We start from the raw sequence: 63,625 nt of genomic DNA on the forward strand, positions 1-63,625 counted from the left end.
AGACATGACTTTGTTTTCCTCAATGGAATTCCTACACAACTTGCAATATTCTAAAACAACATTCGGAGGTAATAAATACTACATTAAGACGATTATAAAATGACGTTCTATGCATTTGTCGTGCACTAAAGTCTGTCAATCACCATTAGAGCGCCACCCTCAGGCTAAATAGCATAAGGACATTAGAATTTTGCCAATAGTGTGTCTGATGTGTTCAGCGATAAGGATATAAAGCTTTCAAAATGTTTATCATAAAGTAGCGCTAAGACCCAGAATCTGCCCTACCTAAATTTACGGCCAGGAGCCGATACTGGCCATATCTATTCCACAAGTAAAAGCTAGTGTCTTTTCTCTCGAGTACTATGACAACTGGAACACTATTTATAGTAAAAGTAAAGCAAAACTGAAATAGGTATGAGCACAAATGGAAAACATACTGAGATGAATAGTTGGTAACTGAACCAGACTACCATAGAATGCAATTGCAATTAAATTTGTTCAGTATAAATAATTACTTGTCACCATTAGGGACTAGTAGCAAAAGAATTAATGCTATTATGTAATGAATATATAATAGATTCAAGATGGTAACTGAATAAGTTCTTCAATGAATATTTATTATTTAATGAATAGTTACTTGTAAAATTGAAAATACTGGTCAGTATTGGATTCCTGTTAATTAGAAGTATTATTGCAATAAAATATAAACTAGTTTTTAAGGAATAAATGTCAAAACAGCTTTCCATACATGAGTTGCTTCACTGAGACAAAATATCCAAGAACATGTTCATCCTTCAGTGAATGTGAGAATTGCTGCATGTTTGTTCTTCTACAGCCTTGAAAACCATTAAAATGAAGGCTTTGGGAGTCATACATTTTTGGTCTTTTACAATATGAACAAAGAATGCTTGTTTCCCCTGTTATATGCCATAGATTACAGGGAGATTTCTTTTTTTTTGTCTTCAAGTATTTGACACTGTTGAAATCTGCCTTAATATTTTTAGGTGCACACCTGAACCTGTGTTAACATGTTAAAGTATTGGGCCCCAGGCACAGACATTCCTCCCTAAATGAAAACAATGGAAACTGCTTCCCCACACACTCTCACTGAGAAATAATCCTCCTGGTTGACAAAATTAGAACACAGATGTGCTATTTGTTCTGTTTATTATATTAGTACTTTATCTTAGAAATATTGCATAGTCATCAGGGAAGTTCATAAAAATTATATAAATAATGTCTGAAAATGTTCTTCACAGTTGTTGAAACTATGCCAAAAAACATTATCATTCTTTGAGTTGTGTTTTAAACAACATTTAAAGGAATGGACACAAAGCATATTAAAATACTTTCTTCGTTGACTCCAAAATGAAAATGTAAAATGTCCACTTCTTATGATTTATGCATTTTGTCATCACACCTTAAAAAAAAAAAAAATAGGCGAAGCTGTGTTGTAGGGAAACTTAAAATACATAAGTGAAAATAAATTACTTTTAAGTCAGGATACTATCTGCAAATAGGTGTAGTTGATGAGTAATAGACTATTCTGGCTACAGATGGATTGTGTTAAATCAGCGCTACATACTTGTATAACTACATGATTGAAAGTGAGATAGATGTACATAAGTAAATTATTTGTGCGTTTAAGCTTTGGAGCTACATTGCTCAATGGCTTGTGCGTTTCATTTCATACACCCTTCTTCATTCAAATCCACAGTTATTTTATATTTAAAGGCAAAACTTCTATCTTTCAGACCGAGACCTGTCATGGTTAGACTGGTGGTCTAAGTCATCATTTGTAACCAGTTAAATATGCAGCAGTAAATGTGCTTACTGCATGTTTTTAACTGGTGGACAGGAGTTTAATACCTCATTTAATACCTTCACTGACACCTAACCAGCTTCTGCAGGATTATTCTGCTTAAATGAGCAGGTTAGTAGTCACAAAGGTTTTATGATGATCAGGTGACACAGATCTCATTGGCCCAGACGGGGGGCTTGCTGTCATATGGAACAAGAACTCGAGCCTCTGCTCCTGAAGTATTCCCTTCTTCTCCGGTCTCATCTCTCTCCCCTGGAGCCGTCGCTCCTCCTCTTGCCACTAAGCCTGGCTGTTCAAGACCTTCCTGCACAGAGAACGGCTTTTCCAACACTTTCAGAACTCTCTGAACCTAATGGATTTGAGAAGACAACAACATTTATAGGACTTTAGGAAATGTATGCAGTACAATCACATCACAAGAGAATTAATACAGATCACAACAAACTAATTATTAATAGACAATACTGTTTAAAAGTTTGGGGACAGTAAGGTTTTTTAATGTTTTTTGTAAGAAGTCTATTCTCACCAAGGCTGCGTTTATCTGAACAAAAATACAGTAAAAATATTGTGACATTTTTACAACTAAAAATAACGGCTTTCTATAAATATATTTTTAAAAATTAATTTATTCCTGTAATGGCAAAGCTGAATTTTCAGCATTTAAATGGAAATATATATATTTTTTGTAACAATATAAAATTCTTTAAGTCTTTTTTTTTTTGTGAACAATTTCATGCACATTAAAGGGGCGGTCACACTGCACTTTTCGTTCCATCGACTTCCATTCAAACGCATGCGAATCGATGCGAATGCGTCAGACCGGAAACGCAAGCTTGTGCGAAGAATTTCGCATTTCGCTGCGTTCCAAAGTTCAAGTTTGGTGAACTCTGACCTGCGAATTCGCATCACGTGAAGACGTGCGACCAGTAGAAGATCGATTCGTCACGGCATGACCTCTTGGCTGAATTAAAAGAATTATATTTTTTGCAGTAAAGTCGAGAAGGTTCTATATTTTTACATTTTGAATGTATTGCTTTAAGTTATGTGTTGAATTCATGTTTATAAAAAAGACTAGGGGTGGGACAAAATATCGATATGGCGATATATCGTCATCCTTCTCTGTGCGATACGAGAATCGAATCGCTGCGCCAAATATCGATATTTTAATTAAAAAAAATAAAGCGCTATATATAGATTTCTTTGCTCAAAGCGTCCTACTTCAAGGCGGTGCTCGACACATGAATGAGGGAAACGTGAACTTAAGTTAACTAGCCTAAGAAAAAGAGGTTATTAACAGGATGGCGGACAGCAGTGTGAGTAAAATAGATGCCCCAGCCACGTTTAAGTTCAAAGTCTTGACGCACTTTTATACCATTGATGTGACAGTCGTAGACATCTTTGACGTTCTTCACCGAGCGCTTAGATATACACGGGAGCATTTGAAAGCATATATTAGGGATCCTCTGATAGACGCCTGCTTTCGAACGCTCCCGTGTATATCTAAGCGCTTGAAGAACGTCAAAGGGTCTGTTTGCACCTGGTGACTTCATGCATTTTCTCTGATCGGATAGCTATCCGATCGTGAAAAGACCAGGTCTAAATGCCTAAATGCCTAAATACGCATTTGAGACGGATTTAAATCCGATCGCTCAAACCACTTCAGGAGATGGTCTGGGACGCATTCCAGTCAAAACTGTCTATGCTCAGTCTAAATGCATCTGGTTGTTGAAACTATAAATTTTACTTCTCCCCAAAATACTAAAACTGAAACATGTGAGAGTCAGATATGACAACGCTACTGCATCACACATCGCCGCAGATCTCTTCAGCAAGCTGACGCGCAAACTGCCGCATATGAAAGTGAAAGTAAGTCGCAGACGCATAACACACAATTATCTTCATTAAAAGTAATGAGACCTTATACCAGTGCTGTTGCCGCTCTCTCCTATTGCAGTCTTTGATTTTGAAATTAACTGATGGTCAATAAAATGCACCTCATATTTCTTGCTTTCGGTGACGTGAATTCTATTAAATGTACATATAAGATCGGATTTATCCGTTAACCTGCACTTAACCTTTTCACGTGCATTTTGTTTTCATATTAAGACCAATATCGCGATGTATCATTATAGGATTGTCTAGCGATATATCGATTATCGCAGAATCGCTGACTCGCGATATTATCGTTATCGTGAGCCATTTATCGTGATCGTATCGTATCGTGAGGTACCCTCCGATTCCCACCCCTAAAAAAGACGTTGTAGACCATGACGTCATATCACGACCGTTACAGCATCCGAATAAATTTCGCACGTTCAAAGTCTAGTGTGACCGCGGCTTAATACACATTAATACATCTTCCTGACCCAAGCTTTGGAACGGTACTGTATGTCTCTTGCAATTTAGGTGCTCTGAATAACAAAGTTAGTATGAGCCTCACCTCTGAGAAGTCACCATTTTCAGCTGCCTCTATTGCATTCTGGGCAATGTAGTTTCTGAGCACCACATGTGGGTTGTTGTTGTTCATCACACACACTCTCTCCTTCTGTAGATCTTCCACATCAACACCTGACTCAAATTCATGAGCAAGCCGCTGCCTTAAATAGACAACATATGCAAAAGGTACATTGTAGCAGGAAAATAATTCATTTACACAAATGAATCTAATCTAAACTATTAATTACTACTTATTCAGGTCTTTTTGGTTTCAAATAACAATGCTTTATAATATTTTTTTCAGTGCCAATAGGAAATGAGTGCATCAGATTAAAAGAACTTAAAGCTTCCTTTCTGTACCTATATTTTTTGATCCAGCAGGACCAGTCTTCATTCTGCTTGGCCCACAGTTGTTCTGCAGTAGTGTCCAGAAGCTCCTTCAGTCTTGAGAGTCTTTCAAGCTGCAGGGCGACTGTCTTTCTGTCCGAAATCATCTGGAACAGTGCAGGGTTACTCTGAGCCATGGACAGCAGCATTGCAAGCTCACTACGTTGAGAAAAAAAAAAAAAAACATTAGCGAAAAGAAATATGTAAATGAAGATATTTAACCATTTCATTTTTATTTCAAACCATATTATTTTATAATACTTTTATATTATATAATACTACTACTATTATAGTATTTATTAATATTTTGAATTAACTTTTTATATATATATATATATATATATATATATATATATATATATATATATATATATATATATATATATATATATATATATATATATATATATATATATATATATATATATATATAAAAACACACAGTTATAGTTGACAAGATAACTTGTTTCGTGTATATAGAATTATGAATGAATGTACCATTGTTTGTCGCATTGTCGTTCTTATAGGCTATCGTCGTTCATCCTTATGATATGAAAAACGTATACATTTTCATTTGTAGTGTTGCATTTTAAATAAAATTAAACGGGTTGTAAATAATGTCTTACTGATGACAAAACAGAAGATTCAGGATTACAGCAAATGGCTTAGATCAAAACAAAAACAAAAACCGGCATATGTTCTCTATGTGCTTTCTTCCATATCCGATAATCCAACACATTAACCCCATGAATGCCAAAGCAAAGGAAAGAACAGAAAATCACAACTATCACAGCTATTCACAGCTTGAATGGGTGCTAAAGTATATGTACTCAATACATATCAAACCATCTGTAACAGACAAAGCAATAATGACACATGGTAAAAACATTGCTACTCACACTGTTGCAACACTGCTGTCAGATCCAATATAGTCATCATCACTGCATCATCTTTTATTTTCAGTCTTTTCTTATAGGATATTTTGGTAACACTTTACAATAAAGTTCATTAGTTCATGTATTAACTAACATGAACTAACCATGAGCAATACATTTGTTTCTGTATTTACTAATCTTCGTTAACGTTAGTTAATACAGTTGTTCATTGTTTGTTCATGTTAGTTCACAGTGCATTAAGTAATGTTAACAAGATTTTAATAACGTATTAGTAAATGTTGAAATTAATAAATGCTGTATAAGTGCAGTTCATTATTAGTTCATGTTAACTAATGTAGTTAACTAATGGTAATGAATGAACCTTATTGTAGTGTTAACGATATTTTTTATTTTATAATAACCTTTTATAAGTTAAAAGATCGAGGAAAATTTGATTTCTCAGTTCATAACCCCTTTAAGCAGCAGTTTTCAACATCAATAAAAATAAGAAATGTTTCTTGTGCACCAAATCAACATATTAGAATGATTTCTGAAGGATTATGTAACACTGAAGACTGGAGTAAAATAAAAATGGCTGATGAAAATGAATATTTTTGATTAAATAAATGCAGCTTTGGTGAGTATAAGAGACTCCTTTCAAAAACACTTTTTTCTGAACCCAAAAGTATATATGAGAATATACAGTAAGGTGTTACCGTGGATCCATGGTGGGTTTGTTCGCTGCCTTCAGCTCCTCTAAAGAGGCACACTGCTGCAGGAGTAGCTCTGTGGCTTGTTTTATAGCCTCACTTTCATCTTCCCCTGCTGTTGGGCAGGAAATCTGACTCAAGCTGCGGAAAGTGTTGGTGAAGTCCGCACCTAAGAGGAGGAAGAGGTTACTGTCCTGCAATTGCCCCTCTTCTACTATATTTGACATCACTCTAATATGACTGCTACACAATCCACATACCCGTGTTATGCATGGTCTGCATAAGTTCTGTGATGAGCATCTCATCCTCTGGTTCCTCCTTCCTCAGCAGACCCAGTTTCTTCCTCATATTGCTCAGATAGAAGCCATTGTAGAGCGGCAGGTATTCATCCAGTACCTGTTTGGCCTGGTCTGGAGGTAGGTCAGGCTCCAGGGCTTCAGCCAGCCGAGCTAAATTCCAGCGGCAGATGGCTGGTTGGGCCTGGTAAGAATACCGGCCTGAATTATCGGAAGCGTTACAGATGAAATCTGGGTCAAAACTAATGAGAAAAACAAGGAAATTCATGTCATTAATGCAAATAATTGCTGAACATTCTGAATAACATTTAATGTTTAAGTGAGACCTTACCGATCCATGAAGCCAAAAGGCCCATAGTCCAAAGTCAGACCCAGGATGCTCATGTTATCAGTATTGAGGACTCCATGACAGAAACCCACACACTGCCACTGAGCCACCAGCTTCGCTGTTCGTAAAGTCACCTAGTAATAAACATACACATTCAAGTAAATACAGATTTAAAGGTGCCCAAGAATGCTTTTTCACAAGATGTAATATAAGTCTAAGGTGTCTCCTGAATGTGTCTGTGAAGTTTCAGCTCAAAATACCCCATAGATTTTTTTAAATTATTTTTTTTTAACTGCCTATTTTGGGGCATCATTAACAATGCACTGATTTACACTAGGCGCCGCCCCCTTAAATCGCGTGCTCCCTGCCACACGAGCTGTCGACTATATTACAGCGCATTTACAAAGTTCACACAGCTAATATAACCCTCAAATGGATCTTTACAAGATGTTCGTCATTCGAATAATGTGAGTAAAGTATTTATTTGGATTTTAAAGTTTTATTCTGAGTGAATTTGAGGCTGTCCTCCGTGGCTAACGGCTAATGCTACACTGTTGGAGAGATTTATAAAGAATGAAGTTGTGTTTATGCATTATACAGACTGCAAGTGTTTAATAATGAAAATAGCGACGGCTCTTGTCTCCGTGAATACAGTAAGAAACGATGGTAACTTTAACCTCATTTAACAGTACATTAGCAACATGCTAACGAAACATTTAGAAAGACAATTTACAAATATCAGTAAAAATATCATGCTATCATGGATTATGTCAGTTATTATTGCTCCATCTGCCATTTTTCGCTGTTGTTCTTGCTTACCTAGTCTGTTGATTCGGCTTTGTGCAGCTCCAGACGTTAACTGGCTGCCCTTGTGTAATCCCTTTCATAATGTTGGGAACATGGGCTGGCATTATGCAAATATTGGGGCGTACACCCCGACTGTTACGTAACAGTCGGTGTTATGTTGAGATTCGCCTGTTCTTCAGAGGTCGTTTAAACAAATGAGATTTACATAAGAAGGAGGAAACAATGGGGTTTGAGACTCAGTGTATGTCTTTTCCATGTACTGAACTCTTGTTATTCAACTATGCCGAGGTAAATTCAATTTTTGAATCTAGGGCACCTTTAATATAAATAGATAATGAAAATGCTAATGCTTTATATTAAATATTACTCATTTAAAAAGTAGTCAGAACAAGTGCACACATCTGTTACCATTATATCCTGTCAAAGCTTGAACTATTAGAAAAGTAACAGAAAAATAAATATTTACTAAAGAATAAAATAGAATAAAAAGAAAATTAAATATTGTGCTAGTATTTTTCCTAATTAATGTCATAATATAAATTTAAATCTAAAAGAGTTTTATTTGAAAAATAAAATTATATTAGCTAACCTAATCACTGCTATGCTCTAATATAGTTTCCATGGATAAGAAGCTAAATCTGATGATGGTAGCCTGGCAAAGTCACTCAGGTAAATAAGGTCAGTGAGGATAATGAGATTATAGACCAACAAACAACTGAAGCAACTAAAAATTGTGTGAAACTATATATAGTAGTTTCAATGGATAAATAGTACAACCACAGCAATCATTTTATTAAAAGCAAAAAAGAAAATGATCTCAGTCTACCTCTCTGAAGAAAGCAGTATTCCTCTCAGTGCGGTCTGAGTGATTCTGATGGATCTCTGGGTAGAAGTTCATGATGACATAATCCAGCATCTGAGTTCTGATCTCATTGTGGCCATAGCTGGGACCTTGCCGGCCAGTGAACTCATCAGCTCTTTTGAAGATCTCAAATGATCCAAACCTACATCAAGAATCAGGACAATTTCTTTCAGGACAACATCTCTAATTTGATCAAGTTTCCATCATACTTCAGTTATTTTACTGTTATTACTACATGTAACATATTTAACAAGGATACTGTAAAATAAAGTGTTACCTAAAGCTGAAATAAAATCAAAGATAATGAAAAACCTTAAAGAAAATTAGAAGTGCTGACCTGGCAAAAATAATTGGCAAAATAAATGCACTAAAATTACTACAACTAAATTGGAAATAAAAATAAAGCTAAATAGAAATATTAAAAAAACTAATAAACATGACAAAAGCACAACACAACTTGAGCTAAAATACATAAACGCAAATTCTAAATATTAATATAATATAAATAAATGACACTTATGTGAGAAACTATTTAGGAACTAAATAAACAATTCAGGTTACCTAATAAAACTGGGAGCAATGCGCAAGACCACAGAGCATCTTTCCATGCGTGGATTGCCATCGTAGAAGATATCCCTCATGACTCGTGAATCTGACGTCACTACTGATCCGGCTCTCGTGGTCGGCACTCCCAAGGCAAAAACCGCCTCGCTGCACAGAAACTCACGTATGCTGGAGCGCAAAACCTTCCGCCCATCTGCCTGTCTAAAAAACAGGACAAAAATGTACACCTTAATATAACAATACTGCTTTGGATGGTAACAAAACTTGAAGTGAATTGAGCTGGATGATGACACTGTTTTCTGCAGAGCTGAGTTGTAGCTAATTCGACTTCGTTTCATAATTGACAAATTTACAGCATTGACACTGTTATTGAACTGAATTGAATCAACATTGAACTGAATCAGCTGCTTTACAGCACAATTTGAATTTGTCTCATATTTAATGAGGTTGGCATCATTGGTCATTATTTCCTGTTTATTAAAGGATTAGTTCACTTTCAAATTAAAATTTCCTGATCATTTACTCACCCCCATGTCATCCAAGATGTTCATGTCCTTCTTTCTTCAGTCGAAAAGAAATTAAGGTTTTTGAGGAAAACATTCCAGGATTATTCTCCTTATAGTGGACTTCAATTGAACAGTTGAAGGTCAAAATTACAGTTTCAGTGCAGCTTCAAAGGGCTTTAAACGATACCAGACGAGGAATAAGGGTCTTATCTAGAGAAACGATTGGTCATTTTCTAAAAAAATTTAAAATTATATGTTTTAACCATAGATGCTTGTCTTGAACTAGCTCTCCTTTTCTTCTTCTCTATTAGAATTCCAGCAGTGTAGACGCTGCTAAGTGTATTACTGCCCTCCACAGGTTAAAGTTTGAACTAATTGTTATATACTTGCACTAGCATATTGTATATGACAATTTAATTCAAACTTTGACCTGTGGAGGGCAGTAATACACTCAGCAGCATCTACACTGCCAGAATTACATTATTTATATTTTTTTTAGAAAATGACTGATCGTTTTGCTAGATAAGACCCTTATTCCTCGTCTGGTATCGTTTAAAGCCCTTTGAAGCTGCACTGAAACTGTCATTTTAACCGTCAACTGTTTGGGGCCAATTGAAGTCCACTATAAGGAGAATAATCCTGGAATGTTTTCATCAAAAACCTTAATTTCTTTTTGACTGAAGAAAGAAGGACATGTACATCTTGGATGACATGGGGGTGAGTAAATTATAAGGAAATTTTTATTTGAAAGTGAACTAATCCTTTAATGTGAAGCTGCTTTGAAACGATCTGTATTGTATAAAGTGCTAAAGGTAAATAAATAAAGGTGACCTGACCTGTTTATCTTAAGGAAAAATTATTTTGGTGGAATTTGGGTAGAATTTGCCCCTTTTTATTTAGTTCATATTCTGCTTCTTTTATACTATGCAAGGTGTAAGATGAATTTTAAGAAAATAAAAGACCACTTTTATGTTACATGACATCTCCAGCATAATAATCTGCAATAGGAAAACACGTGTTGACAGCTAATGAGAATATCATAACATGATGTAGTAATTATCTAAATAAAATGTTGGCAAAAGTTATATTACAGTAGCAAGCCTACCTAGAGTATGGTGTCAGGCCGGCACCCTTCACCTGGATCTCCCAGCGTCCAGTGGGATTCTCATGCAGTAATTCAGGGCTCTGATCCACTGGGGCTTTCACTTCTCCCAGATAACATGCAGCTCCATCACCAAGCTGTCCTGCAAACTGTCCAAACTGGTGTCCGCAATAACAATGGGCAGCAGGCTCTGATCCTGGCATCACTTTAGACCCACTGAGATACTCTGGGCCCAGTGGATCCTTCAGAACCTCATCAGCATCAAGACCCAGAAGTGCCAGAGCTGGACCTGAAACTGCCACAAACTTTGGGTTCTTTAGAGGGGTGGGTTGAACTCTAGAGAAGCAGGCCCCCCGGACCTGTCGGACTCCTGGCTCGGTGGACGGGTCCAGTGGAAGTTGTTTAAGAGCAACATTGTCGAACTGCAGTCTTTCGAAGCAAGAGCGGCTCGTGCTAATACCCATGTCGTCCATTGCCGCATTTGACAGTGATCTAAGTAAAATAACACCGGGACATGAGATATAAAGCCGTGTTAAACGGGCTCCAGCAGAAGCCATTCACATCGTACTAATGTCTAATAAAGCTTGTTAGATAAGGAGAGTGACTGTCATCGTTATATAACTCCTAACAGAACCAAGTTGATGTCAAATTTTGTCCAATGGAAATCCGGTCCGTCGTTGTTTCTGTCCCCCCTAGAAACAAACACATCGGAACGAACTAAGACTATTTACTTTCAATATAAAGAGAATGGTTGTCATTGATATAAATAATACATTTTGCGGCAGTATAAAGTTAAAATGTTTGATATATATTCAAACTAACACATGTGGGGTGTACAAAATTTTCCAAAAATATCTTCTGGATTTTTTTTTTTTTTTTTTAAATAGTCATTAGTTGGTGACTAGCCTATTAAAGGGTTAGTTCACCCAAAAATGAAAATTCTGTCATTAATTACTCACCCTCGTGTCTTTCCACACCCGTAAGACCTTCATCTTTAAAACACATTTTTTCATAAAAATCCTATGGCTCAGTGTGTCCAATGATAGAATCAGCATCTTTTAAGTCACTGCATCAACATCTTTCATCATATGTGGGGGAAATGGATTTCGACAGCTGTATATTTGCTACTTTCCTCAAAAAGACTCACTACATTTTCAAAAAAGAATCGCTACTTTCCCCAAAAAGACTCACTACATTTTCAGAAAGAGAATCGCTGCGTTTCCCAAAAAGAATCACTACATTTTCAAAAAGAATACTTACATTTTCAAAAAGAATCATGAAAGACAAAAATGAACATTAAAACTGATACTGGTTAAAGTCCAGCCACACACAGGAATCAGCATCTTTTAAAGGATTAGTTCACTTTCAAATAAAATTTACCTGATAATTTACTCACCCCCATGTCATCCAAGATAAACGAACGCAGCGTCAGTTTAATTTTTTTTTTTTTCCGAAAATAGCCCTTGATTCTTAATAATGTGTGTGGTTACCTGGATGATCCACAACTGTTTTTTGTTTTGTGATGGTTGTCCCTTGTTTGTCCTGACTCCTGAGCAGTTAAACTGAGCTCTGTTCTTCAGAAAAACCTTCAGGTCCTGCATAATCTTTGATTTTCCAGCATCTTTTCAGCAGTGACTGTATGATTCTGAGAGCCATCTTTTCACACTGAGGACAATTGAGGGACTCAAACTCAACTATTAAAAAAAGGTTCAAACATTCACTGATGCTCCAGAAGGAAACACAATGCATTAAGAGCCGGGGATGTAAACTTTTTGAATTGGATGAACAGGGTAAATTATACTTTTTTCCTCTTCTAGTAAACATGCAAGAATCTCCTGTTGTTTCCAAAGGGCAGTACTAAATTAAAAAATATGACCTTTAAAGGTGCCATCGAACGTTTTTTTACAAGATGTAATATAAGTCTAAGGTGTCCCCTGAATGTGTCTGTGAAGTTTCAGCTCAAAATACCCCCTAGATTTTTTTTAATACATTTTTTTACCTGCCTATTTTGGGGCATAATTAGAAATGCGCCGATTCAGGCTGCAGCCCCTTTAATTGTTCGCGCTCTCCGCCCCCTCCCGAGCTCTCGACTCTATCATTGCATAAACAAAGTTCACACAGCTAATATAACCCTCAAAATGGATCTTTACAAAGTTCGTCATGCATGCTGCATGCATACATCAGATTATGTGAGTATTGTATTTATTTGGATGTTTACATTTGATTCTGAATGAGTTTGGCTAACGGCTAATGCTACACTGTTGGAGAGATTTATAAAGAATGAAGTTGTGTTCATGAATTATACAGACTGCAAGTGTTTAATAATGAAAATAACGACGGCTCTTGTCTCTGTGAATACAGTAAGAAATGATGGTAACTTTAACCACATTTAACAGTACATTAGCAACATGCTAACGAAACATTTAGAAAGACATTTTACAAATATCACTAAAAATATCATGATATCATGGATCATGTCAGTTATTATTGCTCCATCTGCCATTTTTCGCTATTGTTCTTGCTTGCTTACCTAGTCTGATGATTCAGCTGTGCACAGATCCAGACGTTGGCTGCCTTTGTGTAATTCCTTGAACATGGGCTGGCATATGCAAATATTGGGGGCGTACATATTAATGATCCCAACTGTTACGTAACAGTCGGTGTTACGTTGAGATTTGCCTGTTCTTCGAAGGTCTTTTAAACAAATGAGATTTATATGAGGAGGAAGCAATGGAGTTTGAGACTCACTGTATGTTATTTCCATGTACTGAACTCTTGTTATTTAACTATGCCAAGGTAAATTCAATTTTTAATTCTAGGGCACCTTTAAACAATATAAGAAAAACTTGCACCTCATCTTCTTGTTCAAAAGTCACCCCCTGGCTCTTAATGTATTGTGTTTCCTTCTGGACCATCAATGAATGTTTGAACCTTTTGTAATAGTTGTGTTTGAGTCCCTCAGTTGTCCTCAGTGTGAAAAGATGGATCTCAAAATCATATGGTCACTGCTGTAAAGGGTTCATGCAAAAGATGCTGGAAAATCAAAGAATTTGCAGGACTTGGAGAATTTTTCTGAAGAACAGAGCTCAGTTTAACTTTTTAGAACAAAGTGACTCATGAACAACCATCACAAAAACAAACAACCAGTCGTAAATCATCTAGGTAACCACCCAGTATTAAGAACCAAGGGTATTTAAACTTTTGAACTGGGTCATTTTTATAAATTCAGCTTTTTTTTTTTATCTTGTGGACTTTATGTAAACATCTGTTATGTGAAATATTCAGGACTGTACTAAATAAAAAATGATTTTCATGATCCTTCTAATTTTGTTCAAATGATTAACATTTTTGCATATTCTGAAAGGGGTATGCAAACTGTTGAGCTCAACTGTATATATAAAGGTGGAGAGATGAAAAGACAAATATAACATGTTGAAAAATGTATATATTTCAGTTAGATCTGAGCACTAGCTATTTAGCTTGTTGAAAATTAAGGATAACACAAAAGGATAGCACTAACAAAAGAAGAGTTATTCCCCCTTTCCACATGAACAATGATTAGAAAGAAAAAAAATGTAGCAGTATAGTTCAATGGCGTACAAAGAGGTGCATTCAATATACATTACTTGTACTTGTTGACCATGTAATTTCTCGCTTATCAAGTGCAGCAGATCTAGATGATCAAAAGAGCACTTCATGTGTAGTTAACTGGAAGACAGTTTTAATTTTCATGAAGACAGCAGCATTTTGAGAAAAACCAGAACTAGCCTACTGGGTCACTGGATCAAGTTTTTTAAAATATGTTTTCAACCTGTCAACATTTTCAAAAAGTTAAACGCAGGGAATGTTGCTCTACAAATAGAAATACCCATTAAACACCAGGGCACTGACACATTTCCCATAATATATGTTGTAAAGATTTCTTGAATTCCAATTAAATAATCCCAACAAACCATCTACATAAAAAATCATGCAGATACATTCATATAGTCATCTCCTTCTCTAGCATAAATGCACATGGAACACATGCAAAGTTTCAGTCTTAATTTGAGCCCCACTACAGCTCAATGCACAATTTTCATTCAGCATCTAAACATTTAAAAGAACAAAGGTAGGCAGCTTTTTTTGGCATTAGCATTCCCCATCACACTCAGACACACAAGTGTTATGTGTTTTGATATGTGCCTGTGACATAGGTGCCACATGTAAAATTTATTTTCAGTCACCCTATAAAACACCATAGTAAAAAAAAGGTACTTAGAAAAACAAAGTCAAAATGTGAAGCAGCAGATCCAGTAGTATAAGGCTGTAAGCACACAAACACTCTCATCTTTTTTCATATAAAGCATGATTCCCAAATTCTGCCCTGATGGCTTTTCTGTAGAAGCATTTCCTGTCAACATACCTTCTTTGAAGGTTGTCTACATTTTTTAGACAGTGGTAAATAAGATTGAATAAATATAAAAAAGGTAATTTCATTACAAGGGTTAAGAGTATTACCATACTATCAGCAATGAGCTTTAAGTTTGTTTCCAATTTAGTGAACTTAACCTTTATGCAACTCAACTTCAATGACATGTTAGCAAAAGAACAGTAAATTGGGGGAAAAACAGTTGTTAGTTTCTTCTGGGAAAAAAACTGAATCAAGCACAATCTCATTATGTAAACACAAAATGTATCTTGTCTAATTCATTAATTGTATTATGTACTCTTTTCTATAAATGCCAAGCTTTTCTTCAGCAAGAAATTTATTTATTAGTTTTTTACCAATTATGAAAGTGCGAGTGAAAGAGGAACCCAGATTTAATAGTACCCATTTATTATGACCATATGGAGAGACAGCAAAACACCCTGACCAGTCTCGGTTCCTTTTAGCCCTTTCCAGGTCATGTAGTAGGAGGCACTTGATAGCTAGCACAGCCAATAGTTTACACCGGGCTTATCAGGGAACTAAACCAAGCAACCCCACATAGAGTGAACGAGACTGGCTGAGACTTGAAACTCTCTAACACTGTGTGCAGTTGTTTTAGTTTCACTCATTTCAAGCCATTTTTCAGAAACATACAAATTCAATCACTGAAACCAAAATACTTTGGTCATAATCATTTTCCCAATGTGCATTACATGTATTTATCATCAAGTCATACTTTCAATAAAATCTAATGATCCTAAATGGCACTTTTAGTGCAGTTCAGGTTTTAAAAATTAATTCTGGGATACTGTTCCATTATTCACCCAAATGAAAAAAGGTGGCTTTACTACTCATACTTCATAAATTACAGGTTATGGCTGGAGTAGGTCATAGATTCAAATGCTGACTTACAGGGAATAACAATACTGGACTGCTGGGAAACAAAATTCATCGATCATTTGCAGGAGCCAACCAAAATAAAAAAGCACAGCAAAATAAAACTTCATTCAGTTCAAGTTGGATAAGGTGGGAAATCCTGCTGCAGCTAATTTCCTAGTGGGTCATACTTTAAGAATGAGGAAAGAGAAAGAAAGCATGGTCCGATTTCTTTGGCAGTACAGCTCTGCGTCCACAGGTACACAGAGGGTCGAGGAGGTGACTGAGAGCTAGTCAAAGGCTTCCACCCACATTGCTTATTTCATATGAGATGGAGATGATGTTTGCCTTTAATCTTCCTCCTAATCTACCCAACCACCATCCTGTAGTTAAGGCTACTGGTGTTCAGTGTGACATCCTGATCTCACTGCTGAAAAGTCTGTGCCGTTTAGAGAAGGGTCAAACGGAAGGCGTTCGTATATTTTCAAACAGCGATTGGACAGTTGGTAAGGAGAGTAACGCCCTCCCCACACCCTTGCTGGCACGGAAGCAGGCATAACCAAGAAGCCCCCACATGGCTCCCTTCAACACGTTCCGTACTACCCAGCCGAAACGAGATGGTGGTGCCACGCTAAGAGAAAAAGACAAAAAATTTTATCATGGCAGATCTTATATCAGTACTATGATCTACTTCTAAGTACATACAACCATTCCAATACGCACCTCATGATCTCATGGATATTGAGCTCTTTATCCCAGTTCCTCTCAATACCAGGCACATGACCCATCCCAACCACTCCAACAACAACAGCAGGCACTTCTGAGAAAAAGAAAGTGTGTATGAACAAGAGGTTTCATATTGGTCCCGCAGAAACATATGTTACCTTCTCCCGCTCCCACCCGCAAAAGCCCACAGGTAAAAGTACATAGTTTTTTTCAATACATTCATAAAACTTCCATGAAATAGTTTCAAGTTACGTGTCACCTAGCAACAACCTAAACAGAAAATGTATGTTATTAAAGCATCTACATTCACAAAGCACTGTTTAACAAAAAAGCAAGCATAGGTCACTGCATGTGTGATGAAATAAAAGCATACAGAGAGTGCTCCCTTTATAATCATTAAAAAGCTGTCACTCTTTGTTAATCGCAATCTCACAAAGTTCCTTTATAATCAATGAAGCTCACTGCACAATGAATCTCTCGTAATGTTTACACTTTGTTATAACGAGAGGATTTACGTTTTGAGCGGCGAGTGGATTCTAACTTAAACACCTCTAATTGGCCATTGAGTTCAAGAAATCATCAGATATTTGGGATTGTCTGCATTGCAACAATGCTACAAAAACATGTTGTAAATAGAAACCTATGACGCTCTCCAGAGCACAACACGCACTATTGCCAAAGCTATTTCATCAAAATGCTATAATTACGGAAAAAACTGATTCTAGACCAGCTGTTATGAGCCAAGCCTTGCCCTTACACATGCTCAGCCTGTGCCTGTAAATTATTTTTATTTCTTGTTGCTTTTGTGCAATAGATGATAGGGTTGTGCCGATGGATGATATCATCATCCATCGTGATGGCTGACCGACATCACGATGGAGAGACACCATCGTGATGCCACGCCCCCGCCCCGCTCCGCCCCTTTTATTCCCCTCACGTGCAACCTATTGGAAAGCCCGGATGAGTCATTAGTTGGGAAATAAAATAACCCTTTCGCACACAAGTTTAAAATATTCTGGCTGACCCCCAAGCGTGAGTTTTTCAAGGCGACCATAATTTAGAACGTATCACTTATTGTTTCCATGGTGACGCGTCATTGCTTGTCATGTCACACACTGCAGCGCTGTATGAATGATGATCTGCTTTTATTTCAGTTTTCCTTTTTTATTCAAAATATTCACTAATTTGTTAACTATAACATGAAATATCTGATATTCCGATTGTTAAATATTTGAAAGTGGATATGTTTTGCTGTTTAAACAACTTTATAATGATTGCGTTAGTTGAGCTATACATGTTATGGGCGTCGCCATGTTAGTTTGTGCCGCAGGTTCTGTTGGATTCACAACATCTTATATGTATTTAAACATCCGAAACCTAAAATAAACATTATGTGGTTGAAGACACTGCATATTTGTGATTTATGAAAAGTGCTGCGCGCGTCCATCTCTGGTTTAGAGATGGACGCGCACATTTGAATTTGGCAATTGATCACGTGATGCACTGCACTGAACGTTCTAATCACACCGGTGTGATCGTACGCGTCAAAGGGATGAATAAAGTAATAAAGTAAAATAATGAATAATAATTATATAATAACGAAAAATTAAAATGACTCCAAATATGTTTCTTACTATTATATTATTTATTAATATTTTTCAGTTGTCACCTTTATTTTACTTTTAGTAATTTTATGTGCTTTTGTCATTTTTATTAGTTACATTTTTTTTTATAATACTTCTACTTGGCTTTAATTTAGGTTTAGTAATTTTAGTACTTAAACTTATTTCAGAAAATTTTAAAAAGAAATTTTCTAATTTTTCATCTAAGTTTTTCATCTAACATTTATATTTTATTTCAGTGCTTTTTCAATAAACAAAAATTATTTTTAATAGTTTTGGTTTTAATTTAGGTTTTTGTTTGAGGGATGGTCCAACCAAAAATTAATTCTGCCATCATTTACTCACCCTCATGTAGTTCCAAACCTGTATGACTTTCTTTCTTCTGTGGAACCTAAAAGATGATATGTAGGTAACTAAAAAATGTAGCTCCCAATCACTTCCATAGATTGGACCCGGAAACATTCTTTTGTGTTCCACAGAAAAAGGTATGTCATACGGGTTTGGAACGACATGAGTAAATTATGACAGAATTTACCAATAACAACACTGATCACTGGGCATACCTGAATATGTATTTTATGAATTAAACATTTTTCTAAATCAAACTGGCATCAATTTAACTTTTAGCACTGGAAAAGACTGCAGCATGAGAAGAACGCGCAGTACTCACTCTCAGCATTAGGAGGCGCCTCCACACAGCGCGCTGCCTGTCTAAGTGTGTGTGTGAGGTAGATGTCTCGTTCTGCAACAATAGTGCGGTGGAGGGCTGGAAACTCGCCTATCATCTCTGACATGGTCTGTTCCAGAAGATCTTTTTGTTTGCACTTCTCTACATCCTCCTTGCTGATAAGAGCAAAAACACATACCAAAAATGTGTGAATTTTAAAAACAAGAGCATATCCAGGCCATACTTCCCACAATCCCAAAAAAAGAAAAAGAAAAAAAAGAAATTATGTTTTGCTTAAACTTTGCTTTAGCCTATATTTAGGACCATTATTTTAACAACAATGAATAATTGTCCTAAATGGCCCTAAATATAGGCTTCATTAAGCTCAAAGGAGCTTCATGCTTAAAAAACAAAGCAAAAAAAAACAAAAAAAAAACATTTTTATTACTGTAATGCTTTATTACAAACCATCTTCAATGTAATACATTAACATTTTTGAATTTATATATCATGGTAGAATACTACAAAAATGCCAAGGCTATCAATTAAATTTAATTACTTTTTATGTATTATTTTTTAAAATGTTAAATTAATCAATTAAATTACTAATAATTGTATATACATTTTTGTTGAGAAAAGCCCTTTAAAAAAAGTATAACGTTTATAGTATAATTTTTATTATAAAATAATTATCACCTGCCTAACTGTGGCAGATGAAATAGTGTTGAAGTGGACAGACACTACAAAAGTACCTGTAGAAATTTTATAGATATATGTTAACATTGTTTTATTACATATCTTTGAACATATAAGCTTATCGCTTCCAGTCCATAGCAATCCATCTTGCAAAACTGGTCTATGTACACATGCAGACTGGCATCTTTGGCATTCATGTCTCTGTCTGTTTTTCCAGTCTCATTTTTAAGACACCATATAAAGTTTTACATTCTGAGAGACTTCTTAAAAACATAAAGGAGTGATCACTGTGCACATAAAGACTAAGTGGTGTTGACTTGTACCTGATGGGGTCAGAGAGGAAGCACAGGCCCCAGGCCAGACGAGCCTTCTGCCACAGGCTGAGAGCAGCTATTGCACGCTTAAAGGTTACTGGAATGGGCCGATCCCCAAGATGAAATTTACAGAAGGGCACTTTTCCTGCCTGAATTGGGTAAAATAGAAGGAAACGCATATTTTATTTATGCAGATCAGTCTTTGCTGTGACATGTACTGCGGTGTCCACAGGTTTCATGTTTCGTGACTGTGTGCACTTATTGTTTTTTGATAATTGGTGACATCTGCTAGAAGTCAGGAATGAGTGCATGAGTTACAGTGCATGTCAGGACCATGAGGACTGTGTAAGTGAGGGAGAGCATGTGTATTCGCACTGACCTCCTTAAAGGCTTCTCTAAACTCTCCTCCAGGGGCCATGCCCAGCTGTTCTGTAATGTGAGCTGAGACTTTGAGCAGCAGTATCTGCATGAGGCCAGACATCACTCCATTCTGACACAAGAAATGGAGAAAAAGAGAAAAAAGCAAAACAGAGAATAGAAATGAGGTTAAACTTGTAGCATGTTGATAAATGAATTCAGAGGAATGTGTTTGGCAGTTTAATAACTATGTCTTCTAGGGGTGTAACGATACGCTCAGGTCACGATACGGTAAGTATCTCGATACAGAGTTCACGATACGATACGTATCACGATATTTTGAACAAAATGAAACTGAAATTCAAACAAGATTTATTAAAAAAACGAACAAATTTCAATAATTTTCCTTGTTGTACATACAAGATCACATTTCAATAAAATAAATAAATATAAAATTTTAATAAAAACCTTCTGTATTCAAATTAACAGTTGAATAGGGCTGTCTGTCACTGAAAAAAAATGTTAAATTTAACATGAACTTAGAATTATGAATAGGGGCCGTTCACATATCGCGTCTAAAAACGCGTGGAAGGCGCGGCCGCACCGCTTCTCCTTCTTTCCAAAGCGCTTGCGCTCCTGTGGCGTCGGTCGTTGCTATGCAACCATGAACTGAGCTCTCCAAGAGGATCAGGATGTTTCTGCAAAGGATAAATGATTTCTAGCCCTTGCATTAGTTTTACTACGAGATATATTGATGGAGATAAGATATAAAAACCACCATGAACAGCTATGATCAGCTATGATCAGCTGTTCGGCTGAGCTTTTGATGTTTTGTTACGGAAAGGCCATAGCTGATCGGTTGATTCTTGTCACACGACCTGCGGTGCGCTTGCGGCATTCTGAGAAGTTGAGAATTGCATGCGCGTCGCGACCGCGTTGATCCCATTATGAGCGCGCCTGCCGCCCGGCTACATTTGAAAATAATAACTGACTTGCACGCGGAAAAGACGCAATATGTGAACGGCCCCTAACTTAAAGCAAAGCATCGCAAGCGTCTTTTGCTTTTCTGTGAGCACAGCTGTTGCTGTGCACTGCGGTGAAAGAAAGCCACGACTTTTCTCACGCGACCATGCAAGAGACTGACATGAGAAACGTTTAAACCTGCTTGCAAGATTCAATGTGTGCCCGAAACACTTACTGAACTAGAGAGCTGATTGAGACACGCCATCTACGATAAATCGTTACACCCCTAATACTTATAGTAATTTAAAAATGTGGTAGCATTGGATCTGGACAGGAAGGATAACTCTGGAGTTGGAAGGGGTGTGTCGCGATTCTGCCTTCTCACATCGCGATACAGGTTCGTGGAACTGCGTATCGCGATTTCGGTTTCATATCGCATATCGTTACAGCCCTAATGTCTTCAGTTCATGGCTGACCTGCTTAATAGCCTGCTGGACCTTCTCCAAGTTGATGTCTTTAGCTTCTTTTAGCAGCGTTTTCTCATCCATTTTAAGCATGGATACTCTGTACTGGCACAGCTCCACCACCACCACATCAGGCTGGACCGCTCGGATTGTCTAAAGCAAAGAGAATCAAATCAAAACAGCATCTAGTCAATCAGTAGTTAACCCTTTCGTACGTAAGTTTCAAATATTCTGGCTGACCCCCCAGCGTGAGTTTTTTAAGGCGACCGTTATTTAGAACTTATCGCTTTATGGTTTCCATGGTGACGCGTCATTGCTTGTTACGTGACACACCGCAGCACTGTATGAATGATGATCTGCTTTCATTTAATTTTTCCTTTTTTATTCAAAATATTCACAAATTTGTTAACTATAGCATGAAATATCTAATATTCTGATTGCCAAATATGTGCAAGTGGATGTGTTTTGCTGTTTAAACACCTTTATAACGATCGTGTTAGTTGAGCCATGTGAGCGATGGGCGCCGCCATGTTAGTTTGCACCGCGCAGATAATCGGATCTGTTGGATTTACAACCCGTGAATTTATCCACTTCTCCCGAAATACATGAAAGTAAGTGTGCCAGTGAACTGGGGAAGAATAGAGTAAGCTTTTAAGTTACTTTCACAATGTATATCTGATATGAATTAAACGTGTTGTCAAGTTATAATGGAAAGGGTTGTTATTTCCGCTTCTATAGACATCATTGTGTATTTTCCAAACTCTAAATATATTGTTTTGTTAGTACTCATGTGTATTTAAATGTCTGAAACCTGAAATGAACATTATTTGGTTGAAAACACTGCATATATGCGATATATGAAAAGCGCTGCGCGCGTCCGTCTATGGTTTAGCGCCAGTTAAAGCGCACACGCACATTTGAATTTGGCAGTTGATCACGTAATGCACTGAACGTTCTAATCACACCGGTGTGATCGTACGCTCCTGGGGCAAGCCAAGACTGATCACACCGGTGTGATCGTACGCGTCAAAGGGTTAATACTAAGGTGTTTTACACTCAAACATTGGTTGTGAGCCCACAAAAAAAAATAAAAAATAGAAAGCCAATGCTTACAGTGGCAACATCTTTCTTGCTGCTGTCGCTGAAGTGGGCGGTGCCAACCAGATACACAATACTGCCGTCAGGTGTGGAGAGACGGGTCACAGTGTCTGGAAGATCAGGCTCTGCCTGCCGGCGCTGGGTACGAACCTGCCACAACACTTCCACTGCCTCAGAGTCTGCTAAAAAGACAAAAACATTTTCATAATCGTAAAAAGTGGAGCAAGAACACTACATATACATACATTTATACACACATATATACATTACATACATACATTATATATATATATATATATATATATATACATATAATGTATGTATGTGTGTGTGTATATATATATATATATATATATATATATATATATATATATATATATATATATGTATATATATATATATATATATATATATATATATATATATATATATATATATATATATATATATATATACACACACACACACATACATTATATGTATATATATATATATATATATATATATATATATATATATATATATATATATATATATATATATATATACACATTATATGTATATTATATATATATACACACACACATACATTATATGTATATATATATATATATATATATATATATATATATATATATATATATATATATGTATATATATATATATATATATATATATATATATATACACACACACACACACACACATACATACATTATATGTATATATATATATATATATATATATATATATATATATATATATATATATATATATATATATATATATATACACATTATATGTACATTATATATATATATATATATATATATATATATATATATATATATACACACACACACACACATACACACACACACACACACACACACAAAAGGGGAGTAGCTACCAGAAAATATGTTTACATAACTAGTTTCAGCACAGAGAATCAAAACCGGAAGTGGAAAAGAGTTGTAAACAAAGCTATGCAAATATTCTTCGCTCCATATGAGCTCATAATCAAAAGAAAACAGCAATAGAAAGATAAGTTATGCGTTTATCAAAAAGTACTAAAGCAAAAACATAGAAAGGATGAGCTTTAGAAAATATATGGTTTGTGGTGGTGTGACATTTGGAAAAAGTTGAAAAAGTTATAATTTGCTGAATTTCTAACTTCGCTGAACTAAACTAAGGTTAATACTAGTTAGTTCAGCAACTAAACTAACTAGTATTGCCTAACTAACTTTTATTGCCTAAGTAATAAATAAACTAATTATTTAAACATTCAAAACTCTAATAACCCTACACTGAACAAGAAGAGGTTTTTCTATGATATACTATGACATTGAATTTGAGGACTACACAGCACTATTTCTTACAAAACCATATGAAAGAAACCTGGGATTCAGATCTACTATATTGTAAACTTTAAATCAGAGATTACTCACAAAGTTCGAGAGGAAATGGAGGTTGTGTGTCATCTTCTGCTGGGCCAACTGAGTCATCCTACATACAAAAACAATGTATTATAATCTGTATAATTCTTTGTATGAACATGCTGACAATGTACACAAAACAGGTGAGAACAAGCTTGGTATTAACTTCTAGGAACTCAGAACTTTGCGATTTCATGTTCGAGGTTGAGGATATTTTAAAGGGTTAGTTCATCCAAAAATGAAAATTCTGTCATTTATTACTCACCCTCATGCCGTTCCACACCCATAAGACCTTCGGTAATCTTTGGAACACAAATTAAGATATTTCTGTTGAAATCCGTTGGCTCCGTGAGGCCTCCATAGGGAGCAATGACATTTCCTCTCTCAAGATCCATTAATGTACTAAAAACACATTTAAATCAGTTCATGTGAGTACAGTGTTTCAATATTAATATTATAAAGTGACGAGAATATTTTTGGTGCGCCAAAAAAACAAAATAACGACTTTAGTGATGGCCGATTTCAAAACACTGCTTCAGGAAGCATCGGAGCATAAATGAATCAGCATGTCGAATCTTCTGTTCGGAGCGCCAAAGTCACATGATTTCAGCCGTTTGGCAGTTTGACGCACGATCCGAATCATGATTCGATAGGCTGATTCATTGTGCTCCGATGCTTCATGAAGCAGTGTTTTGAAATCGGCCATCACTAAATAAGTGGTTATTTTGTTTTTTTTGGTGCACCAAAAATATTCTCGTCGCTTTATAATATTAATATTGAACCACTGTACTCACATGAACTGATTTAAATATGTTTTTAGGATCTTGAGAGAGGAAGTGTCCATTGCTCCCTATGGAGGCCTCACTGAGCCATCGGATTTCAACTAAAATATCTTAATTTGTGTTCCAAAGATTAATGAAGGTCTTACGGGTGTGGAACAGCTTGAGGGTAAGTAATAAATGACAGAATTTTCATTTTTGGGTGAACTAACCCTTTAAGCAGTTTTTAATTTTTAGTAAAAAAAAAAATAGCCTGAGAATTCAGTGCATATTTCTTCATCATGGGAAACGCCCAGCTAAATAAACAAAAGACCATTTTCCAATACTCTCAGTACCCACAAGAAGGCAATAAAGAGACAATGTACATTAAATCAGAATGAAAGTCAACAAAAAGCACAGGAAACTGAATGATTGTCATGAGTTTTACAATACCATTTTTTTTATTATTTCTTCCTTTTACAAACCACAGATGCTGTTTCTATTTAGCAGCTTGAATCAAACCCTCAATTATTAAAGATAAACATTTATCACCATGCAAATCAGTCAGTTTATAAATACAGAAAAAAAATAAAAAAATAAAATAAAAAAAACTGCCAAATAAGACAAAACAATACCTTCATTCCGCCAAAGTCTTACCTCTGAGTTGTTGTCCTGTTCCATTGTCCGCTGTTCAGTAAACCCTCAACCTGGAAAAAAGATCATAAGTCAGATGCACAAACAACCCATATGACTCCACAAAATGGCATTGAACCATTAAATAGTTAAACAACCTTGGAAGGCGGTGTACTGGCCTGGCCTGCTGGAAATATATGGCTAAATACTAACCAGACACGGTTTAATTAAAGGATTTGAAAGTTTTTTGACTTGTGTAGTTGGGTAGGCTGAGTAAAGTGAGTCATCAGGCTTGATTATCAGCCTGCCATCTTGCTTTGTGCAACTAGACCACGTATACTTTCCAAACTACTGTGACTCCAGCACACCAGGATTAGCTGGTGTTTTGCTGAGGGTTTAGATCTGAAAAACATATCTTTAAAGTGGAACAACAAAGCGTTTTTATGTTGACCATGTAACAGATCTAATCCTACAGAAGACAGACATTAAAAGGTGGCAACCTGCTGTTATCAGACCACCTGGTTAGCACATCAAACTCAATTTAGACAGCTTACCGTCTCAACACCTCAAAACGGGATTGTAAACAGTTACATTTTGAGGAAAAAAAGCCTCTCGTCCCAATTTTACATTCAAATTGAAAATGTTTTGGACTAGCTGCAATCTCAGCCACCACTCCGAAAAAGGAACAAAAACAAAAATAAATCTTACATTTGACTTGGTTGACAGCTTGTTCACTCTTCCCACAAGAGTAACGAATCGGACCAGATCCAACTGTCAGTTGTAGAGAGGGATGGCTCTTGACAAGGTAGCTCGGCTACAGGCTAACTGCGCACACATACACGCAGCTGTTAGCTGATGCTATGCTAATATAAGCTAAGCCCCTTTAAAAACTTCACAGAACTAACCGATAATAAGTTATTTAATTCGCTCGCTGTTACGATTATAATATAGCCTTTGCATTATATAGAGATTTAAAGAATACTTAAAACAACCGCCTTGACTGCTGTTTGATAACGTTAACATTAGCTAGCCTCGGCGAAAATGAAATGATTAAAGTTAGAGCCTACAGTCAGCTGCTTGCATGAAGTGACTCGGTAGCGCCGCCCGTTATTGCAATGCTTTCTGGGTAATGTAGTACATAGGAGAAAAAAAAGACTATTACATATGATTTTTTTCGAAAAAGGTCGGACCTATATATACTTATATTTGATTAGAAATAGAGTTAAAGGATTAGTCCACTTTTAAATACACTTTTCCTGATAAATTTACTCACCCCCATGTCATCCAAGATGTTCATGTCTTTCTTTGGTCAGTCGAAAAGAAATGAAGGTTTTTGAGGAAAACATTCCAGGATTATTCTCCTTACAGTGGATTTCAATGGCTACCAACAGGTTGAAGGTCAAAATTACAGTTTCAGTGCAGCTTCAAGGGCTTTAAACGATACCAGATGAGTAATAAGGGTCTTATCTAGCGAATCGATCGGTCATTTTCGAAAAAAATACAACCGTTTATGCTTTATATACAAAATAACGCCTTGAACATACTTTCCGCTTCCGCATTCTTCATAACGCTTACGCTGAATGTCCTACGCCTTCCCTATTGAAGTTACGGGAAAAAACGAAACTGGCGCCGCGTTCGTTCCGTAAGTTGAATAAGGAAGGCGTAGGACATTCAGCGTAAGCGTTATGAAGAATGCGGAAGCGGAAAGTACGTTCAAGGCGATATTTTATTTATAAAGCATAAACGGTTGTATTTTTATCGAAAATGACCGATCGATTCGCTAGATAAGACCCTTATTACTCATCTGGTATCGTTTAAAGCCCTTGAAGCTGCACTGAAACTGTAATTTCAATCTGTTGGTAGCCATTGAAATCCACTGTAAGGAGAAAAATCCTGGAATGTTTTCCTCAAAAACCTTCATTTCTTTTCGACTGACGAAAGAAAGACATGAACATCTTGGATGACATGGGGGTGAGTAAATTTATCAGGAAAAGTGTATTTAAAAGTGGACTAATCCTTTAAGGACGTATCATTTTAATGTTAACAATAATACTGTTAAACATTTTAAAAACTTGATGTAAAGTGTTCCTTCATTTTTAAATTCATATTAATTTAATTTTGTAACAGTAAGAAGAACTTGTAAAAAAGATGTAACACTACATTAACTCACTTTTGCTTTCTCTGAAACAAAAAGCAGTTAAAATCTGCAAAAAATTTAATTACGTCCTTTGTAAAATGTAATTCATTGTTGTTGTTCAGATAATATTGTAGTAACTAAATATGACATTTTAAAACATTTCTAAAATGTTTATTACTGTAATTCATTACCCTGGTTATGACCACCCACATACCTTCAACACAATACCACTTGAGTCAATCCGAACCCTGTTCTTACATGGATAACTTAATTATCTGGATTTTACTTTTGACAATTTCATTGGATTGTTAGGTTCTACGAAGCTCATCCTGCAGTTGCTGTCATAGCAATAAGTCTGTAAGCTCCACTCAGGAGCAGGCATATTTCACGTAAACAATATTATACTGGTGAAAGTCTGTCATCGCTCATTCCTGATCATGGTTTTGACGAGTATCGGTATACGCAGTAATATCAGACAATAATCTAGATATTTTAATCAAATCTGCAAATTCATTTGAAGAACCAAATTAGCCAGAGATCAATTATCATCATGATCATTATTATATCTTCTCTGTATTAAAGGAATAGTTCACCCAAAAATTAAAATTATCCCATAATTTACTCACGCATAACCTGATATTGCGGTTCAACATGTTCCTGGGTCAACACTTTTGTTGATCCTGGAACAACATTCAAATCAACCAATCAGGTTTCAGGGACAAGTTTACAGGTTATGTCAAGTTTAGGCTTAAAATCATGAATTGGTGCTTCTACATCAGTGTTATTCATCTATCATTTCCCTCCGATTTTTGGGATAACTTATGGGTAGGGTTAGGTTTAGGGGTAGGAATAGGGTTAAGATTAAATTTTCAGACTAGAATGTTGTTCCAGGATCAACAAAATATGTTGACCCAGGAACGCATCTAACTCAGCAATATCAGGACGTGCTTATATGACTTTCTTCTTTCAGCCGAACATAATCAGAGTTACATTAAATTATATCCTGGTTCTTCCCAGCTTTGTAATGACACTGAATATTGAGTTTTTGAAGCTCCAAAAAGCACATCCATCCATCATAAAAGTAATACATAACTGACTCCAGTGGGTTTAAAAAATGCCTTCTGCAGCGAAGCGATGGGTTTTTGTAAGAAAAATATCTATATTTTAAACTTTATAAACCATAATCACTGGCTTCCAGCAATGGCCATGCATGCAAAAACCCATCAATTTGCTTTAAAAGGCATTTGTAATGCGAGGTGAACTCAAAAACAAAGGAGAGCTGAATCCAAATGCAGTTATTTTATTAAACAAAACAAACACGGGGCTAGGCACCCAAACAAAACATTCGTGTAAGGACAAGTCTCAACAAGAGACACAAGAACCACTGGGGTTTAAATACTAGAGGGGTAATAGGCAAACAAGACACCTGGAAATGATCACAGAACTAATCAACTAGAAAAATGACAAGGACTACAAAAATGGCAGACAGGACAGGAAATGGTAAAATGTACACTAAAATTCCAATTAACAAAACATGAAACACGAGGCCAGGGAATACGTAATAGGGAGGGAATACGTAAGGAATACGTTAAGGAGTGGATTATAGACGCTCCCAAAAAACAAAAAACAACAAACAAGAGTCCAGGAGGGTAGTGGAGGGGAGGCGGCTCAGGGGGAGAGATGGAGGGCCGGGCCAGTGTGGTGGTACTGGAGAATGAGGAGGATCAGAGAGCCAGGGTGATGCAGGCAGAGCAGGGTTCCAGGGTGGAGATGGCATAGTAGGGGGCCAGGGCTGAGCCGAAGACCACCAAGGTGGAGCAGGTGGAGCAGGTGACCACCACAGTGGAGCAGATGAAGCTGGTGACCACCACGGTCGATTAGGTGGAGCTAGAGACCACCATGGTGGAGCAGATGAAACAGGTGACCACCACGGCAGATCATGCAGAACTGGAGACCACCGTGGCAGCTTCAGCAGTACTAAAACAGAGAACACAGAGAGGTTAGAAAACAGGAAGCACAGGGGTTTCAGAGAAGGCCTCCTTGGCCAATTCAGGAAAGGTTGAGAGTTCAAGGACGGGCCCTAGGCCATGACAGGGCAGGCTGAGAGTTCATGGATGACCTCCGTGGTTGTGTCAGGGCAGACAGAAAGTTCATGGGCAACCTCCATGGTTGTGTCAGGGCAAACAGAAAGTTCAGGAATGACCTCCGTGATCATGTCAAGGCAGACAGAGAATTCAGGGGCAGTGTCAGGGCACAAAAGAGTTCAAAGACGACCTCTTTGGTCATGCCAGGGCAGACAGAGAATTCAGGAACAACCTCTGTGGTCATGTCAGAGCAGACATAGAGAGTCAGGGATGAACTCTGTGGTCATTACTGAGTCAATAGTGAGCACAGCTGCCTCGGGAGGAACTGTAGTGGCCGCAGCCTCAGAAGGAGTTTAGTGGTCCCACCACCGCTTCGGGAGGAGTTGTAGCGGTTGTCACTGCCTGAAGCAGTGTGTGTGGCCCAAACACACAAGACACGGCAGATCAGGCGGAACTGAAGACCACCATGGCGGCTTCGGCAGTACTAAAACAGAGAACACAGAGAGGTTAGAAAACAAGAAGCACAGAGGGTTCAGAGAGGGCCCCTTGGCCAATACAGGACAGGTTGAGAGTTCAAGGATGGCTTCCTTGGCCATGAAAGGGCAGGCTGAGACTTCATGGATGACTTCCGTGGTTGTGTCAGGGCACACACAAAGTTCAAAGATGATCTCTGTGGTCATGCCAGGGCAGACAAATTTCAGGAACAACCTTTGTGGTCATGTCAGAGCAGACAGAGAGTTCAGGGATGACCTCTGTGGTCGTTACTGAGTCAAAAGAGAGCACAGGTGATTTATAATCGGCCTCCTTGGCCATATCAGAACAGGCAGAAGGTCAGGACCGGTCATCGTTGCCTCGAGAGGATCAGTTGCGGCCACTGCAGCCACCTCAGGAGGAGCTGTAGTGGTCGCCGCCACTGTTTTGGGAAAAGCTGTAGCGGTTTTCACAGCCTGAAGGAGTGTGTGCGGCCCAAACACACAAGATGGTCATAGCTATTACAGACAATGCAGATGACTCTGGGACCACTGGACTTGAGGATGCTAAGACCACTGGACTTGAGGACACTGAGACGACCGGACTTGGCAGCATTGGGATCCTTGCTGGGCCAGGCTCCACTGCCACTGGAGCTTGAGGTCCATAGCCTGTTTTTAGGGGAAGGCTCCTCCTCTACCACCCCCACAGTGTACAATGAACCACTTAGAAGATTGGTACCTCTGCCCCAGTCAAGGCCCAGTCAAGTGCTCAACCAGTGAGAGCAGAGATCATAAATGCTACCTTGGCTTCATAAATGGAATAAACGTGTAGCTGTTGAGCGAGAATTAACTCACACTGTAACAGGAATCCATTGCAGCATGCTGGAGTACTGTCAGACTTGTCCGGTAGCTAGAGAAAAGGTTAATGCCAAAGGGAAGCGAGGCTAGTCTCGCGTAGCCAGACCTTCAGACTGACGGCAGAAGGTCTGGACTCTATCGCAGCTTTCATTGGCCAAGGTTACATTAAAAATGTAAAGATGTCCCTACAATAACAGACCGGTGTGCATCTAATAAATTATTTATTCAAGAACATTGTGCAAGTTTACTGCAACAATGGAACCCCGAACTTCACAAACTTTTGAAAATCCAGTGGCACACATTGTCACAATTGTAAACACGACAGCGTTCTTCTTCCATGAGTGCATTTGGAGTCACGGCATTTGTTTCCAGGCGGACCATTAAAAAACGCGACACACAAGTCTCCCGGACATCCTGTAGAATTCAACCAACCAGATGACGACTTTGAAAATCCTGAATTGTTTCCAGTTGTGTGTTCCATATGCATCAGACGTTCAGCCAACGATCCGTGGGCGTGAAATCAGAGGCAGAGAGTAAAGCGAGGCAGACGGACTGAGGCTAGCTATAGCTGAAAGGCTAGCTGTGCTAGGGGGCTCAGAGTGAGACTGGACTGTTTGCAAGGACTTGAATAGTTCTTTTGTTAATAAGGTGAGTTTGCACAACTGTTGACGATTTGAAGAGAGCATAGTCGCTTGGGAGGATACTTCCGTTTGTAGTTTGAGAATATCTGCAGAATCAATGGTTTTCTGTGATGATCCAAGTTTTATGTGATGAAGAGGCTTGAGTGTTAGGCTCCATGTGCAGTTTATTAGTTGCCGAGATCAGAATTACAAAGAATGAGCAAATAAAGGCAGCAGAATGGTGGCATGCCATTGGGAACACAGCGAAACAAACAATAAAACAGTTCCAATCACACACTGCAGAGAGAAAAAAGTCCAGGCACGAGAAATCAATCCAAGGGAGTCCGTCAGAGCAAACGTGAAAACAGGCACGAGTCGATACACCGGCAACCAGTCCGAATAATCCAAATCAGGGAAAGAGGCAAAAATCAAATCCAACCCCCCCCCAAAAAAAACAAAAAAAAAAAACAAGTGAGCTCAGCATTTATTAACCCACTGAAGTTGTATAGATAACTTTTATGATGGATGGATGGATGGATGCGCTTTTTGAAGCTTAAAAAACTTGGGCACTATTCAATGCCATTACAAATCTGGGAAGAGCCAGGATATTATTTAATATAACTCTGATTGTGTTCGGCTGGAGGGTGAGTAAATTATGGGATGATTTTCATTTTTGGGTGAACTATTCCTCTCAGCAAAGTCAGAAGAACAGACATCCGATATCAGCAAGCCATAACACAAAAGATTATTCACAGCCATAGAGTGTTTCTGATTGGATAAAAATCATGGGCCGCTTCTCAGAACGTTTTATGTGGTATTGTTACAGATAGAGGGACATGTGGGATTTCTCATGACACTGTTCACTGTTTTCTGTGAGTTAGTAAGCATTTTATGCATTGTATTAAAACAAATTGCTTACAGCATCTTACAACATTGTGAACTTTATAATCCTCTTTCTGAGGTTCATGTATAACAGAGATATCTCATCAAACACACAGAGAGAGACTAAAAAGATAAAGACCTATGCAAGACAGACTAGGTGAGTTTATGATTCAAATTCAAGTATTTTCTTCCCCATGTAAATTATGTAACATGAGTTTAATTAACAATTGAACATGCAGTATACAACCTATGAGGTAAATCTAACATTTTCTCTTTTTAGCATAGATTCATTTATTTTTCTAAGCAGGTTATTTGGTTGAAATGCTGCAGTTCAATAAATATACGTATATAAAACATTTGTCAAGAATTTGAGACAAAAAATAGACAAAAACAAAAACAAACAAACAAAAAAACAAGCAATGTGACATGGCCATGAACTTTTTTTACATACCTTGTCTAACCCCATTTGAACATATCGGCTCAAAGACTGAATGCCATTAAGATTTTCAAGTTTGAGATTAGCACCCATAATACCATCAAATTATATTCAAATCTAAAACGTCAAGCCTGGAAAATCAGGTGTGTTTCCTTCCCCTCTAATGGTATGGTCATTCATGATCTGTGTTCCCTGTATCACATAAAAATATTGCACTTTGATCATGATATGTGATAGAAAAACAGTGAGCTGCAGCTATCCCTAATATCAATCTCATGCCTTGTGGTTAGAGGTGCTCTTGGATTATAATTGTTGTGAATTACTGTGCGCTTTGTGCACTTCACTCGCAATCGTATACGTTTGTTTTGGCAGGGCATTTGTTAAACTTCACTACAAGGTGCATCAGTGAATATCAAAGGTTTTAACCAGGATTTACAAAGGTGGTATGACACTTACACGAGTTGTGGTTCATTGTTATCTAGGTATCAAAAGCATATTTCATGAATCCTCTTTAGCTTGAAAATGTCCAGCTGAAGAAGCTGAAATCTTTTTGTCACAACTCTGTCTGTTCAAAAAAGCTGGTATAAGGATCCATATTTCTTCGGGCAATCCAGAGTTGAATGTCTTTGAGCACTTGGCCCAGAGACCCAGAGTGATATAGTCTCATTGAATAAGGGCACCAGAGGTGTGTGGATGAACGCCATATGACAGTCTTCTTTTTTTTTTTTTTTTTAAATAAGGAAAAATCTCATATTATTAGATGTAAGAACATTTTTTTTCCTGTACAGCTCAGTATATACATTCCAAATGTGCATATTATTGCAACAATAAGAAATGAGGTTGCATATTTTAAGAATACATATATTGCGTTGGATACCTCAAGACATCTAAATGAAACAGACGCTGATTGTGTATACGGATAAACAACACAAAACTATGTTGACACTGATGTTAAACAGGAACAAACTGTGTTTTGTGCAAAATTCTGATGTGCCTCTGCCTTCATTTGGAATGCCATAGGAATTCATTAACCCATATGGTGAGCACCAAGGTCATGGGTAATTTTATTTTCCCTCAAACTACACACACTTCCAAGTATGTGGATGTAAGGCTGAGAGATGCTGTTTAAAGGTGTGCTTTTTTACACAAAGAAATTAATAGTGTTTGTTAATATTAAAAGTGATATACACTCATATAAGATGAAGATATATCAGTGGTCTAAAACATTTTTTTTTTTCTACATTATGGAGCGTTATGGTGGTTGACATATTAAGATCATATGACCAGCCCAATTATGGGATCCTTTTGCTTGCAGAATTAATCATGTCAGACTGCGAATAGGGCATTTCTGCAGTGACACCAATAACCGAAAATTCCTGTATCCATCCTGCAACTACTTTCATATCTCTCAGTGCTTCACTTTGTGCTTCAGTTCATATTCTAGTGCTTTTGTGTGTGTGCAGGTGTGTATACATTTCCCTCAACACTCTCCAGCAGCAATCAACTCGCCTGGTCTAGCTAGTCTGTCCCTTCTGTTTTGCTCCTCCTCGTCCTCTTCATACAAAGTATGATGGATGCTCAGCAGCGGGTGTGAGGGGTTTCGACTAAAAGGCCCGGACTGGCTCTCAGGCTCTGCCCCCTGGTTGAGAGGATCTTTGACCTTTGGGGAGTCTGGAGGAGGCATGCTGGCCGTTCCACCATTCATATACGATGTTGTGGAGAGAGTGGCTGTGGAGAAGGCAGTGGTGGTGGACAATGGAGGAGACTCTTTCTTCTCTAAAGGGACAAAAAGTTCGATATAGATTTATTGGTAACACCAATATAAAATGATACATGTTTTATGTCTGATACTAAAATGCTATACCATTTTGCCTAAATAAATAATAATAATAATAATAATAAACTAAAATCAATTGTTTTAAATCCTACAAGTAATTTAGGCATCACAACATTATAATGTACTATAAAAACTTATAAATTAATTTTGAGATTTGAACAGAACATTTAACAGTGTTACTAAATTATTACTGTTTTTGAAGATTAAATTTAAGTAAGCTTAAAGGTGCTAAAGAGGATGTTTTGTTTTATACATTTTTGCAATATTACTTGAAACTGTCTTTACTAACTGATAAAAGACTATTTATTAGGTGCACTGAAAGGAATAATATTAATATACATCATCTGTGCACGAGGTAGGGCCTTAAAAACATCAGCCAATCGTTTACGCGATCATCGCGTAAACGATTGGCCCTCTGGCTTGTCAATCACTGCCATGACATTCCTTGTGAGAGACGTGCGCGGCTGCGCGCTCCAGTAACTTTCCATACTCCACAGGTGCCGCATGCAATGTTTTTGTCAGGAGACAGGAGTAACAACTGCAGATTATGAGTTACCTGCGGTGAGTCCGACATAATGAATCCACTAACACGACACAGCGAATGCCGGTGGTAAACACTCGTGTTCCAATACTCGTGCATGAGTTTTGGGAGGCGTTCCCTCAAAATGAGCTGTAAAGGGGGGGGGTTGTTCTTACACATGCGCTCATTTCAGAAACTCACTAACAGTCTTTGGTTTCTCAGTCGACGAAAAGATCCTCTTTAGCACCTTTAAGTGGGTGAGTTGGATGACGGCGAAAGTAATGTACAAATAGTGAAAATGTAAAAATGGGAAAATTACGGCACTTTATTGCATGCGCAATATTGCAGTCCTAACCTAAAATTCATTTTTGCACTTCTGGTTCAATAGTCCCAAATCAATGTTTTTTTTCTGAATGCCTGAAATAAGATATTTCAAAGCTTTTATATGTCTTGGAAGAAGGCACTTGCTAACACATGGCTAAATGGGACTACAGAGGTTATCAGGGACATTAAAAGTCATCAGAAAAAAAAAGAAAAAGTCTGCTTTTACAGCCTTGTGTTCATTATTAGCATTTTTGCAAACCTATTCTAACTCAAACCTGAAAATGCTTCTTTTTTTTAAAATAAAGAATAAAGTGTTTGTGATGTTGAAGTCATGCGATTGTGGTATAAGTTCGTTTTATAGCCTAATTTGAACCTTTTTTTCTGCCAATTGTATTTAGGCTTCAAAATTCATTAAAGTTGTGTTCATTTATGAAGATTACCTTGATGTATATGTATAAGAATTATAAACTTGAGTTGGTCACAAAGCTTTTTTGCAGCATTAATGAGGGAACCAGAGTAATGCTAACTTCCACGTTGGCCTACAATCCCTGCAACACTATTAAATAACCCATATCAATATAATAAATTAAAAAAACTCTAGCTATGGTAGATATGGTATTGATATACTATGTATCTCTAGAGGCAATTCAAGCATACCAGTAAGAGAAGAGGAGACGTGGACAACTGTATGTGGACCCTCAATATATACATTACTGAGAGAGTGCTCAACAGGGGGAGGTTCAGGGTTGACTGTGTCTGCTTTCGCTTTCTGGATGGTTAGCATGTAGGGATGAACATCCAACGAGAGGTTAAGAGTGTGCTTCCTCTCTATATTGTTTGATTCTGTAGCTGAAGAGTAAAATGAGAAACATGATCAGAGGACAATTTTGACTACATTTGCTATGCTAACTTAAACCAGGTTTTACTTTGGCATTACCTATGCTTGTAGGAGGATGTTGTGTGCTCTTGCTGTCCAGAAGTGGAGCCATAATGCTATCTGGTACATTCTTCCTTCGGACTGGTTTAGGTTTATCTGCCTTTATACTATTATCCAGTCTGGTTAGAGTCAAGGGTTCCTGTATAAAAACAAAGAAATTTAAGGTACATTTCACTAACAGATGGACCATACTACAAGCTATTCATTCACTAAATATGAATGAGAACCTCAAGTCAAGTCTTACTTTAAAAGACTGTGGCAAAGGGTTAGATGAGGGGATCCACTTGATCTTCTTGCGGGGTCTTTTGATTACTGAGGGCTCTCCTCCCAGCTCTCCCACACCGAGCACTGAGGGGTCCATATTGGGGTCAATAGTCTGGATACCAGAGTCTCTCATAGTCGGAGTGGCATCGTGGTTGGATTGAGCCAATGCTGCCAGCAGCTGCCGCACCACATTATCATACATGAGGTCACTTTCATTCGTGATAAAGTCCAGTCTGTTGAGAGACTTAATGTGGTCTCTGTTCTCATTACAGAACATGGCCAGAATGTTAATATCACAAAACTGTGACTTTTGCCAGCGCCGACGTGTTTTAATGCCAACTTTGTGCAGCTTGTCGAAAACGAAATTGGACTTACGTACCACAAACAAATGCAGCAAGTTCACAAGGATAATGAGGTTCATAGTACACAGCAAAGCGATGTCCACTGCGGCCATAATGCGCTGGAGCTGCACGGCAGGTAGCTTGCAGTTGACGTTCAGTCGCAGTTCAGGGATGCTGCTAGTGTCCGGCGGCTCGCCAAGCGCGCAAGTGAACTCGTTCTGCTTCTGACGGGCGTAGTAGGTGCTCAGGTACGTTATGGGTAATGAGCTGAGGCAGATGATGGCTAAATGTCGCGCCAGGTATATCTTAGCCAGAAAGTTACTCTGCCCTCTGCGCTCAAGATACTTCTCGAACAGGTTCTGCTCGGGGCTCTTCTCCTTCTCAGCATTCTCAATGATCTCCCGTCGCTCACGTTCTGTAATCCCTGGCCCCTTGGACTGGATCTGCTTCTCAATCTTAGGCGCTCTACCCTCGGCCGCCCTGTGGTAGCAGTTGTCGATCTCTTGAAGGAGGAAGTTGAGCTCAGATGTGAGGCGAGTGGAGGCCAGGAACTCCCATCCAAGGGCAGGTATGTACATGATGCCTGCGAAGGCCAGCAGAGCGTAAGGCAGAAACTTGTGCTCGAACAGGGAAGGTCGAAGTTCAGGGTCGACACCAGGAACAGCATCCCGAAGCTCTGTCCAGCAGTAACCTCTGGCATACAGGGCCTGGTCTCGTGTGAAGTTGTGTGGGGTGTAGCAATATATAGATTCCTCTAAAAGAGAAGTTAGAAAATCATAAAAACTCCACTTCACAAAATAATCAGGATTTTTGCATAGCAATCAATTAGATACCACCAGTTAAGGCCTGTTCACATCAAGAATATAACTATAAATACAAAGTTTAAATAATCGTTCTAATTCTAAGATAATAGCGGCGTCCACACCACAACTATAATGATAACGACAGAGGGTTGGAATCACTTACAAAGCAGTTTTTTCCAGTTGATGGCTATCATCATTGGCAGCACAGGCCAATTGAATGATGAATCAGTGATAAAAACAAATGCTACATTTGTCTGTGCCAGCTGGACAACGATAGAGGTAATTCTTTCACAGCTGCTGTAACTCCTATAGACGCCTCCACCTTACTCTATGTGGATTCTACTCAGTAGATTACACTCCTGCGCAGAATCAATAATGTCAGTTAAATGGTTAGTTCACCCAAAAATAAAAATAATGTCATTTATTACTCCCCCTCATGCCATTCCACACAGGTAAGACCTTCGTTAATCTTCGGAACGCTTCATTAAGCTTCGGAGCGTTACGAATCTTTTGTGTCGAATCAGCGGTTCGGAGCACCAAAGTCACGTGATTTCAGCAGTTTGGCGGTTTGACACGTGATCCGAATCGACACAAAAGATTCATAACGCTCTGAAGCTTAATGAAGCAGTGTTTTGAAATTGGCCATCACTATGTAAGTCGTTATTTTGTTTTTTTGGGGGCACCAAAAATATTCTTGTCACTTTGTAATATTAATATTGAACCACTGTACTCACATGAACTCATTTAAATATATTTTTAGTACATTAATGGATCTTGAGAGAGGATATGTCATTGCTGGCTATGCAGGCCTCACTGAGCCATCGGATTTTAACAAAAATATCTTAATTTGTGTTCCGAAGATGAACAAAGGTCTTACGGGTGTGGAACGGCATGAGGGTGAGTAATAAATGACATTATTTTCATTTTTGGGTGAACTAACCCTTTAAGCAAGATAAGGTCATAAGCTAATTTCTGTAAAGCAAGTATATGTTATATTTGGTGTGTCTAGCTGGGAATAAACTCTTTATGGTTACAGGATCTACTTTTTCTTTCAGTGCTTTCAAGTTTCAGTTTCTATATATTGTCCTTGCATTTTATACTACAAACAGCCTCAGCCAACACGACAATGAGGATTTGACCTTCACTAATCCTCTTTTCTGATATAAGTGTTCATATTAAAAAAAATGTGCAATGTAGTAGCCCTCAAATTGCTCGAAAAGGCATTTTAGCTGCAGTCTCACAGGAGTTCCAATTACAACCTTCCTAAGCATAAATGTTTGTATATCTCCAACAGTTACTCAAATCTAAACTATACTGCATATTTCTGCCCAGCAGGGTTCTCAATGTTCAGTCACAGCCAGTTGGTGCTGCTATGCAGTAAGACTGACTCAGCATTTAGTGTAAACCCCCTCCTACCACCACAACCTCTCTTTATCTCCCTCTCTCTCTCTTTTCCTACTTGATCACCCCACAATATCTCTAGAAAAAATCTTTTAACCACTCCTCTGCTGAATACTCGTGGACAACAGGAGTATAGAAAGTCCTATAGAGCTGTTAATAACAGGTCAACTTTAAAAACTTGGCAGAAATCTGGCACTGTCACCAGTGCCATTCAAGTTGCGTAAATCCAAAAATATTTCTGATTTAGAGTTTTATACCATATCACAAATTTTTCAAGTTTTGCATAAAAAATACTAGATGGAACCACCAAGATGTGAATAAAAGTCCCAATATGTGCGAAAAGAAGCACGTAAACTTTTAAGGAGACACATTTACCAAATAAATCCTTATAAGTGCATCAGAAAGTCATGTGACTAATGAATAATTTGCTCAGATTATAGTCTACTATCACCATTTTGCTGCTCATTTGCATAAAGTTGAGCTCTGCTGTTGCTTATGTGTTCAGAAATCAGCAACTCTTATTGAAAACTCTTTGTCGCTGCATATTGTAAGGTGTTCATCAGGTACGTTTGTCTAACACCACTCACCTGCAAAGTTCCGTGTGAAAACTAATGTGACCAGCAGTATAGGGATGATCACAGTTCCTATGGTGACGACCCGGTCAAAGGGCAACTCTAGTTTGAGTTGCACCATGAGACCTGCGAGAACCCCGCCTTTCTCATCCTGTGTGGAACCTGGCAGGATCAACTCCTTCAGCTTCTCACCCGCAAGCAGAGCCGTGGCCATGTCCAAGTTCTGCTCGAAGATGTTCTGCATTCGGTCCCAGCAGCCTGCTCGCCACTAACCTCACAACACTCCTGATGGGACTTGAAGCTCCTCCTCCTCCTCCTAACCCGTCAGCCAAAGGACTGGCTGAGGGCTTTTCCCTGCAACGATATAATGAGTTATATGTAAGAGGTGTTGACTTGAAGGATGAAAGTGGATCTTCTAAGAGTCACAAAGGAAGCTTTGTGATCAGCCTGAGTTGATGGGTTATTGATGACTGATCTTGTCAGAGGTAGATTGAAGAGATCAGTTGATTTGTTGTTGTCGCTTATATTGACAGCTGGGATGAATTTGTCATCGTATCTATTCCACTTCTGCAAAACCTGTAAATTAACAATAGAGTTCATTCAGAATTGGAGTTAACAGATACAAGTTGACAAGAAACAATAAAGCTACTAAACCAAAATTAAAAATACATTTAAAATACTTTTAATTCAGTTGATTTGAATTCTTGATGATGGCGATGACGTATTATCCATAACCATAAAAGAAATCTATAACCATAAAAGCAGACTGCATTTGTTTCTGCACATTCAGACTCTATGAAAGTGCATATTCCTTTAATTCAGTAACCAATGGAGTGTGTCCCTCTGCAGAGTCCTTTGAGAGCGTGTACTAGTGACAAGGACACAAGGACAAAAAGACGTCCCTACTAAAGGCTTAATCATTCAAGACAGTCCAGACTAGAGTACAAAGATGCTCTGTTGGTCTTTAACTCATTGGAAAGTTTTATTGCATACTTCTGAACTACAGATGGAAGCTTGATATATTGCAGCATGTCTTTGCCCATGGTATAAAAACACAGGCAAGAAAATAGCTGTTGTACATTTTGAAATCAATATATCTCGCTTTGAGCTGAAGAAATCAATAAGGAGCAGCTTTCTAACAAATGGAAAGAACAACAAAAACAGCAGGAACTCCAAGTTTGTAAGTTAACTTTATGTATTTATTTTTGGGATGAAGTCAGTTTTTCATATGAATGAATGCATTAAACATGTTTTATGTTAATGTAAAATGTATATTAATACAGACTTGTATTCATATATTTAATAAATGTAAAAAACCAATAAAATGTCTAAATATGCAAAAATATAGATAAATATCCAACCCGCAAAATAAATAAATGTATTAAATATAGGCATCCTTCAGTCTCAGGAGACCATGGATCAAGCCGGATGAGGATAACCGATATCTAGTAGCAGTTTTCAGTATCCTCTCTCGTATGTTACTTTGGCCTAGTTATGGATAATATTATAGTTCCTCCCTGAGACACTTGAGGAAAAAAGACGAAAAACTCCTTTTCACAGCAGGTTTGATAAAACTCAGACAAGTTGATAGTGATTAGGAATGTGTCATGCAAACTTAAAGTAACAGCATGAAGTAGTAGGTTATCTACATAAAACAGCCTCAGATATAATCTATTTTTATCGATTATGGTGTAATGACACCGCCCGACATATTGACATTCTAACAATGTTTAGGAGCATTAAAGGTCATGTGGTGCACATCACTTACGCTCAGTCGAGGAGCTGTCCATCACCGGATCATCAGGCTATCCGGCATCATCACTGGCTAGAAAGACATATAGCGGCTTAAGACATAGATATGATCAAATACATGATACGGCATGAGTTAAAGAGAGACGGAGAGGACTAGGCTGCATTGACTCTCATCGTCATGATGTCACATACCTGTCAGATTACTCGATATTATTGAGGAACACGCAGTGTCTGAATCCCATTCTCAAATCAACAACGTCAGGACAGATCACCTCACAACGACCACCAGATCCCAAACAAAACAATGGACGCGGATGTAGTGACTTGTGCTTTATTGCTGAGCATCCCCGGCGTCTGAAGAGTTAATCTGCAGTGCGGGCGAGCCGTTTCAGCGTGTATCCGGGCACACACGCCGGTTTGTTCCGCCTCTCGCCATCCCTCGCGCCCTCCCCATAACAAACCTCACACACTTCTCCAGTTTATACGATCATCTTCACACAGACCTTCAAGGAATTCCATTGTCACCGTTTGTTATGCCTTAAACAAGACTATCTTTAGTAGGATATGAGAGTGTGGAAACGTATGGATACGATAAAATAGGCTTAACCGAAAGGCGACAAAAACCATCAGATATATAATAGTATATAAGTTAAATAGGCCTATAATATGTAATATAATAATCAACTTTTTCCTGTATCTACTGTATGTTGCTGTGCATAGAAAACTACAACAGTCCTGGCATTACAGTTTCTATTCTATTCTATTATTTTATGTTCACTGTTAGTGTAGGGTGAAATTTAGAAAGATGTTTTGGTTATTGTGAAGTAGCTTTTTTTTTTTTTTTTTTTTGCCATATTATACTTTTTATTTTAAAGGCTAACAAAATATATATTATTTAGGCCTATTATTTTTTAATATTTATGGGGGAAAATAATTATGTTAAAAAAAAAAAAATACATTTAAGGAGTAAAAGAAATTTGTTTAAAAAATCTATAGTGGCATTTTACCTCATACTCGTGTTCCCATATGCAAATACTTTTGATATAGGCTACTATAGCAAGACATTTACATAAGTAGGCTTACATTAGTTATGTAGTGTTTATTAATCCCTTTGGTCTATCATAACATCTGAACTAAATGTAAAAAAATAAAATAAATAAATAAATATTAACTAAATTAAAGGGATAGTTCAACCAAAAATTACAATTTTGACATGATTTACTCACCATACAAGAAAGTCATACAGGTTTAGAATAACATGAGCGTGAGTAAATGAAGAATTTTCATTTTTGGGTGTACTATCCCTTTAACTGTGTCTAACTGTGTTAGTAAATATATATGTCATGATCACCAGTTGGAGTGCCCTGGTTGGTCACTAGAGGGCACTCCAACCCGGACTGTTCCTCACCACACTTTTGGACTGCAATCCCCATAACCCACTTCCCGGACTCATTATCCCATTCATTGCACCCAGCTGTTTTGTGTTTCATCATTAGTGTCTGTCTATTTATACCTTGTTTGTTTCTGCTTTTGTTATTGTGGTTTCATTTACGGTCACCGGTTCTGTTTGTGTTTCTCTGGTTTTTGTATGGACTGTTCTATGGAGTTTGACCCTTGCATGTTTCTGGATTACGGTTTTGGATTACCCCATTAAAGCTGCATATGGATCTTACCTTCTTGTCTCTGTGCCATCCGTGACAATATATATTTTGATCTCTATTTTTCTGTATTTAAGACTCAGGCTGCACCTGAGCTAAAACATGAACAAACACACTGAGCTGTTATGTCACTATCTCAAATAATTACTATTCACATTTCACATAACCAATCCTCAGAATTTTATTTATCTACAATAACATCACAAGATGCATATATTTATACAAAAATAAAATCTAACAAAGTAAACATGGTTGCACAAAGCAAGGTAGTGAACAGCGCTGTGGTCCATTAAAGTGTGTTAGAATTATTAAATGCCTCATATATTAGGTGCCCTACTCTTTCAACAACCAACATATGGGATTTTTAAACATGGGATTTCTAAATAATGCATTACAAGTGCTGTGGATTGTACATGCATGGTGTGTTCACCATTTATTTGCATATAACTTGCTCAGTCATTCGCTCACCACATAGGATTCTAATTTCAAACTGGTATGGTATGCTATATTCATGATTGTGAGACACAAGTTTAAGGATCTTTACAACAGACTTTCAAAACCCACGTCACATTTTGACTTCTTGGTTCTTATCCTCATTAAACTGTCATTCAGTGATATCTTTGACAGACATACATACTGATTAAAAGTCTGGGGTTCGTTAATTAATTTATGTTTTTTAAGGAAGTCTTTTATGCTCACCAAAGCTGCATTTATTTGATTAAAAATACAGTAAAAACAGTGAAATATATTACAATTTAAAATAACTGTTTTCTATTTGAATATATTTTAAAATAGAATTTATTCCTGTGATAGCAAAGCTGAATTTTCAGCATCATTACTCCAGTTTTCAAGTGTCACATGATCCTTCAGAAATCATTCTAATATGTTGATCTGGTGCTTATGCAACATTTATTATTATTATCAATATTGAAAACACTTGTGTTGCTTAATATCTTTGCAGAAACTATGATACTGTTTTTCAGGATTCTTTGATGAATAAGAGGTTCAAAAGAACAGCATGTATTTGAAATAGACATCATATACTTTTATATAACAGTGTAAAAGTCTTTGCTGTTACCTTTGATAATTTTAGCACATCTTTGCTAAATAAAAGTATCTTGAAAAAATTAAATAAAATCTTACTTTAAAATCTTAACCCCAAACTTTTGAACATTAGTGTATGACTCATAAATATGACAGATCTGCTGACAGTTATGACAGAACTCTAAGTTTCATACCCCAAAAAGTGATGCTTCTCTTCCAGGTGACATTCTTATCTTCCATATTTGTACATTCATTTTTTTTTCTCTCTATGTTTTTTTTCCTTCTGTTGCCGGTATCTTTGGTCACTGGGCCATTTGGACCACCACTGCTTTCCAGGCCTTTTCTTTGTCAAAATCTCTTAGTGTGCCATTTGACGTCTGTTGCTGTAAGAAAAGAATGAGATGGCGCCCAACAACCACCTTTGTTAATTCTTACTTTGTTAATCAGAACATCCTCCATGTGTGTTTCCACTGAATCAAAGGAGAGGAACAACTCTTCCATTCCAGTGTGATTGTGTTTCATGCTACATTTAGCACCATACAGTACAGTTTTCCTTTATTAATTTCTCTTTGCTAACAAAATGTGCACAGTCACATACAACACACACAATACAACACATTTCCTGTACTCTTAAATTGACCTGTCAGTCATTGCATAGGGTGTATGTTTGTGTGTTTACCTCACAGTGCTTTTTGTGTAGCATGTCCCATTCAGTACCTCCCGTGCGGAGCTGGCCCTTGTAGGAAGCGCACTTTATTACGGTGGTTAATGTCAGCACAGCCTGCACCAGCAGCAGTCCCATCAGGACAAGCAGCAGTATGTCATACGTTTGCTGCATGCACAACATACATTCACAAATTTAACATGCTTCAAATAACCTTCAAGATGGGTGTGAAGGTGAAAATGTGTCTGAATTCCTATTTTAAAGGGATAGTTCACCCGGCCAAAACCTGTATACTTTTTTTTCCCTGAACTGATTCACCAGTGTTGTTGTTGTTAACTAAAACTATTAAAAATCGGGTCCCATTTTATATTAGGTGGCCTTAACTACTATGTACTTACATCAAAAAATAAGTACAATGTACTTACTGTGTTCATACGAGTATGGTTAGGGACAGGTTTTGTGGTATGGGTAGGTTTAAGGGTGGGTTAGTATGGAAGCCCGTTTCCGCCACTAAAAAAAAAAAAAGCCACTAAAAAAAAAAAGATGAATTGCGACTTTTTATCTCAGAATTCTGACTTTTTAACTCGCAATTGCGAGTTTATATCTCACAATTGCGAGTTATAAAGTCAGAATTCTGAGATATAAAGTCGCAATTGCGTGATATAAAGTCAGAATTGCAAGATATAAAGTCGCAATTGCGAGTTATAAAGTCAGAATTCTGAGATATAAAGTCGCAATTGCGTGATATAAAGTCAGAATTGCAAGATATAAAGTCGCAATTGCGAGTTATAAAGTCAGAATTCTGAGATATAAAGTCGCAATTGCGAGTTATAAAGTCAGAATTCTGAGATATAAAGTCGCAATTGCGTGATAAAAAGTCAGAATTCTGAGATATAAAGTCGCAATTGCGTGATATAAAGTCAGAATTCTGAGATGTAAAGTCGCAATTGCGTGATATAAAGTCAGAATTCTGAGATGTAAAGTCGCAATTGCGAGTTATAAAGTCAGAATTCTGAGATATAAAGTCGCAATTGCGTGATATAAAGTCAGAATTCTGAGATATAAAGTCGCAATTGCGTGATAAAAAGTCAGAATTCTGAGATATAAAGTCGCAATTGCGTGATATAAAGTCAGAATTCTGAGATGTAAAGTCGCAATTGCGTGATATAAAGTCAGAATTCTGAGATGTAAAGTCGCAATTGCGAGTTATAAAGTCAGAATTCTGAGATATAAAGTCGCAATTGCGTGATATAAAGTTAGAATTCTGAGATATAAAGTCGCAATTGCGTGATAAAAAGTCAGAATTCTGAGATGTAAAGTCGCAATTGCGTGATATAAAGTCAGAATTCTGAGATGTAAAGTCGCAATTGCGTGATATAAAGTCAGAATTCTGAGATGTAAAGTCGCAATTGCGAGTTATAAAGTCAGAATTCTGAGATATAAAGTCGCAATTGCGTGATATAAAGTCAGAATTCTGAGATATAAAGTCGCAATTGCGTGATATAAAGTCAGAATTCTGAGATGTAAAGTCGCAATTGCGTGATAAAAAGTCAGAATTCTGAGATGTAAAGTCGCAATTGCGTGATATAAAGTCAGAATTCTGAGATGTAAAGTCGCAATTGCGAGTTATAAAGTCAGAATTCTGAGATATAAAGTCGCAATTGCGTGATATAAAGTCAGAATTCTGAGATATAAAGTCGCAATTGCGTGATAAAAAGTCAGAATTCTGACTTTTTCTCACTACTGTGAAACGTTATTTCTCACAGTTCTTACTTTGCTTGCGTTTCCTTTCATTGCGACTGACCATCAGGATTACTGCTTTGTTATTATTATACATTAAATAGACCATCAGGATTGCTGCTTTGTTATTATTATACATAAAATAGAGGACATCATAAAGGATTATTTTTAGCGCCGATTTACCAATAAAGAAATATTGATTTTACTGGAGGAGACACATAAAGATTAGTCTCCGGACATATGCATTATGCAGAAATATGCATATAGAATGTTTCCACGGTAACCTTGTACACAGCGTTTCAAGGAGAAAAAAACAGCTTTTACTGCCATCTAGTGGGCTTAATACTAAAACAACCAATACCTATCATGTTTCATTAACTTTGCAACTCAAGGGTAGAATCATGCAATTCTGCAAATTACAGTCGAGGTATTTGGGCAATAAAGGTTGTTTTTAACAGAATGGATACACTAATGAATTTTACACAATAATAACAATATAATAATAATCATAATAATAAGAAGAATCAGCTGTGGCGGAGGCGCAATAAATCAGACAAAGCTGAAGTGGCACATTTTATACACCAACAGCTTCAGACTTCACGGCAGCACGGCTATCGTTGGATGCACTGTTACAGACAGAGATACTGACCATCAGTTAATTGCGAGAAAAAATGTCAGAATTCTGACTTTTTATCACGCAATTGCGACTTTATATCTCAGAATTCTGACTTTTTATCACGCAATTGCGACTTTATATCTCAGAATTCTGACTTTATAACTCGCAATTGCGACTTTATATCTCAGAATTCTGACTTTATATCACGCAATTGCGACTTTATATCTCGCAATTCTGACTTTATATCACGCGTTCCGTAAGTAGAATAGGGAAGGCATAGGACATACAGTGTAAGCTTTTTGAAGAATACGGAAAGTGGAAGCACATGCAAGCCAATCATTTGTGTTTATGAAGCATATACGGTTGTATTTTTTTCAAAAATGACTGATCGTTTCGCTAGATAAGTCCCTTATTCCTCGTCTGGTATCGTTTAAAGCCCTTTGAAGCTTCACTGAAACTGCCATTTTGACCTTCAACCGTTTGGAGGCCACTGAAGTCCACTATAAGGAGAATAATCCTAGAATGTTTTCATCAAAAACCACATCTTGGATGACATGGGGGTGAGTAAATTATCAGGAAATTTTTCAGGGGCAATATGCAGATATGTTCACTATGAATGTTATATGAAAAATAACCAAAATTGATTTTTAATAGTTTTACTGGTAACACTTTACAACAAGGTTCGTTAGTTAACATTAGTTAACTACATTAGTTAAAATGAACTAATAATGAACTGCACTTCTACAGCATTTATTAATCTTTGTTAATGTTAATTTCAACATTTACTAATACATTATTAAAATCTTGCTAACATTAGTTAATGCACTGTGAACTAACATGAACAAACAATGAACAACTGTATTTTCGTTAACTATAGTTAACAAAGATTAGTAAGTACAGTAACAAATGTATTGCTCATGGTTAGTTCATGTTAGTTAATACATAGGGGTGTGACGAGATAAAACCGTCAAGGCGAAAAGTAGTCTCGTGATATTGCCAGAGTGTTAGGATGATTAGGAAAAAATATGCCACCGCTACGTTTACATTACGCCTCCACTGTCGTTTTGCTTTGTATTTAAATAAAAAACATTTAATTCAGTTGGATAACGGTCGCCGCCGCTACATATTTACAGAGTTATGCGCGATCGCTGAAAGTGAAAGTAAACGCGAGCGCGCATTCAAACGCGATTTCAGTACCCTGCATTTTGAAAGCGGCTCCCTGATGAATGCAAATATCTCCCAATATGAAAGCTATTTTAGGCTGGGCAGTGTAGTTGTAACCATCTCTTAGCTCTGTATCAAAGAAAAATGTTGGTCTTATTTGCACATTGAATATTGAGAGAGTGCGATTATGGTTGCACTTATTGTAAAGTGTTACCATAAAAATGAATAAGAGATTTCTCTTAATCTTATTAAGCACAAACAATAAAGTTTCATTTGTTAACATTAGTTAATGCACTGTGAACTGTCATCAACTAACAATGAATGACTATTTTTATTAACTAGCATAAACAAAGATTAATAAATACTGTAGCACATATATTGCTCATTGTTAGTTGATGTTAATAAATGAGACCGTATTGTAAAGTGTTACCATTTTTATTTATACTGTTTTTATTTCTATGATCAGTTTGTGGAAAGTTTAGTTAGGAGGTCAAAAGTTGTAGAAGCTCATAAATCATGTACAGTAAGGGACTGAAATCATACAGAAGAGAAGCCAGTCAGTTGAGTTAGTGGCAAAACCTTTTACAATGTTTGAGTATTGTTGTCTTTTACTGTATATGATAATTCATACTCCGAAAGTAGAACTGAAATGACATTCATTACAAGATGATTAGTTAAAACATTTCAAATACACCTGCAGAATATTTTTTCTAGTCATGTATTTCGCCATTGAGGATTTCTTAAAAATAGTGTGTAAAAATCTTGTCTCATCTCGTCTCGTGAACTCAATCTCGAGTCTCGTCTCGTCTCGTGAGATACCTGTCTCGTCACACCCCTATTAATACATTATCTAATGTTTAACTAATGAACCTTATTGTAAAGTGTTACTGTTTTACACAAATTTTGGGGTGAGCTATCCCTTTAAAGGGTCAGAAAGGTCAAAATCCGACATATTGGAACTAATTTGATTTGATTTGGTTTGCTGCACAGAAATGACTCACCTTGACTGATGCCACTTCATGCAGAAAGATCTCAATAAAATTAATCACACTGCTGGACAAGAATCCAGACGCTGAGAAAAGCAGTGGTGAGGTCACACTGCTTATTGCAATCAGCATCTCCACCTACAGCAGAAACAGTGAGATTTGTAAAAGAAAGAGAAAGAAATAAGAAGAGAGACACTCCTTAGAGAGAATCACTCTAAAGAAAAAGCATACAGACAGCTGAATAAATGAGAATAGTGAATGTCCTTTAGGGACGTTCGATTGCACTGCTTTATTGCTGGAGAGACCCTGATGGTGACTCACCAGACTCTTGCTGGGGTATTCTGCCACCACATGGCTGGCAATGGCACTGGGGAAACACTGCGGAGGTATCACACACATAAACAACCATCAGGAACCGAATGGAATAATTCATTTCATCTGAGTTGAACTAATATTTATTATAATAAACTGAACTCACAGCTACCAGAATCCAGAAGAAAGTGACCGAAAGGTATGGCTCTGGGAGGATAGCACCCAAATTGAGAGCAATAATTCCTCCGAATACAGCAGAGATGCCCACTATAACCTCAATTACCTGCACCAGAGAAAGAGCAGCAGATCTACAGTGTACCTCGTGCTGATAAACAGTGGATACAGACACATACGCACACACAGATGATCTCATTCGTAGGCAACTCACGGCGTAAGCCTTGAAAAGACGAGTGGGGAACGAAGCTGGGGTCACAACCACAGGGCCATCAGACACGGGCTTAGGGAAAGAGATGGATGATAGCAATGAGGAAAAGAAAAAGAGCAGAGAGACATGAGCATGTATAAAATGCAAATCACATAAGCTAGAGATAAATACAGTAAGTCTTAGACATATCACATGGTGATAATATCCTGCTGGCTGGCATTTAGCATAAAAGGATTTTGCAGTTATTTTGCATCATTAAGATACATTTTAGTGCACTTTAAGAATAGTCTGTAAAAATGGGGCTCAAAGTACTGTATTGATTTTTCACAGGTGTTATACCTGTATTTTGAATAAAGCATTGCATTGTGATGTGGTAGGGGTTTAAAGGAAATGTCCATAAATGTAATGGATAATGTTCTGGCAGAAAATTACCAGTAGCTTTTCTGTTCTCCTACGGATTTTTTATTTATTTGTTTTGTCTAATGCAGAGTTAAAGAAAATTAAGATAATTAAATTAAATCAACTTTCAAAATCTCAATTTCCACTAAACAGGCAAAATTGATGATGAAACATCTTATGTAATCTTCTGATTACACAATTTGCGTGAACACAAGCAAGAATTATTGTAATACTGCAGTCAGTCGATACACATAAATGGTCAGGAACACATTATACACACCTTTCCGTGACTGCAGCAGTCCTCCACTGAGCGAGCTGATAGGATAACAGTACTAGCTGTGAGCACTTCCAGCACAATAAGCAGGAGCAGGTTAAAGTTAATCTTTAGGATGACAGATAGCAGTAACTGTTTAAACTGTATATTTTTTAAGTGTAACCATGCAGTTTATTTAATAAGTAACCTTAAGAAACTTCTACTAGATCTTTTAAATTTGCTTTTGCTTTGCTATTATCATATTATAAAATATACTAGACTTGAGCAAAACCATTTAATTTAGTTGTTACCACATGAAGCGCATATTTTTTAGGTTACCTGACAAACATTTTAGGGGTATTAGAGTTGTGATGTTCTCACATTGATGGCTGAGGGACTAATGGCAAGTTTACATCCGAACCACACCAGGCACGTGGTTGTCACAGCAAAGGATGACACGTAGACCATTTGAAAGTCTGAGACCTGTATACATAATATAGGTTACACACTGTATTTGTAAAGTAAACATAAAGAAGTATTTATCTGCCAAAGAAAAAAAACTCAATTAGGGTGATTAGACAAAACATGCCATGATTTATAGCCATGAATCGAAAACTTGATCGATGAACAGTGTTTGACTAAATATTGTAGAATTAGCTATGTTATTTTGTATTTGTCACGGTTTGCTGTGTAATTTAAGTCCCAAGGAAGATGTGTGACACAGATCCATACTTTTAATAAACTCAACATCTAGAAAGAAAACACAACAAACCATAACCTTTACCACAACAAATAGAACTGAGTGGTTAAATACACAAGGTAATCAACAGAACAGGCAATAGGTGAGGATCAGTTAGGGACTATGGAAACAAATGAAACTAAAGACAGTGATCGGGAAAATTGGCTATTATTTTGTAAACATAAAATGTCATGCAGGTGTTCATGCAGTGATTTAGGCTACGTTTACACAACAAATATGTACTAAAATGGAAAAGTTTTTCCTTTGCATTTTTCACATACAGACAACACCATTATAATAACGTTCCCAGTTCACACAAATCCGCGAAAATGACTAAAAACACTGTATTATGCTGCCAGGCCAGTAGTTGGCGATATCACTTTGTAAATAAACACTACACACCTATGGACTGAACACATAATACGCATGCTCATGATGTCACCATTTTCGCAAATTTGCGTTTTTCTAGTTTATACCGAGACAATAATGGTATCGTTTTCAAAAACGTGCACTTTGAAACACATTTTCAAAGTTTAAAGGTGCCCTAGATTGTTTTTTTACAAAATGTAATATAAGCCCTAGGTGTCCCCTGAATGTGTCTGTGAAGTTTCAGCTCAAAATACCCCATAGATTTTTTTTAATTATTTTTTTTAGCTGCCTATTTTGGAGCATCATTAACTATGCACTGATTTTTTCAGCACGGCCCCTTTAAGAGATGCGCTCCATCTGCCCCCCGAGCTCTCGACTATATTACAGTGCATTTACAAAGTTCACACAGCTAATATAACCCTCAAATGGATCTTTACAAGATGTTTGTCATGCATGCTGCATGCATGCTTCGAATTATGTGAGTAAAGTATTTATTTAGATGGTTACGTTTGATTCTGTGTGAGTTTGAGGCTATGCTCTGTGGCTAAAGCTAACATTACACACTGTTGGAGAGATTTATAAAGAATGAAGTTGTGTTTATGCATTATACAGACTGCACGTGTTTAAAAATGAAAATACACACTCTCGTCTCCGTGAATACAGTAAGAAACGATGTAACTTTAACCACATTTAACAGTATATTAGCAACATGGTAATGAAACATTTAGAAAGACAATTTACAAATAGCACTAAAAATATCATGATATCAGGGATCATGTCAGTTATTATTGCTTCATCTGCCATTTTTCGCTGTTTTTCTTGCTTGCTTACCTAGTCTGTGCACAGATCCAGCCGTTAATACTGCCTTTCTTGTCTAATGCGTCGAATGGGCTGGCATATGCAAATATTGGGGTCATACATATTAATGATCCCGACTGTTACGTAACAGTCTGTGTTATGTTGAGATCCGAGTGTTTTCCGGAAGTCTTTTAAACAAATGAGATTTACATAAGAAGGAGGAAACAATGGGGTTTGAAACTCAATGTATGTCTTTTCCATGTACTGAACTCTTGTTATTCAACTATGCCGAGGTAAATTCAAATTCTGATTCTAGGGCACCTTTAAATTTTCAGGCCCCCAAAACGCCAATTAAATGAAGTCTGAAAATGGTTTAAATTTAGTTATGTTAACATAATCTTAATAAAAATGTAAAAAAAAAAAAAATTATAAAATAAAAAAAATATTGTAACAAGTTTCATATCAGCTTAGATAAGAGGGCCTTTGAATATTGTCTTGGACAAAGGGGGGCTTTGGAGTAAAAAAAAAAGGTTGAGAACCACAGCTTTATTTTATTTATCTCTGTTTTTATCGGGTAAATTATGCTTTCACATTACTGTATGTAAAACAATTATTTCAATAAAGTGAACATTTTAGGTGAGTGTGTTTTGATACTTATAAGGAAAATCCAAAATTCATTATCTCAGAAAATTAGAATATTGTGAAAAGGTTCAATATTGAAGACACCTGATGCCACAGTCTAATCAGTTCATTCACCTGTAAAGCTGTGTGTACAATATACAGGTGCTGGTCATATAATTAGAATATCATCAAAAAGTTGATTTATTTCACTAATTTCATTCAAAAAGTGAAACTTGTATATTATTACTGTGTTTTCTGAGGTATTCATTACATTACACACTTCCTGCTGCTGACTGATATATTTCAAATGTTTATTTCTTTTAATTTTGATGATTATAACTGACAACTAAGGAAAATCCAAAATTCATTATCTCAGAAAATTAGAATATTGTGAAAAGGTTCAATATTGAAGACACCTGGTGCCATTAGTGAAATAAATCAACTTTTTGATGATCTTCTAATTATATAACCAGCACCTGTAATACTATAGAAAACTGCTGTCATGATACCCTTGTTCTCATAAAAAGTAGCATTTTTACTGATACATCTACATTGATTTGAATACAGCGACTGAGAAGTATAGTTAAGTTAGAAGGACCACCATTTTAGTTAGATTCTCTTCATCACTGAACAAGATTTTTCTTTTCTGTATTATTTACTGAAAAATATCCACTTACTGCAACTTGTCTGTTCTTGGCAATAGCAAAGCTCACCACTGCAGCTGGAATACTCTACAAGCCAGAAGCAAAACATATATATGAATGTCAAACCGACCAATAGCCTCATCTACGAGGATAAAGAAGAGACACTCACTGATCCAGCAGTACAACGCAGGTAGTCCATTGCAGCTGGAAACACATTACCCATATAGAGAGAGAAAGCTGCCGCTATCAGCAAGCTGCTCTGGGGGTCAGATACAGATGAATTGGAGAAAATCAGTGTGTTAATTCTCTTAGCCACAGGAGTGAAAGTCTGCTGAGTCAAAGCTCTTACCCCTATAACAACGCTGTAAAGCCAGACTCTGTAGCTAAAGCAGGGATGTAATTGCCCACGCTGATCCAGCTGCAGGTCACTGGCCCTGACATCCACCGTGTAGCTGTCTCTCTCCAGCCTCTCCCGCTCCAGATGCCGACTCAGCGTCCCTACTCCACTGTTTCGCTCTAGGGTTGACATCTGGGCATAGCTGAACACTTCCTGGGCTGATGCCTCATCTCGTTGCATCCTGATATCCATGACCCCTAGAGACCCAATGCATTCAAATCACATATATTGATAAAACAAAAACTGCACCGAATGCAAACATACAAAAGGAGGAAAAGCATATGGCTTACATACTATTGACAGATTGTCATGTGATCCTTTTAATGACACTTAAACTTACCTCATCCCTATTGCCTTTAAGTGGCAATACTATTCTAAGTGCATCTGTAGGTCAACCAATCACAAACCTACATGTCTGAAGCATTAAACACTTAGCATTAAACATGCATATATATTTGATTGCATTCCTGTAGCTACAGTAGCAACACCAAGGTCATGGTTTCAACTTTGATGAACTGATAAAATGTATATCTTGAATTCAGTGCAAGTTGCTTTAGATAAGCATCTGCCGAATGCATAAATGTAAATATATTGGCCGATATTGGATATTTAATAATAATGGACATTAATGTGGTTTGTTACCTAATTTGCCATCCATCATTTCTGAAGAAAAAATAATAATCATTACAATTTTCAGACATTATCCACCTCATAGTTCCCCATGTTAGGTCTGAGCTAGGGAAAAAAGGCTTGAATTTTAATGCTCCAGCAACGTGGAACAACTTACAGGAACAATTATAATAATGATAATCAAATAATGAGTATAGCCATTTTGGAAATTGCTTCTGTGATACTTTGCTGTATATTATAATGTATTCTGTTTTCCTTTGTTTTATTTATTTATTTATTTATCCTAATATGTTAATTGTTGTTATGTCTTTTGCTGTCTTCTTGGTCATGTCACTATTGTAAAAGTTTTTTATTTCAATGAATTTTATCCTGTTTAAATAAAGGTTACTAACTAACTGTTCATGCTCATTTCCTCAATTTTTACATACCTTTGCCATCATCTAACACTCATCTAAAATTGGAAATAATAAAAGCATTTTATTTTTACCTTATTTATACAAAATTGTATAATTTTTTCCATTTTATTTTATATTAATTTTATAGTATAATAAACAGGATTTATTTTAACAGTAAACACAATGTAAAAATGAAAACTATTGAAATACATGAAAACCCCAATACACATAGCCAGGTTTAAATGAAACTCACCCAGAGATAAATAAATAGGCCTAATTTTAATGTAAGACATAACATGGAAATAATTATCTGCAAAACAATATTGGTCAGATTTTTAATATCATCCCTAGTCATTTTGAACAACAGCAGTTAGAAAAAGAAAAAAAAACTAATAACAATAACAGATATGGTTAATATTCTCCCCAATATTAAAAGTGCCAGACTGAACAGATTTACTTTTAGCGTCTTGTTTCATTAAATAAATGTACATAAAATTTTCCTTAATTAGACACAGTTGAGAAAACATATGGACGATTAATCTCTGGCTTTACAGTGACATATCCACAACCCACTAAGTTTTACTGTCCGTGACCTGCTTTTGAAAAATGCATTTTTTTTTTTTACAATTTAGAGACAACAGGGCCTTGAAGGAGCTCCAAGAACACAAAAGTGTACTAAAAACACCATTTTCATCTTTGCACTGATAAAATCCTGAGTACATTTTACTAATAACTACCAATATCTTCATCTTCAGAGGGGGGAAAACATTTTTTGGTCAACAATAAAGAAATAAAATGCAATCAAACAGCTCCCTCTTGAAAACCCACACACACAATGAATATAAAGCACTTTCACTGTATTACGTAAACAGCCACAGGAACACAGAGCAATAAAGAGGATACAGTGTGGGGATAATGCATGAAGGCAATGATTCATAAAAAGTTCTGAAAACACACCAACCCCTCCCTCAACCTCTGCTCCACAACTTCATTCTGAGCCCCACTTTCTTCCCTCCGTTCATTCATATTATCTCTCCAACCCTCTTTATCTTAATCTCTGCTTCCCACTCACCTGCCTCCAGCTTCAAGACACCGTTTATTTCGGCTTAGCCCACCTGGTCCCCTGTTCCTGTGGAAGTCTAAGGTTTTAGTTGTACTTTATCTTTGTCTTCTTCCTCTTGTTCTGCTCCTCTCTCCACTCTCTCTCTCTCTCTCTCTCTCTCTCTCTCTCTCTCTGTCCCCCTCCACTCCAAGTCAATAAAAAACTTTTGGAAGGCTTCAAAGCCTGGAACAGAAAGTTGAGAGTGTTGCCCTGCCAGCCAGTTTTAGCCAGTGAATGCAAATGGAGCGGAGAGATGAGGCTCAGATCAGGGGCTGCTGAGGCCAGAGTCTCTTACTGCTCTGTTGAACTCAATGAGAGAACTCACACATAAATCAACACCCCCTCGCTGCCATTCACACAGAGAAAGAATGCACACAAACTAGAACAAGTTTTCCCATGTGCACACAAAAACAAGCATTATTTTTGTGGAAACCCTGATACATTGTTTTCAGGATTCTTTGATGAATAGAAAATCTTTTGTAAAATTATAAATGTCATTTTAATGTACCCTTGCAGAAATATTTTCTTTTTTATCTTACATACCCCAAACATTTGAATGGTAGTGTATCAGGATTTACACAAATATATGAAGCAGCATAACTGTTTTCAACATTGATAATAATAGTTTCATGAGCAACAAATCAGCATATTAGAATGATTTCTAATGGCTGGTGAAAATTCACCTTTGCCATCAAAGGAATACATTATATTTTAAAATATATTAAAACAGAAAACAGTTATTTTAAATTGTAATAATATTTTACAGTATTACTGTATTTACTGCATTTAATATCAAATAAATTGAGCCTTAAGAGACTTATTTCAAAAACAATAAACAATTGTAATTATCCCAAACTGACCTGTAGTATATGGCAGAAAACAAGATATGCATACAGTTCTTGTGCATAACAAGTTCAAAGCTGTGCAGTCCTGCACTTCTCTCTTGGCTCCTCCCACTTGTGCCTTTGTTTTACTGGGGTGGACAAAACAGACCAGAGAACTGGGACGCCCCGTAGAGCTTCAGAAGTCTATAACCAGTGGGGTCATAAACAGGCTCTTCAAGCACATTTCAGAAAATTCAAGTATTGTATCACACATAGCTTTGAAGTGTCTGAATCAATCCATTTCTTTTGATATAAATAAATATAACTGTCGATTTAGATGACCATATTTTGGTTTATAGGTATGAGAGAGATTATTAAGAGGAGAGTGAGCGTACTGTATGTGTAAAAATTCTCACAGCTGTATTTGTTCACAGCAATGCAACTGTTCAAAAGTGTCCTTGAAAGGCAGTATCCATGGATACCTTTTAAACAGCCCCCCTTCCAATGGCTGGCCACCACACTTCACTGCCCTCTGAATATGCTCAACAAAAAGATCACACGCTCATGTGGACACGTACACACACCAGAGACATGGCAAACCACTGAAATCCCAACAGAAGCATTATTGATTCACTGTAACTCAGCATTCAATAGTCATTTTAGGGGTTTATGAGGCAATAGAGTGTAAAGTTTGTGAGCTGTAGAAAAGAGAAACTTAAATGTTTCTTTTTATTTTCACCTAAATCAAAAATGTCTCTATAGTGGCCTGATGGGAAAGCTCACACACCATAAATATCTAGTGGTCCTTTAAAGGCAGGGTAGGCAATTTCGTAGAGGCTAGCAATAGCAAGCTAGCTTTGAAAGCATTAGACCCAACCCTCTCTTCAGAGAGATCTCCAAAACCATGCATCCTTCAAAACATGAACGCGCAGGTCGCGCGAAGCCAGAGCAGATTCTGCAAAGCATCACAAGAGAGTTGATTTTATGTTAAGAAAAATGACATTTGCACAATTTTTTTACGAAAGTTAAGAATGAATGTACCTGAAAATGTCAAATGGTGTAACCGCCAAAGAATGAGAAATATTAAATATTTTAAAGAATGTACTCATAATAATAAATAAATACTTCATTTAAAAATATCAAAGAAATATGAAATAGCACCATTTTATCCTAATATGGACTAGTTTACTAGATGTCTCATAGCAGCCGCCGAGTGAACGCAAAGCGCATTATACTCATAACAACAACACAAATGTGTTTAATATGATAAAAAAGTGCTGCTTTACCCCACATGCGCTTGACTGGAAGAAGCAGAAGCGGCGACTGCGGCATAATAAAAGCTCAGCTGCTCTCGAGATGTGTGCCGCGCTTGTCTCTCATTAGCAATCGCTCCATGATATTATATATTGCTTAAAATTTTAAGTGAATGAAATAGAAACATGCATTAAAGCTAAACATTTCAAAAACATTAATGTTGTGCAACATAATTATTTTAATCCTTGACTTACAGAGCTTTAATAATAAAGTTGTGGATAAAGCACCACTTTCTCAAAAAAATAAAACATTGAACATTTAAAAATAGTTCCAAATAGTAGGTTAGTTTATATTACATCTTTAATCAGCATCATAAACTAGTGATATTTGGCTAAACTGGCCCTTAACAGAAAGGCTTGTAATAGGAGTCAAATGGTGTAACCATTCAATTGGACATCAGTGTGTGGACATCAAATTGACGTCAAAAAATGTACGTCAATTTGATGGGGTTTTTTTTCGACATCAGTGTGTGGACGTCAAATGGATGTCAAGTTGTCGTCAATTTGACTTTTTTTTTCGACATCAATTGGACATCAGTGTGTGGACGTCAAATTGATGTAAAAAAATTTACGTCAATTTGATGGGGGTTTTTTTCGACATCAATTGGACATCAGTGTGTGGACGTCAAATTGATGTCAATTTTTTTATGTCAATTTGATGGGTTTTTTTAACGTCAATTGGATATCAGTGAATGGATGTCAACAATGTCCAACAGCATTTTTGAAAATCTACTCACCCCACCTTTAAAGCAACTTGTACACCTTAACAGTTTTGTATTATTAGAATGGCAGTGGCTAAATGCATTGCATATTGTACTAAGCAGATGTGTATTTCCGTGCGTGTTTTTTATTGTGGTGACTTGCTTGTTGACTTTATCCTGCTGGTGTGGCTTATTTGGAAGAAATAGTGAGGATTACTGATCTAGGTGGTTATCCATGCTTGTGGACGTCAAATTGACATCAAAAAATTGACGTCAATTTGATGGGGGGGTTTTTTCGACATCAATTGGACATCAGTGTGTGGACGTCAAATTGACATAAAAAAATTTACATCAATTTGATGGGGTTTTTTTCGACATCAATTGGACATCAATGTGTGGACGTCAAATGGATGTCAAGTTTTTGACGTCAATTTGATGGGGTTTTTATCGACACCAATTGGACATCACTGTGTGGACGTCAAATTGACGTAAAAAAATGTATGTCAATTTGATGGGGTTTTTTTTTCCGACATCAATTGGACATCAGTGTGTGGACGTCAAATTGACATCATAAAATTGTCGTCAATTTGATGGGTTTTTTTTCCGACATCAATTGGACATCAGTGTGTGGATGTCAAATTGACGTAAAAAAAATTGTCATCAATTTGATGTTTTTTTTCCGACAACAATTGGACATCAGTGTGTGGACGTCAAATTGATGTAAAAAAACTGACGTCAATTTTATGGGGTTTTTCGACATCAATTGGACATCAGTGTGTGGACGTCAAATTGACGTAAAAAAAAATTTACGTCAATTTTATGGGTTTTTTCGACATCAATTGGACATCAGTGTGTGGATGTCAAATTGACGTAAAAAAATTGTCATCAATTTGATGTTTTTTTTCCGACATCAATTGGACATCAGTGTGTGGACGTCAAATTGACATCATAAAATTGGCGTCAATTTGATGGGGTTTTTTTCCGACATCAATTGGACATCAGTGTGTGGATGTCAAATTGACGTAAAAAAATTGTCATCAATTTGATGTTTTTTTTCCGACAACAATTGGACATCAGTGTGTGGACGTCAAATTGATGTAAAAAAACTGACGTCAATTTTATGGGTTTTTTCGACATCAATTGGACATCAGTGTGTGGACATCAAATTGATGTAAAAAAATTGATGTCAATTTGATGGGTTTTTTTCAACATCACTTTGACATCAGTGTGTGAACATCAAATAGACGTCAAGTTTTTGGACAATTGGACATAAGTGTCATCAATTATTTGGTACAAAGTTTTTACGGTTACACCACATTAACATTTTTGCAATCAATCCCCAAATATTCTCTCAAAGTTGATTAAAACCAGAAATTTTAGACTTGGTCCTCAAAAAAAAGAACATATGCAAGTAATATGCTAATTTATTTTGCAATTTTAAACCTTTTAAATTTAATTAAACTATATGGACACAAAAAAAAAATTAACATCATGTCATTGACCCTAAAACAAACTAAAAGGCATAACTCACAGGTTACCTCATCAGCCCAGACTCCTCCTCACTATTTGGTAACCACTTCCCACATAAAAGGACAATGCTTCTCTTGTTCCTTTTCCTTAAATCCCACTTTATTTTCACTTTTCTGATATATCCCTACCTTTTTCATAGCATTCCTTCATGTTTCCCTGCTCCCCTGCCCCTCTCCCTCAATCGCATCTGTTGTGCCTGTAAACATTGTCTGGTTTGCTGAGATTAAGTCTTCTTTAACACAGTACAAACAACTTGAGGGCAGAGTTGCACTCCAAAGTTACAAAAAGATAAATCGCAGTACTGCCGAATCAGCTAGCACTAGCAGCATTAAAATTCAGCAAGCCGCATTAAAATTATTAACCTCGGTGGTTCTCAGCTGGTGAGCCGTGTCTGTGGGTCACAGGTCTGTTCAGATCGTGAACATAAGCGGGAAATGCTAAAATTCAAGTAATAAAATGCAACCACCCGTCATTCGTGAAATAAAATAAATAGCCTCATTACATATCAAAAGGTATAAGAGAAAATTCTTTATCTCTTTATTTAATAAATTAAGTTGCCATTTCTTTAATAATTTAATATATTATTAAGAAAATAAATAGCCTCATAGACCTGTAGGAACTGTGGACGAACCAGACAAATGAATCATTCAGATGATTCTTTCAAAACATAATTCTAATTCAGAATTGAGGGTCCGGCTCCGGCCCGTCTGCAGATAAAGCCAGGCTGATTACTTTTACGACACATGCTTCCTGATAGCAGAAGCGACATACCAAAGGGTCACCCAAGAAGACAGAGAGACAATCCAGACCCTTTTGTCTCCTTACTTCACAGGAAAGCCAAAGAGACTGTTGAACAAATAAATCTGCTTCAAAATTGTTCCAACAATTTTAACGGACTTATCAAACATCTTTTAACTACATACATTTTGCATTATGTGTCCACAAGTACTACCTGTAAACAGTTAGGCTTTAGAACACTCACAATTCATGTAAATGTGTTAACTCTTGACTGAATGACTGAAAGTATGCCTTATTTGGACTTGATCTATTTCTTTTCATCTTTCTTAAATCATGGCTTGAATGAAATCTGTTTAAAATGTATTGTATTCCATTTAATAGAAATTATGTTAAAATGGCACTCTCTGCTGAAGCAGAAACAGGATGTAACACTTATGTTTTATTGGGGTCAGAGGAAGGCCCTCTTGAAACAGGACAATGTCTGATTGGCCAGGACTCCTCAGAGGTGTGACAAACAACTAAGTTTAAATGATCATATTGCAAGATAGTAAACGGAGAAGTTGGGGGAGAGGTTGGTCACTAAACGGGGGAGAAGTTGGTTAGTAAACGAACAGGGAGTTGGTTCTGTTCTGGGAAAAGAAGCCAAGACAAGTACCAAGAACAATGGAGTAACAAGAAAGAACAGACAAGCAGCTCATTCAAGCCATTCAACCTTCACTCACTTTTCTTTTCTTTTACTTAATTCTCCTTTACCGCTGAAAGTCTCGTGTCCTAAGTTTCGCCGCAAAGTTCAACCAACGACTTTTGCCGCTTCAACTCCAGCGACAAAGAGACTTCCTTCATTGTTCCACACGGACCTGATCTGGACCAATCATCGACTTGGGAAACCCCTCTCTGCACGACGAGGGAAATTCACCTTTAAGCCAACGCAAGCAAGTACCTCCAGATGAAAACTGAACTGGTGCATTTAAATGAATGATTCATGGTTCGTTCTGGTCTTTGAAATGCATTGATAGGAATTCGGTTAATCAGATCACCCTCTCTCTCTCTCTCTCTCTCTCTCTCTCTCTCTCTCTCTTTCAAAACTCTTTCTCTCTCATTTCCTTCTTACTGCAACGCGTATGAATGTATGTGCGTGTGTGTGTGTGTATGTGCGTGCCTTTGTGTTAGATTAGTTTGTGTTAGAATAAATAAAATCTCTTGTAGATTTTAAAAAGAAAGTGTCTTGTATTATGTGCTTTATGATTTAATGTCTTAAACTGTCGATTTCAAGTTACCGTGCTCTAATCAGTGTTTTCACGATTGTTGGATATTTATATCCGTTACAAGAGCTTATTACGGCTCGAGCAAATGAACGCTGGACGAATCAGTTGCTCGGTCGTAATCTAAACAACTCTTTATTCATTTGAGCTAATTTTACTTCCTAGGGTGTTTTCCCTACAGACCTTATGCGCCAGAGAAACAAGAGCGCAGCCATCTTTAAAATTTTGTCTTTGAACTTGCATTTTTGCTGTAAATTTCTGTGGTATAGCTGTCTAAGAGTAATTAGCTGGCGAAGTTTTACTTATTGTAAAGTCAACAAAAGTTATCATGTGCATTCGTCGCAATGTAATGTCTGAAGCAGATATCTTAACAAATGTCAATAGACA

The 63,625-nt window shown here is 37.0% G+C and overlaps 4 protein-coding genes across 8 annotated transcripts; all 4 read right to left on the bottom strand.

The window, feature by feature from the left end:
- Positions 1-1,150: 1,150 nt before the first annotated feature.
- Positions 1,151-11,413, bottom strand: selenoo1 (selenoprotein O1). The gene is made up of 9 exons (XM_048168475.1): positions 10,699-11,413; positions 9,085-9,288; positions 8,488-8,665; positions 6,858-6,988; positions 6,491-6,768; positions 6,237-6,399; positions 4,619-4,804; positions 4,263-4,419; positions 1,151-2,171 (listed from the first exon to the last, which is right to left on the bottom strand). Exons 1-9 carry the CDS (start codon positions 11,250-11,252, stop codon positions 1,953-1,955), a joined length of 2,070 nt encoding a protein of 689 aa, XP_048024432.1. The 5' UTR covers positions 11,253-11,413; the 3' UTR covers positions 1,151-1,952.
- A 4,012-nt stretch (positions 11,414-15,425) lies between these two features.
- Positions 15,426-26,819, bottom strand: trabd (TraB domain containing). 2 transcript variants are annotated; one of them, XM_048168605.1, is made up of 10 exons: positions 26,425-26,819; positions 25,741-25,790; positions 24,338-24,395; positions 22,905-23,068; positions 21,804-21,944; positions 20,387-20,497; positions 20,017-20,156; positions 19,001-19,173; positions 16,706-16,802; positions 15,426-16,613 (listed from the first exon to the last, which is right to left on the bottom strand). In XM_048168605.1, exons 2-10 carry the CDS (start codon positions 25,762-25,764, stop codon positions 16,442-16,444), a joined length of 1,080 nt encoding a protein of 359 aa, XP_048024562.1. In that variant the 5' UTR covers positions 25,765-25,790; positions 26,425-26,819; the 3' UTR covers positions 15,426-16,441. The 2 variants fall into 2 exon arrangements, with proteins under 2 accessions (XP_048024562.1, XP_048024560.1); XM_048168603.1 differs by having other exon boundaries at positions 22,905-23,071; positions 26,425-26,818.
- A 2,324-nt stretch (positions 26,820-29,143) lies between these two features.
- panx2 (pannexin 2) lies at positions 29,144-43,112 on the bottom strand. The gene is made up of 7 exons (XM_048169073.1): positions 42,147-43,112; positions 41,971-42,027; positions 40,218-40,778; positions 37,066-38,180; positions 36,822-36,960; positions 36,542-36,733; positions 29,144-34,979 (listed from the first exon to the last, which is right to left on the bottom strand). Exons 3-7 carry the CDS (start codon positions 40,444-40,446, stop codon positions 34,684-34,686), a joined length of 1,971 nt encoding a protein of 656 aa, XP_048025030.1. The 5' UTR covers positions 40,447-40,778; positions 41,971-42,027; positions 42,147-43,112; the 3' UTR covers positions 29,144-34,683.
- Positions 43,113-44,505: 1,393 nt separating this feature from the next.
- On the bottom strand, positions 44,506-57,863 carry mlc1 (modulator of VRAC current 1). Of its 4 annotated transcripts, none has more exons than XM_048169388.1 (13): positions 57,731-57,831; positions 56,841-57,216; positions 54,696-54,940; positions 54,516-54,605; positions 54,380-54,433; positions 51,557-51,658; positions 51,203-51,304; positions 50,527-50,595; positions 50,305-50,421; positions 50,148-50,204; positions 49,842-49,964; positions 45,336-45,488; positions 44,506-45,039 (listed from the first exon to the last, which is right to left on the bottom strand). In XM_048169388.1, the coding sequence occupies exons 3-13, from the start codon at positions 54,933-54,935 to the stop codon at positions 44,959-44,961; spliced, it is 1,188 nt and encodes a 395-aa protein (XP_048025345.1). In that variant the 5' UTR covers positions 54,936-54,940; positions 56,841-57,216; positions 57,731-57,831; the 3' UTR covers positions 44,506-44,958. The 4 variants fall into 4 exon arrangements, with proteins under 4 accessions (XP_048025345.1, XP_048025347.1, XP_048025348.1 ...); XM_048169390.1 differs by having other exon boundaries at positions 56,841-57,053; positions 57,731-57,814; XM_048169391.1 differs by lacking the exon at positions 56,841-57,216 and having other exon boundaries at positions 57,731-57,863.
- Between the last annotated feature and the right edge of the window lie 5,762 nt (positions 57,864-63,625).

Source organism: Megalobrama amblycephala, linkage group LG19, assembly GCF_018812025.1.
Source record: "Megalobrama amblycephala isolate DHTTF-2021 linkage group LG19, ASM1881202v1, whole genome shotgun sequence".
Lineage (NCBI taxonomy): Eukaryota > Metazoa > Chordata > Actinopteri > Cypriniformes > Xenocyprididae > Megalobrama > Megalobrama amblycephala.

What these genes read in the sequence shown, in the direction of transcription:
- mlc1 (XM_048169391.1), bottom strand. Translation starts at nt 54,935, where the DNA reads ATGGATATCAGGATGCAACGAGATGAGGCATCAGCCCAGGAAGTGTTC. An exon ending in ACTGCTGCAGTCACGGAAAG is followed by an intron (nt 50,596 to 51,202) that starts GTGTGTATAATG and finishes TCTTTCCCTAAG; the next exon opens with CCCGTGTCTGATGGCCCTGT. An exon ending in AATACCCCAGCAAGAGTCTG is followed by an intron (nt 49,965 to 50,147) that starts GTGAGTCACCAT and finishes TTTCTGCTGTAG; the next exon opens with GTGGAGATGCTGATTGCAAT.
- trabd (XM_048168603.1), bottom strand. Translation starts at nt 25,764, where the DNA reads ATGGAACAGGACAACAACTCAGAG. An exon ending in TCCATTTCCTCTCGAACTTT is followed by an intron (nt 23,072 to 24,337) that starts GTGAGTAATCTC and finishes TTGTCTTTTTAG; the next exon opens with CAGACTCTGAGGCAGTGGAA. An exon ending in AATATCCATGAGATCATGAG is followed by an intron (nt 16,614 to 16,705) that starts GTGCGTATTGGA and finishes TTTTTCTCTTAG; the next exon opens with CGTGGCACCACCATCTCGTT.
- panx2 (XM_048169073.1), bottom strand. Translation starts at nt 40,446, where the DNA reads ATGCAGAACATCTTCGAGCAGAACTTGGACATGGCCACGGCTCTGCTT. An exon ending in TTTCACACGGAACTTTGCAG is followed by an intron (nt 38,181 to 40,217) that starts GTGAGTGGTGTT and finishes CTTCTCTTTTAG; the next exon opens with AGGAATCTATATATTGCTAC. An exon ending in ACATCCTCCTACAAGCATAG is followed by an intron (nt 36,734 to 36,821) that starts GTAATGCCAAAG and finishes TTTACTCTTCAG; the next exon opens with CTACAGAATCAAACAATATA.